This window comes from Vanellus vanellus, assembly GCF_965231255.1.
Source record: "Vanellus vanellus genome assembly, chromosome: 2".
Classification (NCBI taxonomy): domain Eukaryota; kingdom Metazoa; phylum Chordata; class Aves; order Charadriiformes; family Charadriidae; genus Vanellus; species Vanellus vanellus.
In genome coordinates this window covers 64695151-64751577 of record NC_138906.1, presented here as the reverse complement: position 1 = coordinate 64751577, position 56427 = coordinate 64695151, and the positions used below count along the sequence as shown (strand labels likewise).

The 56427-nt window shown below is 44.1% G+C and overlaps 2 protein-coding genes across 3 annotated transcripts; both read right to left on the bottom strand.

Moving 5' to 3' along the window:
- Positions 1 to 14922: 14922 nt before the first annotated feature.
- On the bottom strand, positions 14923 to 24675 carry CLEC3B (C-type lectin domain family 3 member B). Its single transcript, XM_082479901.1, has 3 exons — positions 24375 to 24675; positions 19475 to 19573; positions 14923 to 18132 (listed from the first exon to the last, which is right to left on the bottom strand). The coding sequence occupies exons 1-3, from the start codon at positions 24478 to 24480 to the stop codon at positions 17732 to 17734; spliced, it is 606 nt and encodes a 201-aa protein (XP_082336027.1). The 5' UTR covers positions 24481 to 24675; the 3' UTR covers positions 14923 to 17731.
- A 9967-nt stretch (positions 24676 to 34642) lies between these two features.
- On the bottom strand, positions 34643 to 55938 carry EXOSC7 (exosome component 7). Of its 2 annotated transcripts, XM_082499610.1 has the most exons (9): positions 55837 to 55938; positions 54983 to 55084; positions 54196 to 54290; positions 47788 to 47953; positions 43302 to 43372; positions 38577 to 38700; positions 37883 to 38038; positions 37500 to 37551; positions 34643 to 34772 (listed from the first exon to the last, which is right to left on the bottom strand). In XM_082499610.1, the coding sequence occupies exons 1-8, from the start codon at positions 55891 to 55893 to the stop codon at positions 37522 to 37524; spliced, it is 801 nt and encodes a 266-aa protein (XP_082355736.1). In that variant the 5' UTR covers positions 55894 to 55938; the 3' UTR covers positions 34643 to 34772; positions 37500 to 37521. The 2 variants fall into 2 exon arrangements, with proteins under 2 accessions (XP_082355736.1, XP_082355735.1); XM_082499609.1 differs by lacking the exon at positions 37500 to 37551.
- Positions 55939 to 56427: the final 489 nt, after the last annotated feature.

The window sequence follows — 56427 nt, the reverse complement described above, 5'->3', positions numbered from 1 at the left end:
ATACTGATATCTGTTTTTCTCAGGTAACTGAATTGCCACAATATGTTTTTATCAGAGTAGTCCAGTTGTGCATTCATCTGGTCAATGTTTCTCACTCGTCTTTTATTGAAAAGGAATGAGAAGTCTGTAAGAGGAATTCAAGTTTGCCTCATCCTTCCAGCTCAGTTTCTGCAGTTGCTTAGAAGAATTTTTTTAATTCACTTTCTCTCTAACCAACTGAAGAAAATGTAATGGAGGTAGGGCTTTTGTTCATGACTTCTCAATCTTTGAAGGAAGAATATGATGCTTGTTGACTGTTATTTTTATTTGTTCTATTTTAACCTCAGCTTTTGGTATGGTAATATAAACCTTAGTTTACAGTTGTTTCCAGTCTAAGGTTGGCTTCTGCTGTGCTTGCTTTGGTATGTTTAGAGTAAGAGTTCAGGTGCAAATTCCAGTTTGCTTTTCATTAAGAGAAAGTTGTGACTTAATTTTTTTAAAAAAATAAATAAAACTTAATGATGCTACCAGCTGGAGTAACTAGTGTATGCCTTTCTGGGGGGCGCGTGTGTGTGTGTGCAAACTAAGCCTCAAGTATTTTGATGTCTGACTGTTGATAGCTATGCCATCACCCTAGATGATGGAAATGGGTTTTTATAGAGAACCTGGTTTGCTCGGATAATATGCTGCTGACTGTGCCTGTCCTTTTTCTGACATAGCCAGTGATATGCTCTTAACTGCTGTTTTTAAGGGCATGTGTTTAGATCATTGGGGAGAAGAGTTGTAAAATATTTGAAGCTTTCAATATAAAAATAAATGGTTCCGTGGCTTCTCAGTAGGGTCGTGATGTTTGTAATTTATTCACGCCCAACTGACACATACAATTGAATTCCAAATTAATTTATTTTCAGGGATAATAGCATAAAAGTACTTTTTATGACTAGTCCTTCAGCCCAGAAGAGACCCTTATGAAAATATGTGAAGCATTTTTTGTTCTAAGTTAAAGTGCATGGAATCAGTACATACTGACTGCTTTGTTTGTTTATTTTTTCATTTATTTTGAGGCAAGTTCAATGCACATAGAAAATGATATTTGAAATCCTCACTACTGAGGAACCCAGCAACTGCTGGCTGAATTAGTCAGATCTACTCTTGAAGGCAAAGGAAGCTCAGCAAGGACTGGCTGGTCCATCGGCACTGTCCAAAATTTTCACTTAATATGAATGTAAATGAAAGTACTTATCACTTGGAACTTCACTGAGATTGTGCCATCCTGAAGTAGTTCCCTGCAGTGGTCTTTGTCTAAAAGAAAAAAATTTTAAAAGTCTGATTAACTGTTAATTGAAAGGTAGGGGGTCCATAGTAGGACAGCAGTTTGGAAACTCCTGGTCAGAATGTTATTTGCCTTTGAAGAGCAAAGAGAAGTGGTGGGTTTTGTTGCCCAAAGCAGCAAAGGTGAAGATACTAATTCTTGCTGCTTGGACTTGAATCTGTGAGCTTTGGATGATCTCAGTCTATCAAAACACTCAGCAATTGCTTTATTTTTAAGCACGTATGAGTAGTCTAGTGCAATTTCCAATAAATCAAGAGCTGAGTTACTAATCTTTGGATTAGAGGAAAATTTGTAGAACACCAGTAAGAAAAGAAAAAGTTGGTTTTGTTGTTGTTGACACCAGACTAATATTGAGACTTCAACTCCTTGACCCTAAGGGGAGGAAAAAAAAAGTCATGTTACTCTGAAGAAACTATCCCGGGATAGCTGTGAGTGTCACAGAATAAATTTAAGTATGTGAATGTTGTTGGGGGGCAGGGAGGAAGCAAAATGCTGAATAACTCTCATCATGTGCACATCTTCACCAGCCAGCATTTAATTGCAGACTGCAGCGTACGCAAAGATAGGAGCAAATCTGCCTCCCCAAAACTTTGAAGCTAGAAACTAGAAAAAAAGTAGCATTAATTCCTTTAGTGTGGCTTTTTACATCCAACTTAGTGATTGGTTTATTTTTGATAAAGTATAGCTTCGCAGCCATTAAGTAAGCATTTTCTTTGAAAGTGAGGAATTCTGGTGTGGAAAACTGATGCAGCCTGGAGAAAATGATAGTCCTTTTACAGGTATTTAGAAACTTATGGCATGTTGCTTCATTTATGTTGCTGAAATGTGGCAAACTGTTTCAATTAGCAGCACTCCTAACATATAAAAAAGGTTTTTTGTGGTTTGGGCCTCATCCATCTCTTGTGTTAAAGGACTGCTGCACACAAGTCAGGCTTTACCCTTCTGGGCAAGATGAACCTTCAAAACCTGAAGGAACTGCTTTGTTTCTTGCTATGTTTGTGGGTATGTGTGTATTTTGTATATAGAGATACGTGGGTTTTATTCTGGCACGACTGCTACAGTCACTCATAGCTGTAGAAAGAGTGTCCGTGTGCATCCTGTCCAAGTTGCTCTAACAGAGCCATACTCCATCAGCACACAGAACCTTTCTAGACGTGAAGCTAGAAAAATGGCCTTACTTTCTGAAAGGTGTTTTCTCAGAAGAAAATGAGGGGGAAAGCTTCCGTTATCTCTGCAACAGAACTCTTTTTTTTTTTTTTTTTTTTTTCCTAACTGGAAATGATTTTATTTCAGGAAGTTATTTACAAGTAATTAAATGTTCCATTAAAAAGAGCCTCGGGGAGATCAGGGTCCCTGCAACATCTTCAGCCTACCTGCTCTTTTTCCTAGCAAGGGTTAAATATTAGTTTTTACTGCAGTACTTGCACAGCCACAGTCCCTCCACAAAAAAAAAAAAAAAAAAAAAAAGCAGTGCTTGGATGAATATACAACTAATTGCTTGACATTGAAACTGATTTCTCCCTGAGGTGTGCTGGGCCTGACATGTCTCCACCAGCCAGCTAGGCCATCGTCTCCCCTGTTGCTTGTGACTTTGCTTCAGAAATGCAGAAGTTTTGAGTGGCCTCAGGCCTCTTGGTAGTGGGGGGTGTTGGAGCTCTCCCACAGGCTTTTCCCCCTGAGATTGTCTTTCTCCCCAATATTTATTAAAGGCCTCCAGGGTGATGGGTGCTCATTTCTGAACACGATTTAAAGCCATCGCTGTGGCCTGCTGAGGCCAGAAAGGCTGTGTACTCCAGTGGGGTGGTGTGATGGTGTGCTCCACCACCAACTTGACCTGTATCTCCCATAATCCTACCCAAGCAATAACCACCCATGGTGGTCATAATGGGTGCATCTAGTCATGGTGGCTGCATCTGGCTCAATGTGGTTTCAGGGAGACAGATAACACCACCATAGCCAAGGGCTAACTTGAGTGATGCACTCATCTAACCATGATACTGGTACTGTGGTCAATATGCAAATATGACTATAAGTCAATCGTCTCACCCCCATTAATAGTGAACAGCCCAAGAGCCCTTTGAGCTCTCCTGCACGGCAGTGGGCTGACTGCCAGGGTCTCCACTTGAGTAGGGACACCTCTCAAGGTTATTTCTCAAAATTCAGAGATTCCTTGCTGCAACAGATCCTTGATAAGTGACCAATAGCATGCTAAACTTTGAAAGCTTAGCTAAGTGATATAAAGGATTGATTGTGCATATATAATCCTTTAGACATAAGCTGTTGACTAAGTTTGGGACTAGGACTGGATCCAGCCGCACCTAGACTCCTCTCTGAGAAGGAGTTCAGAAAGAACCCCCTTGTTTTCTAAACCTCAATGCAACGGGAGGGTCTCCCTGACAGTTCTGTCTGACCCTGTCCTCTGTGCTGTAAATAGCCAAGTGTGTGTTGCCATCATCAAATAGTGATAAAACACTGTTGCATTTACTATCAAACTTTGTTAAATCCCTGTTTTTTTATCAATAAATGTATCACTGCTGCTCTCTACGAGTGAAATGCATCACTCCTTCTGCGACAGGTGGTTTGGGTAAATACTGGGAGAGGTGAGGGGATGTTTCCATTTCAGGGGGGACCTCCTCAAATGAAACAGGGACATGTTTGGATCTTCCTCTTTCTAAGGAGCCCTGGATATGGTTTTGCCTGAAGGTGTGGTTAGGATACCCTGAACCTTTACCACTGCAGTAAAAGTATCCCTGCCTTTGATCCTTAAAATAAAGGGGTGAAAAATGACAGAGAGCCCATACAGAGAGCTTCCTCCCCACACGTGGTTAGTCACAGCAAGCCATCTGTTAAATACACGTGCATAAATCTCATTTTCCATGCAGAAGAACCTGGCCTTAAGTGGGACACACCGCTTGGTCTCAGGAGTATGAACTGCAGGCTCCTAAGTCTAATTGCTTTGGCATCTGCTTCAAATTCATCATCCAAATGCTTTTTATTTAAAAGGTTTGTTTTGTTTTTTTTTAATTCAAAGAGAAGCAAATTAATGGTGCGTTTCTCCTCTCAAAGTGCTACTTTTATTTAATTGCCGGATTCTGGAAAACGTAACCTGCCAACAAATATGCATAAATGTGGTTTTGTAACATAGAGTGAACTATGAAGCCAAATAATCATTTGTAACAAGCTAAAAAAGACTGCTCTACAGTTTAAGCTGCTAAGTAGAGTTTTGTTCATACTAAAGTGCATATTTGTGTTTTGGGGCATGTATACACAAGGCTTTCAGCTTCAGAGACATCCACATCCACCAGTCACCTTCTCAGACTGTAGAAACTTTCAGAGTTATGCTACTTAGAAAAGTAATACACCTTCTGATCTTTTTGGAAGTGAGGACTTTAAAGATAAATGCTGGGATGCTTTTGTATAAGAATAATCTTCATGGTAAGATGCAAACCCAAAAGCTTGAATCTTTATAGATTTCACATTTCCACAGGAAATTAAAACTGTTCTACTTTCTGCCAAATCAAACCTGTTTAGATACTTGGTAATTACTTCCACAGCTTAATGCTTTACCCATTCAAAATCTTGAAAAGGTTCAAGTACAAGACCACCTGAGGAACCTGAAGGTGCACGAGTCCATGGGACCTGATGAGATACATCCGTGGGTCCTGAGGGAACTGGCAGATGAAGTCGCTAAGCCACTAGCCGTCATATTTGAGAATTCGTGGCGGTCTGGTGGGGTTCCTATTGACTGGAAAAGGGGAAACATAACCACTATTTTCAAAAAGGGAAACAAGGAAGACCCAGGGAACTACAGGACAGTCAGTCTCACCTCTGTGCCTGGCAAGATCATGGAGCCAGATCCTCCTGGAAACTCTGCTGAGGCATGTAGAAAACAAGGAAGTGATTGGTGACAGCCAGTATGGCTTCACCAAGGGCAAGTCATGCCTGACAAATTTGGTGGCCGTCTACAAAGGGGTTACAGGGGCAGTGGACAAGGGAAGACCAACTGATGTCATCTACTTGGACTTGTGCAAAGCATTTGACACTGTCCCACACGATATCCTGGTCTCTAAATTGAAGAGACGTGGATTTGACAAATGGACCACTCGGTGGATAAAGAACTGGCTGGACGGTCGCACTCAAAGAGTTGCAGTCAACGGCTCAATGTCCAAGTGGAGAGCGGTGACGAATGGCATTCCTCAGGGGTCGGTACTGGGACCTGTACCTGTACTTTGTCGGTGATGTGGACAGTGGGGTCGAGTGCACCCTCAGCAAGTTTGCTGATGATACCAAGCTGTTTGGCGAGGTAGACACGCTGAAGGGGAGGGATGCCATCCAGAGGGACCTGGACAGGCTGGAGAGGTGGGACCAAGCCAACCTCATGCAGTTCAACAAGGCCAAGTGCAAGGTCCTACATCTGGGTTGGGGCAATCCCAAGCACAAATACAGGTTCGGCGGGGAATGGCTGGAGAGCAGCCCTGAGGAGAAGGACCTGGGTGTGCTGATTGACGAGAAGCTCAACATGAGCCAGCAGTGTGCTATTGCAGCCCAGAAGGCCAACCGTATCCTGGGCTGCATCAAAAGAAGTGTGGCCAGCAGGACAAAGGAGGGGATTCTGCCCCTCTGCTGCACTCTTGTGAGGCCCCACCTGGAGTACTGCATCCAGTTCTGGAGTCCCCAACATAAGAAGGACACGGACCTGCTGGAGCGTGTCCAGAGGAGGGTCACGAGGACGATCCGAGGGCTGGAGCACCTCCCTTATGAGGAGAGGCTGAAAGAGTTGGGGCTGTTCAGCCTGGAGAAGAGAAGGCTCCAAGGAGATCTTATTGCAGCCTTCCAATACTTAAAGAGGGCCTACAGGAGAGCTGGGGAAGGATTATTTACTAGGACATGTAGTGATAGGACGAGGGGGAATGGCTTTAAACTGGAAGAGAGCAGGTTTAGATTAAACATTAGGAAGAAGTTTTTCACTTTGAGGGTGGTGAGGCACAGGTTGCCCAGAGAGGTTGTTGAGGCCCCATCCCTAGAGGTGTTGAAGGCCAGGCTGGATGTGGCCTTGGGCAACCTGGTCTAGTGGGAGGTGTCCCTGCCTACAGCAGGGGGCTTGGAACTTGATGATCTTCAAGGTGCCTTCTAACCTAAACCATTCTATGATTCTAGTTAATTACAGTACATTTGGCTTTTTATTTAATTAGTAAACCTAAAAAATAAGCAAAGGCATAATGAAATCTTCTAGTGTGACTACTCTATGGACATTTTATAGCTTAGTCTTTCAAAGCAATTAAAAAAAAAAAAAAAAAGCAGTGACCCCTCACATCTTCCTCTCTAATTTCTTTTCTTTTGCTTAATGGAGAACAAACTTCCAAATATCTTAAACCAGCCTAGCAAAGCATACAGGTCCATACATATGCCTAATATCCTAGAAGACAATTTAATGTTTTTCCTTGCTAGTCAAACATCTGAGGAAAATGGGCAATTTACTATATACTTGTGTATTCTGACATTTGTTTTTTGGCTGATTAGTTCTGCAGGTCAAACTCCTACACGTTCTTGCTAGGTTTTTGCGGCCACCCGTCTGGGTCAAAGGATGAGATACAGCTTCAGCTGAAAGGAAATGCTGGATTTCTGCGACAATGCTTCCCCGATACTACTTGTGGGACATGAGTCTTAAGGAACCTATGCCCAGGTTCTAGCTGGAAAGGTAGCCCTGCTGGAAGTAAGGTAACTCAACCTGGAGAAGTTGAAGCATGTGTCAATTAAGTTGCTCCAAGCACTGACTGAAAGGTGAATTTTTGTCATCACCCCTTTTTCTTTTTCTACTGCTGTGTTTTCATGTCTTTTCTTCCTCTGTCCCTACACTCCCAGTCAGCTAAATTCAAGACAGAAGTCTGCAGAAACCATTTTTTTTTTCTGAATGTCCCCTATGAAATTTACACCAAGCAACTCAAATACTTTTGACCTCTGTCTACAATGTATATCTTACTCTAGCCACATCTGAACCTGCTTGATTTACCTGAGTTAAAAACGCCTCTGCTGTCCCGGCTTCCCTTCCCTCCGGCTGGAGCAGTTACAGCGAGGTCCCCAGGTTTTGCTTTAGATGATGCAATAGTGATGACTCCGTGGCTTTCTGTCACCAAGCAACAACACAGAGGAGCCGTTCCCTTTTTCTGCTACCTCGATGTAGAAAAAGATGATGGGAATAGTGCATCCCTTTGCTTTGGGAATAGTGCATCCCTTTGCTTTAGAAATAGTATGATTTGAGGCTTAGATACTAATTTTAACTTTAAAGTGAAACTTATCCCTTATTCTGAGGGTGGATATTTTCCTGTATCCCACTGAGATTTAAGCCATTTCTTGAGGGTCAGTGCTTTACGCTTGTCCTCACCCTGGTCCCACCAAAGCCAGGGGAAGGAAGACTACCACCCACAGAGGGAGCCCCTCAGCTTCCTTCCCTAGATACCGAGGCAGTGTTTAGTAGTTCGTTTCTTTGTATTTATTTCTAATAAATACAAATAAAATTGGGTGTGAATGCTCATCAGGTGGATGCCACCTTACTAATATGTGAGGAGGGAATGGATTTCAGATTTGAAACTCCCTAGGGGATGGGGCGGGGGGAAATTTAAAAAAAACCCAAACAATTGCTTCCCTGAAAGCCGAACTCATGGAGAGGCTGAATGACTGAACAGGCTGCGCTGTGCCATCAGCAGTTTCTCATCAGGATGCTCGGGTCGCTGGGTTTCAAAGCGGTGCGCAAAAACAAAGGGCACGTGGAGTTGAGTTATTGAACGTGGCAAGCGGTAGCTGCTAGTGAGTTTGGGGCACGCATTTGTTCTCCTGACACTTGGTAATAACGGCTTAGGTCCTAATGCAGACTTTTAGGGTATTTCTTATTGTTGATAATCAATAATCTATGCCAAACTTTGCGTTGTCTCATGTGATCATTGTGAGGACACGGAACCAAGAGGAGGATGCTGTTTGCTGTGGCAGGAGCTGTGCAGGAAGCTTTCTCTCTTCCTGTAATATCACAACCACCTCTCTTTCCTGCCAACGTCCCAGAGATGCAGCATGTAGGCAGGCTGTGCCATGCTTTTGGGGATGACGAGGACCAAGTGTGCCACCCCTGGGCGTTCCCAAGCCAGCAGTTGCTTTTGGTGGCATTAGCTGAAGTTAGAACCCCTCTGAGTACCAAGTCTCCACATTTAGCCATGATTTTTAGTTAAATCACTTTCTGCACTAACCTTTTGCTGGCAGAATATCTTTATATAACGTTATACAACAGTAGGAACATGAGATATTTCCTTTGTCAACACTGATAGTGGACCCTAACTAGGGACCCTAACCTGCCCTTTGGGTTTTGGCTAAGAAACTGGTCACATCCAGGTGGCAGCTAGGGACAGCGAGGGAGGGAAGAGGAGCCTTCATGCACAGCTGGAGCACGCGTTTCTGCCCAGGTGCTTGAATTTCATCCTTTTTCGCAAAGCTACTGCTGTAATAGCTTTTGCTGCAGTTACTGCTGCTCTTACGCTTGCCAACCAACACTGCTGTGAAATTACTGGTACAGCTAATACATGGTGAAATAATGGAAGAAGGGTGTTGAATCAAGGTTTCCAGGTGACCTTAATTTTCACATTTTCCTGATTTTTTAAGGACTGGGGCTTTACAGATGTATTCTCTCTTAATTTGTGTGTGCCTGCATTGTCTTTCACTGTGCAGGATTCAAACTTCAAGTCCCAGAACTGCAATGTCTGTAATACTCAGGTGCCCTCTGCATCACGATCGCAGCCCCACCGCAGACATCTCTGGGTGCATGTGGCACCTGGGTACCCAGCAGCCCTGCCTTGTCCCAGCCTGTGCCTCTAAACTGGCTCCCCCCAGCGATGCTCACGCAGCCCAGGCACCTTTCCTGATTAATAAAGAAGCATTAGCATCTCTGGGACGTGACCATGGCAAAGGGCAGGACCATAGATGTTATGACCTGATAGTCTTTTAAATTTTCCCTCTCCTTTGACAAAGCTTGATTTTTCCCTGCAGCTCTGCTATGAGCAGCTGGGGAGCGAGTCGATGGGAACTTGCATGTGAGATGGGCAGGAGGTGAGAGGAACTGGCTGCTGTGGTCCCTGCCTGTTTTATCTGCCTGGGAAGGCTTGAATTTAACTGAGGACTGTGTTCCTGGACCATGTATAGCTTAAGACTCCAGGCACGTGTAATGCCTTGTTACTCCTGTTAGCTGAAATCCCAGTGCTGCACTTGTGCACTTGAGCACTACACTAAATATCCCAGCTTGCTTTGTGCTGTGGGAATGCAGCTGAGGGATTGCTGCCAAAATACGATGCGTACGGGTAATATCTGGCCGCAGTTCATAGAATCACAGAATGGTCAGGGTTGGAAGGGACCTCTGGAGATCATCTAGTCCAACCTCCCCGCCAGAGCAGGGCCACCTACAGCAGGTTGCACAGGACGGCGTCCAGGTAGGTTTTGAATGTCTCCAGGGTGGGAGACTCCACAACCTCTCTGGGCAGCCTGTTCCAGTGCTCTGCCACCCTCAAAGTAAAGAAGTTCCTCCTCATATTTAGATGGAACTTTCTATGGTCAAGTTTGTGCCTGTTACCTCTTGTCCTATCACTGGGCACCACTGAAAAAAAGACTGTTCCCATCCCCCTGGCACCCTCCCTTTAAGTATTTATGAGCATTAATAAGATCCCCCAACAGTCGTCTTTTCTCTAGACTGAAAAGACCCAAGTCGCTCAGCCACAGTTCCCACGGATGGATAACTGATACACAGCCTCAGAAACTATCAGATTATGTGTGGGGCTTTTTTTAATAGGCAACTTTTATGCAATTTCAAGTCCCTGTCCCTGGAACAATCAACTTTAATCCCCAAGGAGTGTGGATTCGGGGCATTAGGAAATGGGAAGGAGAGCAGGAAAGGAGTGGTGTCCTCAGCCCCACAGCTGGCAGACACTGCTCCTCCAGAGGGGGAGGTGAGAGGATGGGTGATCACAAGGCAATATTTTGGCACCTTGAGCTCTGCCTCAGACCTTGGTATGAGCTAAAGCAAGATAGCTGCCACCTCTGTGTCCTTCTCCCCCAAGCCCAAGGGAAGGACGTGAGTTGGCTTCTCAGTTTTCCTGTGCTTTGGGGCCACCCGTCTGCTCCAGTGATTTTGGCAATGTCCAGCTTGCTCCATCATGTGAGATCCGGTAAAGGAAGAAGTGGTAGATGTCCTAAGAGGGTCTGGCAGTTTATGGACACCCCTCTCATTCACCCCAAAATAGGAGGGGAGCAAGACAACTGTCTTGTCCCTGATACAGCCAGTTCCTGAGACTTGAGACCATGATTTTCTTTGGACCTCCAGGGTCATCCGAGCCCCCTGATTAGCATGCAAATCAAAGGCTGAATCTTTGCTTTTGGGTGCATGCACTGCTCGCTGCAGTTTGGCCTCCAGAGCTGTCTGCTCTCTTTTTAATCACTTGATAAAAGCCATGAAGTGGTTTTATGTCTGGCTGTGGACACTACCTACGTCTGCAGTTCCAGCAGGCTTAAAAATTGGCTATTTGTAAAGGCTGGCATAACAATTCCTGTGAATGTTTAAGAGAAGGACAAATTCTCAGTAATGTTTTCTGTTTCGTTTCAAGCTTTCCACGTTCTACATGTAAGGTGTTGTTTTTTTTCTTCCAGTACCATGCTTTTGGGTTTGCTTATCTTTCTCCAGTGATACACTACAATTACTCGCTGTGTTTGCATCCCTTTTTGGTGCATACTTTTTAATTTAGGACTAAAAAGTGCTGATTGTTGTTCTGCTTCATTTTTCAAAGCAAGATCAGTTTCTAGGCTGTGTAGAAAATTGTCAGTCACCCACTGTAGGTATGTGGCACCCCACCCACGCAGCGACTTCCACATCCTCACTCTTCAACGGAGCCAATTGTCTAACCGTGTTTATAACCAGTGCTATTTCTGGAGCGTTGCCTAAAAGTTGACTGGTTTAAGGTCTACCCACTTTTGCTCTCACATATTATAGAACAAAGCGCAAGAGCCAACCTCCGTGGATGTGTGTTGCAGCACCTCTGTGCTGGTGTATGGGCAGGTGGGACCTGAGGCATCTCCCAGGGTTTGGATCCCCCGTGTCAGCATGGCTCTGCACTTGGGGAAGGTTTGGGTTTGGACCCAAGCCTTCCCAGTGATGGAGCAGTGTCCAGGTTGCTCGTGAATCTGGATTAAATTCAAGCTGCCCATGGCCCATCCTGTTCTAGCAGTAAAGCAAATCTGTCACTGCGGTTGAGCTGATTTACAACTGCATCTACCCATTCGTGAATTGTGTGTTGGGACTGATCATTTAATATGAAATATATCTCATTTGCTTTTTGGTGCTTTGGTGGAGTTTTCTGTTTCCTTTTGCTTGAATTTCTATATGAAGTTTCAGCTCTTGTCTTCTGATCACACTTGGCAGAGCAGCAATACCTACGATCTGGAGCTCTGGCAACATTACAGTGCAAAAATCACGTCCCACGAGATTATTTTGTCAGCTTTCTTGATAACCTTTCTCTGTAGGAAGGCTTTTACATGACAGCTCATCCATCAGGTGTCTGAGGTCATCAGTCTCCCCCTGAAATGCCTGTTTTTCTCCTGTGACTGTAGAAGAGGACCCAGTTACATAGGTAGGATTCCTTGCTCAGTGTCCATGCCCACACAGACTAGCTGAAGTTGGCAGGGACCTCTGGAGATAGCCTGGTCCCACCTCCTGCGCAGAGCAAGGTTTCCTGCAGCAGGTTGTCCAGCGCCATGTCCAGTTGTGTTTTAAGTATCTCCAAGGATGGAGACTCTCTGGCCAACCTATGCCAGGGTCTGATTACTCTTATAGAGAAAAAGGTTTCTCTTCTCTTTAAGCAGGATTTCCTCTTATTTTGTTTTGTGCCCATGGCTCTATCTTCTCTACCCCTCCCCGTCAGACATTTGAACGTGGATAAGAGCCCCTGCGCCTTCTCTTCTCCAGGCTGAGCAGTTCCCACTCTCACACAACAGCTGCCTCAATCCCTTCATCATCTTTGTGGCCCTTCACAGCATTCACTCCAGTAAGTCTATGTCTCCCCCCTGTACTGGGGAGCCCAAAACTGGACCTGGCACTCCAGATGTGATCTCACCGGTCTTGAGGAATGCAGAAATGGGGTACAATACTGAATGCCAGACAGCTTGCTTTTGGGATCCCTGCTGATGGGTGTGATAAAGATAAGAAGCATTCCTGTTACTGTAGTGGGAAACTAAGCTGTCCCTGGGCTATTTCTGCAAAGCAGCAGGTGGTGTGAGTTTTATTTCCTTTCTTGCATTTTCTTTTATGACATATAGTGATTCCCAAACAGTGTTTTCTAGACATAGCTTCTTGAGACCTGTTATTCATTGCTGGCCTGCAACATTGGCAAGCGGCTTGTGTGTTTTGTTCTCTTCAACGAGCTCAGGGTTTGCTTTCTTACAGGGCTGAAGCGAAAGCAAATATTTTCTGCCATTAGCAGTTGGCCTCACCTCTTGGCAATGCGGTCATCTGTGGGGTTTTGCCTCCTTCCTGGGGTAAGGCTGGATGTGGTGGGTACCGCACTGGTTACTGAGCACCCAGGCTGCCGGCGTTGGGTGCCTTATGGTCACCACCAGCACCGATGGCCCGAGCACGTGTGCAGGAGGTTGCAGGGAGGCGATGCAACCACCAGTCTGTTTGCACAGGGCAGGACAGAGCGGCGAGGCTGCTGGCTGTGAGTCATGGCTAAGATGTTTGTAATTTTGTTTTTAGCTGTATTTGCAACGGTCCCCAGCTGTTACCTTTGGACTCCCTACCGGTACATCCATACTGCAGATAAAGGAGATAAAGCACTATTTTTTCGCTCTGTACACCACAGTCTGATATTCTCTCATCCACTGCTTTATCTTCTACCCCCAAGGAGATTATGTCTATGCTCTCCATCAGTGTAGTGACCCCCAACTGTTTTATATTTATGCTCCCAGTGGTAGTTTGGCTTACCCTTTTTTGCTGATCTGCGTTTCTTCCCTACTTATGGCGGCTTCTAAGCTGGAGAAATATAACTTTAATTTAGTTTTTTATTTTATTTGCAAAAGGAGAGATGAGAGGTCAGGCACTGAAGTGGGTTCTAGTGTTTACGTAGGTGCGGGATCAAACAGTAGAGCCTATAGGAATAACAATGCTCAGTGGTGTAGGGGTGGAGGTGCTCCTTCCCTTTTGAGTCACATCCTACCAACGGTCTCATCCCACAGCCAGAGGTGGGAAGTGCCTTCCCCTTGTGGCAGGCAGGAGCAGAGGTGTTTGGGAGCTGTTCCTTGCAAAAGATGATGGAGAGAGACTACATCTGACCGAGTGAGAGACTCAGGTCTGGGTAACCCCCAGGCTGGGCAGACAGGCACGAGGAGCGGAGGCGTGGGGTTGGGTTGCTTGTTCTGACTGTGAATCTTCTCCCTCTCTCTGCTTGGGGCCCTTCTCCCATGTCACCGAACTCTCTGGATCCAAGTTCACCTGGGACTGCTAAGGACCAAGTCCTACAAAAGTGTTCAAGGCTCAAAACAAGCTTTTGGCTTGTAGCTCCCAAATTATTACCCACCTTTGCTGACCTCACTCTTTTACTGGCCGAAGCCAAAAGCAACCTGGATGCTGGCTGGGGTGTTGACACATGTTAACAGTGTGCTGTTCTGGCCCTTGCTCGGAGGGATACTTCAGAAAGGTATTACCTGTTTTACAGTTAACTGTTTTACTTTTAACCATTTTGTCCTTCGTCTCTACTTCAGGACTTTGGTGAACCGGGGTCAGGGCAATTAGTTGGGTGAATTAGCATAGCCCTAATGAAGTCAGTTGTGGATGGCATAGTGCTGAGGCAATGCTTTCTGGGAGCTCACCCAGTAACTTTTCTTCCTTTGTTTATATAAATATATGCCCATTTCACTCTTCATCTTTCCTCTGCTGTATTACAGAGCTGCAGGCAGCTGAGCAGCATGATCACTGGCACAAGATTTTACAAAATGCCTCCTATTTTAATAACACGAGTTTCATTTGAGATTGCAGGTGTCGCAATACGTTGGTTCAGACATAATCACTTCCACTTTTCTTCTTCTTGGGGAAGAGCTGAGGTTTCTTTCTATTAGTCTGCATGCCTTTGGTTGAGACCGCACTTTGTGGGCAGCAGATGTTCCTCTCTGGCTTGAGTGCCAAAAAGATTTAATGGAAGATCAAAAAAGTGATGCTTGTCCCATCCCCCAGCGGATGGACCCCATCTGCTCTGGGCAGTTCCCATCAGGCCATGCTTGAGTGGAGACAGCCAGTGTCCCCCATTCAACCCCTCCACCCTGGTGTTCATTGTGAGCACAAAAAAAGAGTGCTGTGGTAGGCAAGGATGAGGAATCTTCCAGAATTTCTTTTTCTCTGGCTTTTACAATAAAATATGTAGTTCATTATGTACACTAAGAAGAAGTACGTAGAATAATATTAAACTCATAAATGCCATCCTGAAACTGCAAGGTCAGTTTTGGCATCCTGGGTCCAACCAATAGGGCAGGAGCTCTCTTTGATTAAGCCTTTAAAACACAAAGGGCATGCTTTTCTCTTTTTCTTCTTTTTTTAATAATAATTATTTTTTCAAAACAACTTCCCTGTGCTCCTCCCAGCTTCAGAGGAGCAAAATATCTATGAAGAATGGCGCTGGCAGGAGCGTAGGTTTGTGAAAATAGACAGCAAGAGAGACATGAGCAAGAAATCTGCTGAAAGCAACTTGTTATTCTCTATATTTTGACAGATTGACTCTTTAATGTCCTCTCTGGGAATATCCTTTGGCATCCATCGCCACTGCTGTTTTTCAGACTCGTACTCCACGCAGAGATCATCCAGCAATGGCACCTGCACCTTCCCCAAAGCTCAGCATCACCAAGGCCTGTGGCCTTCACATCACCTCCTTTTAGTTCCTGGGCTCCCATAAAAGCCCTCTGTTTATTTCTCTGACCACACATTTGTGGTTTAAGACCAGTCAAGATCAAAGCCAGCAGCGCTTCCAGATTTGCTGCTTTGCATTCATATGTATCTCAAAACATGGCGGGATCATCTGCCAAGGGAACTAGAGGGTTTATGTTGAGACAAACTGGCTTGTAGGGTGTAACCACGACCTACAGCAAAGAGCCTTGGAAACCTTCAGGATCAGGGTCCAGAGTAAAGCTCAGTGAAGGCCTGTCCTCTTGTGCCAAAGAGACTTAATTTCACATGCAGTTCTGCAGCAGTTGGAACCTCCCAGACTGGTGTGGGGCACTGTCTTCTTCATGTATGGTCGTCTTTCCTTTGGGGGATGCTGAGGAGGAGGATTAGGATGAGGAGGGAGAAGTCACTACCTCAGTGGGGGAAGGAGAGGGATACTCGGTGCCACCGCAGCTCTGCTCGTTGTGGAGGAGGTGGGAGGCAGCTTGGGAAGTGCTAGCTCCATGCTGGGACCTGAGGTGCCACCTCCCCCAGTGTCGCTACTGCTGCCAAACAGGGGTGAGGGAAGGACCTTTCTTAGGGGTTGGCTTGTATTTTGGAGTGACATTTCCCAGCAGCAAAAGGAGGGGAGGAAGGAAGTCTTATTTGCCTATAAAAGCATTCCCTGCCTGTATCCCACATGTGGCATCTGACTGGGATGATAAGAGGTGGGGGTGGAAATCCTATAAACCATATCCCAGGGTGGGAGGCTCTCGCTTTCTGCTTTTCCCCTCTGCCTTTGATATCTCTGACCCTCTGACAGGTCCCTGGAACTGCTCTGAAGAGAAATGCAAGGAGAAGAAAGCACTCCGATCACATTGACGCAAATCTATTCCTTCAGCAAGCTATATATATATTTTTATTTTATAGTCATTGGAACAGCGGAGAGTTTGGCAATAGTGACAGCCTTGGAAGTGTGCACTCTGCATGTGTGTGGGGGTGTGTTTTGATCCCTCCAGCTTGGCTCTCCCACTTGATATCTTGGAAGACCCACCATTGTGCTGGTTTTAAACAAAGCAGCAAACGGAAATACCTCTCCCGTGGGCTCCCCAAGAGCATCATATCTTGAGACCCCCAACCTGGCAGCGCAGGGGACGTGACCCAAACTGGAGGGGTTATTACCAAGCTCTGAATCGCAAAGAACCACTGATACCTTTCAGACAACAGCCAGCAAAACTTCATTAAGCTGTTGGGCTGGCCTGCACATTTTTCCCACCATTGCTGTTTATTGAAATCTGTTTTTTTTCTTTAACCCTTTTCTCAGCAAAAAAAAAAAATTACTGAAGCCAGACCTTCAGCTGGGCATGACTTTATTGGCACAAACAGTACTCGGCAGATTTATGTTTGCTGAGGACTGTGCCTGGACCAACAAAGACTGGAGTATCTCAGCTGGGTTTCCATCACTTAAACAGGTTGTATGATTCCTAAAGCTGCTCAAGGGAGTCTTCTTGGGGGTTGTTTTCAAAGGTTTGTCTTTTATCCCTAATAGCATTACATTTCTGTTATTTACCTAATACTTTCAGCTTCTATTTCCAAGAAAACATTTGACTGACTATGCTGTAAGTCATCACTGCTTCCCCTGTGATGCTGGAGCATAAGTAGCGCTTCTGATGGGATTTGTTTTTTGTAAAACATCTGGCAGTGAGTCTAGCTCTTCCGCTGGAATCAGTGAAACTGGCTTCTGATTGATGAGGAAAGGATGAACAAAACAGTGAATGCTTCCGGAAAGGATGCTCTCCTTCTCAGTAAGTCAACCCATGCCTGTTACTTGCTAGTTCGTTCATGCACGTAGTTGGGCAAGGCGGACAACCCATTGAGCAGCTGGTACTCAGCCAATAAGCCCAAATGTATCTCTCAATGCAAACCAGGAGTAACTCCCTCTGCTCGTTGAGAGAGGACCTTGATCTCTAGGAGCCTGAATCGGGGAGCTGTGAGGGATGAGAAGCTCAATCCCATGTACCTCACTGTCAGGGCTTATGGGGAAGCAAAACGGGAGACAAAAGCAGGAACTTGCTCTGCTGGTGTCCCAACAAAGCTCAGCAAGGTGGGAAAGGACATTGCAGAGCAACAGCCCCGGGCAGCCGAAGCGGCTGTTAGCTGGGCTGGACTGCTGCACTGGTTCTTTGCCGAAACAACCGAGCCGTCCTAATAAATTCCCTATGTAAAAAAATATATCTATAAATCGTGCCTTAGTAAGAACGATGCAGCTGCTAATGGGGCTGGATGTGGCCAAACAAAATGCTCTAACGCTCTCTAATCTGATACCGAGCCGTGACGACTTTCTCTGCAAAGAGTGACTCTACTTGAACATGTGCGCGCGTGTGTGCATGCGTACATGTACACGTACACGTACACATACCTACAGCTTTATAATCCTGCTGCCAAAGGGGTACGACCTGGGTTGTGGGCGGGCAGGGGGGACCCCCTTGCTGCTACACGATCATGAACTGGCAGATGTAGGGCAGCTGGTCTTTGCACCTCTTGTCGAACCACTTGCCGATGGCGGCCCCCGACAAGGCTGCGCAGTTTTCCAGCTTGCCGCCGTCGGGCTGGGTGGTGATTTCAGTCTCCCAGTTCTTGTAGCGGACGGGGCCACCCGTCATGTCGACCCACTTGCCCTCCACTGCCATGTCGTTGAGGCCCAGCCATATCTCCGCCTCCGAGCCGATGCTCTTGCGCATGTAGTCGTAGAGGGCATCGTTCTCCTCCCCGCCCTGGGGGGTGCTGAGCGTGCCACCCTGCGAGATGCAGTTTTCGCTGGCCTCATGGTACGTCTTGCTCTCCGAAAATGCAAGGAAGCATTTTAGGTGAATTTTGGTGCCTTTCAGGCAAACTGAGGGGTTGCCACACAAACAGAACAAAAAGACAGAAAGGGAATTGGTTTTAAAAACAGCGCCCAGGAAGAGGCAGTGGCAGCAAATGCGGCAACCAAACTACGGACTTCATTTCTTAGGCTGCGCAGCGACTCGTGGCCATGCACATGAGTCCCAGGGGCCCTCTTCTTCCTACGCAGGGCACAGCTTCAGGGACGTGCCCTCCCTGTCTGCAAATCGTCAGGAAAAATGGACCTCAGGGTGCCCCTGTCACCCTCCTGGGCTCTGCCACTGCTGGAGCAGAGGCACAGCGTGATCCTCCTACTCCTTCCCCAGCCTCGCTCTTCCCCAGCTGCTGCTACGCTTTCTCTGATGAGTTTGTTGGAGGTAAGGTTTGTGATGGGTGCTGCTGGGTGTTGGAGCGCTTTGGAAAAAAAGTCTGTAATTTCAATTCAATCATCTTAATCATGCAAGCATGAGAAAAACGCCTTTTTTTAACAGGCTTTGATCAGAAGTGTTGTGCTTGCATAGCTTGAGGTCTTCAGAGGAAATTTCTACTTGCCTCTGTTTTTGTTGTTAAGAATAGCAGTTTATTTTATTTTTTTTAAGCTCTAAACCCAGAAAGTGCAGGATACTGTGGCCAAACAATAACTAATCAGAGCCATGCATTAATACCCAAACTAATGAATGTGTGTTTGGAACTAAAGCCTTGATTTTGCTTGTGTTCATTTTCTTTTAAGGAGAAAATTCTCCTTAACTTGCATTTTCATCTCATTTCTGTTTTGTGTTCTGCAAATCCCTCCCCTGTCGATGTTGGTGGAGTTTGTACCGAAAAAACGTGGAGCACGGCTGGAAGATGGACATTTTAGGACTGTCCTCTGTATGGGTTCAATGAAGCATGGTGGGACTGACCTCCATGAGGGTTCCCTGGGCAACACCACGGTGTGCATAAGAGACCAGGTCACCATTTCACTGGGGTTCAGACAAAAGAGTAAGCTACATTTGACTGAAGTAGAGAATAATCCATTACCCAGCCCTTTGATTCATAAAGGAAAATGAACATCTGGCTTAGTGTCATAGAAATATTCACAGCTTTACAAATGGGAAGCTCTAGTACATAAAGAAAGGGGCCATACGCTGCACAAGTCTTGTCATTAGCTGCTTGAGGAGCTTCATCTGCCTGGAGGAATTGCAGTTAGCCCACACTTTTCTTTGATTCCCCCAACCTCTCTCCCTGTGATGGATTCCTTGTAGCAACGCTCTTGGGCATCTCTTGTTAAAGCGTGTGGAGCAATTGTAGCCGCTTTATAAGCAACTCCTCTCTCAAAGCAAAAGCTATGCCGCCTTTAGCAAGTCCTTTACCTGTCTGGAGTGCTTGCTTTTCCTTCAGTAGAGCAACCTCCTGAGAGATGTTGTCAATCATGGCCTTCAGGTCTTCAATCATTTTGAGGCTCACACCATCTGTTGGAGAAACCAAGGGAGGAGCATAGAACATTGGCTGCGTCCCCTGGGGAGGCAGTGAAGTTGTTCCTATCATCAAAACTCCCCATTTCTCTGCCCTCAGAAAAAGGCAAACAAAAAGGATCTGTGAAGTCAATGCCTGTCCCCTTGCACATCCATCAGAGTGAGCGTTTGCTTGCTAGCCTGGTTCCACCAGCAAGCCAATTTTCCCAGTTTGGGTTTCAGGGCTTTGCACCCCATGGGGCTTTGTGAGGCAGCAGTGTCCCCTTGGGCTGTGGCTGCAGTGCTGGGCTGGGGGGCGTCGCACACATGAGCGTAGCAAGGTGCAGGCTCATCTCTGGAGCCCCTGTGTAGGGCACTTGCCTGAGGTGGTGCTGCACAGAGGCCAATCTCCCAAAAATGCAAGAGGGCACTTAATGATGCTGCCCTTCCTAAGCAGGAGTCCTGCCGCACACGAGTGTTTTGTGGGGAACTTAAAGCTGCAGCTGAATAGGATTTATTGGGTTTTTTTTAAACTCCTCAAAAACATGCCCTCTGTCTCTCTATTCACAGCGCACCCTCCTGGCTTTCCTTAAACACCCTCAGGCATCATTTTCTCTGTATGCACTCCTTCCTGTGGCCTCATGTTAGTCTACTCTCATGGGTGCATTGGCAGGAAAGTGCTTTGCTCGCCAGGGTGATGCTCTGCAGGAAGGGGCTGGAAGGTCTGCAGTACCTCCACTGTCTGGCCCCTGCACCATCAGCCACCCCATCCCTCAGCCCACCAACCGTGCCATCCCTCAGGCCATCAGAGCTGCCTCTGCCCCTTCTCTGCTTTCAGCATCCCCGGTGGAGGTACCCAAAACCTGGCCAGAACTGCTCTCCTGCTACGAGAAGACACTTCTTGGCCAGGGAGTTGTTTGCAGCCTGCTGCTAAAGCTTACATCTTGCTAGGTGTGTGGCCTCTGCAACAGCTCCAACCAACTATTAATTGGTACCTGGATTTCTCCTGCGTAGGAGCTAAAGGACCGTTGTGCCTTGGAGGCGGTGGGAGATTGGACATTGAGGTGTTTGTATTCATTACGCTATGTCTGCTGCTCCTATTCCTTTACTTTGCCTGGCGTGAGTAGTCCTCATGGGGTGAAAGGAAAGGGGAGAGTTTGCCCATGAATGAAGTAGGACAGGCTTCCTTGAGGGTCAAAAAGATGGGGAGCTGAGGCACCAAGCCAGGTACATGGGGGAGCTGCTTGGATTCGGACCAAAACCACCAGCCCAAAGATTACATGGTGCCATGAATATGAAAAGCCAGACACATCAGGAGGAGGGCATTAAGCTGCTTAACTAATTGCTCAATTAACTTTAATGGGTTCACTTAATACTGAGGCACTAGTTATTATTTTGGTTCCTTTGATGAAAACACTTTGTGGGAAACAGCTAATTAATGCCGCCTTTTTTTTTTTTTTTTTTTTTTTTTTAATGCAAGCTTCTCTTGCAGCAGAACAAACGTCCCTTAGGCTTAAGTAACATCCAAGGGCCGTGGCAGGACACCACCAATGTGTCTTGCTGGGGCAGCGCCTTACCTTGTTCCAGCCAGGTTTGCTGGTGGGTTCCCGTCTAGAGAGTCTCCATCACCCAAGGTGGACACATCTCCTTGATAACTACCTAAGAGCCCTGTCCCTTTTCGCCACCTAGTTTCCAAGCCCTGGAGCACAAGATGTTCCTGCAGCACCGTGTTCACTGGGACGTCACAGGGAGAACCAGGAGTGGTTAATTTGCACTTCAGCTACAAAGCAGGTACCGCAAGTACATCAACAAACATCGAGTTTTCTATTCCATTGCCAGAGGTTTTGTCTCTGCACTGTTATTTCCTCAAGGCTCACCTCCAGAAGCCCATGATCAAGGCTATTACAGCTTGGGTTTGCTGCCACTGATGCCAGCGTGGGGGCTGCCCTGCTGCCCATGGGAGCTGGAGGAGGTCCATGTGTGGCTAACTGTGTGCAGCAAGATTAAGGGGGGGGCAGAGGCGAGATGAAAAGGAGACTCACAGAAGGATGTGGGTCACAATAATCTGTTGGATTGAAAGCCTGGGCAGTAATGTATTTGATGCTGCAAATGGGAGCTCTTGCACGTTTTTCTTTGTTCTAATTATATACTGAATAACAACCAAATCCCTCTGTACTTCATTTTGATTATTTAACTATCCCTATGTGAAATTTGGATCTACAGCTGCGTTGTTTAGCTTTGCCTGGATGGGCATCATCCGGTTTGTTCCTATCCAAACAGGTTTCTGTCCCCCGGCAGGGCAAGCGTTGTTCTGGTTCACAGTGTCTGCCATCCAACCTCCCTGGCCATCAGTATTTCTCCTGACACCGGGCATTTCCCTGAATGTCCCAGCCAGAAAAGTTGGGTCCCATATTGCAGCCTGTCGCTGGATCAGAGGAGGGGACCGAACACACCCGCACTGGGTTTATATCAGTGTAAATGTTCACAGGCATTTTCTGGGAAGAGCACCCAGATTCCACGATTACACGGGAATTTTGGTGCCAAACATCAGCCCCTACCCGCTGATTTAAGCATCCGGACTCTGATGGCTGGCTCCAATTAACTTAAAAATACACAAGAGCTACGCAAAGATGCTCCCTCTGTGCCCCCAGCACCCCACCTTGCTGTGACCAAGGGGAGCCCCCCCTATCTGGATCCCTGAGCCGGGGGGTGCCATTGTCCCCAGGGCAGGGGCACCATCACTCGCCATGGCTCCCACCTCCCCTGGGCACCCTTCTGAGCGAGACCCCCGTGACCGCTGGAGCAAGGCAAATCCCATCCGTGTAATGGGAAATCCCCCCGTGTAATGGGGCAAATCCCCCCAAGACATGGGGATTTAGGGAGAGTTTGCTGAATTGCTACATCTGGGAAAGTCACTGGGGAGCAATTTGGGGGGGGGGGGAAATCCCAACAGCAGGCGAAGTGAATGTGCCATCTCAGCATTTTCTAAATGCTATGGTTTGGCTTTTTCACATTGAAACAGCACCATTTTTGTTCTGAAGCAGATCCAAGTGTAAGCAATAATTACAGAAAAGAAGAAGAAAAAAAAAACAAAAGAGAAAAAAAAAAAAACAAACAAAAGGGGGGAAAAAAAAAAGCTTGGCTCAAATCATAATTTCCTTTTCTAACTTTTGTGGTTTGGCTGTGGAGATTAAAAAAAAAAAATACATCCAGCCAAATACCCCAAACCTCCAGTGGCTTCACCCTGCCCGGCCTTCCCTGGCAAAGGGCAGGGGGTGAGCTGGGCCGGGGGCTGGGGCTGGGGCCGGGGATGGGGATGGGGCCATGGCCATCCTACCCTTGCTGAGGGCAGGAGCAGCCGAGCCCCGGCCCCTGCAGCAGGTGGGCAGGCAGGCATGGATGTGGCGAGGGGCTGGGGGTGAAAAAGAGCCTCGCAGGGGATTTTTAGCGCTTTCCTCCCTTTTTTCCCGCCCCCTGGTATTGATAAAAATCAGAAAAATGCTAATCAAGAAAGGCTGGAAGTTTCCAATAAAGGCAGGGTAGCCGACCTGCTGTGGGGCTGGATGCAGCCAGCCAAAAAAATGCCAAGTTTGGGTGTGTGTTTTTTTTTTCTTTTCCTCACAGAAAACTTGACCTCTCCTTTGAAAAGAAACCCCGAAGCTCTCAGGAAAAATTGCTGCCAGCTGTTTCAGATGGCTTGATTTTCAGGGGAAAAAATGTTGAACACCCCCCCGGGAAAATGTCTTTAAATCAGACCCCAATTTTCCCATCAAAAAAGTGATTTTTCTCCCACCTGTTTGTCACCAATGGGGTACAAACAGCAGTTCCAGTGGCAGGAAAAGAAACATAAAATTTTTCCAAAAAACTCATCTCTCTCTCCTGGTACATCCAGAAAGTACAATGCATTTATGTACCCTATACCAGCCCAAGGGGATATTTTTGCTCTAGAAAACAGCCGCGGACCCAAGATGTGGAATAAGCAGATACGCAGTGATTTCATAGAAAGATCTAATGGGGAAAAAAAAGGAAAAATTTCTCAAGGACGGCATCTGACAAAAATAGCCACCGGGCGAGCGTAAGAGAGCAGGCCGGCCAAGAGAATTCCTGGGATGCTTCTTCCTCGCTCCCCGCTTCGTTCCAAGCAGACAAGCGGCTGCCAGAAGCGGTCCAAGCCCAGGGGACCGCAGTGGGACATGGGTGGCAGGCAGGAGGGCTCACACCCTGCCGGGCTGCTTCCGTACCTGCCTTCTCCTGTAATCGATGTGCATTGGGTCAGAGGAGGAGGGGGGGGGGGGGGGGGGGAGGATGGGATGGTAGCAAAAAAGGAGAAGAAAAGCAAAAAAAAAGAAAAAAACTTAAAAATAGACCTGAGGCACCTTTTTGTGTGTATTGCCCCCTTATAAAGCCTGAGTAGTCGGAGCTTATCATAAACCTGGGGCAAGACCATCTGCCACTTACTTCTGTAAAAAGAACGAGTAGGGGGTACAGGGTCATAGAAAGGGAGATTTTAGTAGAGAAGAGGTTTGGGGCGAACCTTAGAGATAACATAGCAAACGCATCACCCTCTGAAATTCAGACTGAGATGTCCCATCAAATTTATTCAAGGCAGTAACCTGCCAAAAACATTTTGATTTCCTCACTATTTTACAGAAGGGCTACATAACCATACCCGCGGGGGGGAGGACACTTTATTAGCTTTTTAGATGCTTTTAAAAAACTTTCATTAAAGCGCTATTAAATGCCCAAACGACTGGGCTAATTGCATCCCCCTCCAGCCCTGCCAGGTTTCCTCACCGGGAAGGCGCCGCTTGCTCCTTACCTTTCTTGGAAGCCACCGGTTTTTGCCGGACTTTGCCGTTTTGCTGGCCGGAGACCTGGGCAAGGGAGAGGAGGCAGAGGAGCAGGCAGGCTCCCCGGAGCGCCATGCCGCTGCCGTCCGGGCGCTGAGTGGAGGAGGTGGAACGGCTTCGCTCTGCCCTCAGACAGCCGCCTTAACACCGGCTTGAATCAGAAATGGCTGGCCCAGAAAGCCGCCCGCTGAGCCCTGGCCAGAAGCAGCCTCCCGGCCCCGGGGGGAGCTCAGGCAGCTCCGGCCAAGGCTGAAAACATCCCAGCGGGTTTGTGTTTCTTAGCAGGCTGCTTGTTTTTGTTTAGAAAAGAAAAAAAGAAAAGGGGGGGGGGGGGGGGGAAGTCTGCTAAGCTAAGTCTGCTAAAGGCTGCGGAATGATTTTATTATGGATTTTAGCAAAATGCCACGGGTTTGATCTCATGCGTCAGCAATGGTAATGATGATGTGAGGTGTGAAATGGAGTTTGGGTGACTGCGGGAACAGAGGGGGAACCAGCCCAGGAGGGATGATGCCAGCACCAGCAGCGGTGGAGGGAGCGTGCCAGGGGGGTCCCTGAGCACCCCGGCCCCCACCACAGTGTGATGCAAGGCCCTGCATGGAGGTTTCTGGTTCATCCCCACCGCAAGGGGCTGCTGCGATCCCCCAGCCCAAGCGCAGCTGCAAGGTGGGTATTTCCAGAGAAGTCCTTGCTCAAAGTGGAGGACAGCTCTTACACCACAAAAAAACCCAGCCCAAAATCCCACCATCATTGCCTCTCCATGACAGGTGAGACTGGTGTCTCATGCCCACCTCTTCCCAGTTCTGCGTGGAGTCCCCTCTGGAGGGTCACCCTTGCAGTGGGGACACCCGTTTCCCTGTTCTGCTGCGAGCAGAGCTGAGACATGGCCGTCCCACGAGAGCCATATGCTTTATCCCCTCTGCCCCGGTGGCGATTGTCTTGTTTGCTGTTAGACAGCCACGGATTGAGAGCAGCTTCCAATGTCATAGGTTTGGACCTCTACTTTTGAGGTCCCCCTTCCAATAGGTGGGGGTGCTGGTACCCTGGGGTGTATGTGGCTGTGCCTTTGCTCTCGCCCAGCTCCCATGTGTAGGTTGCAGGATAAGGCTTTGGGCCGATTTTCCCTGCACTGGTGGCTGGGGACAGAGGGCAGCTCCCAGCCCTGGGCTCGAATCAGCAGTTCTGGGGCAGTTCCAGAGTAAACCACTCTCCTTGTGGTGAGTCCCATCCTTGGGGGTGAGGACAGCTGTGCTGGCCATACTGTCCCCTACCCCTATGGCAGTTTTGCAAGGACAGGGGTGGCCAGTGCTGGTGCTGTGGGACTGCTTGGCAGCAGCATCGCACCAAGACCTTGGAGGCACCTGGATGGCACCGTCCAGGGGAGTGAGAGTCCTTCGGTGGCAAATATCTAGTCCCCAGCACCAGACCACGTGATGGCTTCACATGCTTTTCGTTTTTCCAAAAACGCTTTTGTTTCTGTAGGACAGGAAACCAAACAATGGCTTCGGAGGTTTTAACCAAACCAGAGGGTCAATTGTGTTGCTCTTCAATAATTTCCACTACCCTGGCTGGGAGCTGGAGGTATTTTGGCTCTGCCTCACCCCACCAGGCAGCGGGAAAGAAATCTCGGCCCCAGCCTCTACAGCTGCATCTTTGTCCCAAAAGTGATCTGAAAGTAGGCTGCATTTTGGCAGGCCTGGGCAAAAGCGGGGACTCTTTAGAGCTGGGAAGATGTTTGACTTGCAACTGCAGATGTCCTACTAAGAGGAAAGCACTCACCTGGCACTAGACCACTTCCCTTCCTCCTCTGGTACCTTTGAGAGGCAAAATCTACAGGTGCTCTTTGCACTTAAGAGGCCTGGCACATGCCAGGGACGATAATCCAAAGTATCTCATGGCCAGGTCTGTCAAAGCACCAGTTGATGCTTCGCACCCACCCGTCAGGCTGAGTACATGGGGGGTCTTCCCTGGGGCCACGTGAGTGGTTAGGTGGCTGAAAAATACTTTGAAATTTGGGTCTTCACAGAGTTTTGGGAACATTCAGGCTTCTAAATACCCCAGAGCCGTAAAAGACAACCAGGATGAGCTGGACTTGAGGGGAGGGGGGAACGCATCCCATAGAAAGCTCTTTTCCCCTGGTCCCCCTTGCAGGGTCCCAGCCTGACTTCAGCACAGCCCAGCTGCTTTAAGAACAGCCCTGCCGCCTAAACCAAGAGCACTGCCTTATTTTTTTTGGGGTGCTGCGGTTGTCCAGCAGCTGCAAGCGCATGCAGGCAAGTCTTTCCTGCAGGAGGAACAAAAACCTTTGAACAAGCAGAGGAAATTCACGTGGAGGAGAGGACGGACAGGCATTTTGGAGAACAAAGTACTCTGGACTTTAACCTTAAATTTTTTCTGAAAAATTAAAGCAAGATGCCACCCAGCACCATGCGAACCACTGGAGTCACAGGAGCATAAAAAGTCTGGGGTGCAGCTGGAAAAAGAGCTGCCCTTGATTTAGTTTGGCTACAACGGTGTTACCCTGCCTCACGCTTTTGCTGAATAAGGAAAACCCTGCCCTCAAATCCTACCTGACCAGAGCTCCCTTGCAGTCCAAGCCTTTGAAACCAAGGAGGTACAAGTTGGATTTTCACTCCCCTCTACCACACACACTCAATCCCACTCAAATTTAAGCCAGAAAAAATATATTTTGGGGATTTACCGTTCTCCTGCATGGACTATCCCAAAATGGGATGGAGCCCAAGAGATGCCAGACACCTACACATTCCCTTCTCTTGACACTTGAGTAGCATTGACCTATCCAAAGTACTTTTGGTAACTCCACACCTCCCAGTTTTCCTTGGCCCCAGATTTTCTCGCCTGCCTTTGCGTTGATTCATGTCCTGCCACGCTGGTGGAAAAAAAACAAAACGCTGTCCTTGCTGCTGCGCATGAAACAGATGGCTCTGATGTGGAGTCTGATGGTGATCCCTCACCACAGGTTTCTGGGTGGGTGGGACTCGCTGGGGTGTTGCACTTCTCCCATTCTTCAGCTGAAACGAGTAGGGCAGGGCAGCCTTCCATCAGTCCCTGAAGGACAGGTCTGCACCAGAGGGGACCTCTCCCTGAGTCAGCCAGCCTGTCCTGTGCCGGATGCCACCATCATTTTTCTTGAAAAAGAGAAAAATGAAAAGAAGTAGACTTAAAAAAACTTGTACCTGCTGTAACAGCTATTCACAGGGGGCTTTGCTCCAATTCTGCCCTATGTAGACTGAAAAAAAAAAAAAAATCCTTGATATTATAAAAGCTCATAAATCCCTGAGAACTCACCCGAGAGGAGCAAGCTGAAGCGTTGCTGCAACGGATTCGGAATGGGGATGCTACACGGAAGGGCCACCAAAAAGCCGGAGGGCCCTTGCCCTGCCCGTACCGAGCCCGCTCCCTGCCCAGGCTCCTGCTGAAGCACGAGTCTGCGGTTCCAGTTAAATAACAGGGCTGCCAATGGTCCTTTGTAAACTGGCTCTTTTGGGCAGATATCATGCTTTTCAGATCCCGATGATTCACGCTTCTTATGTAAGGGTGGCGTGGGAGGTGGGCAGAGGTAATCCTTTTTATTAGCTGAACTAACAGAACTGGAAGACGGCGGCGAGGTTTTGGCCACGCGAACCCTTCCCCTTCGAGGCTGAAAGGGAAGCAGCAAATGTCAGAGCTGAGGAGCAACAGCTGGGAGGCTCGTTAGGCACATACAGCCCATCGGAGAGCAAGGGAGCGGGCACCAGGGGAAAGCGAGTGACAGCTGATTCACTGAAGGGTTAATGAGAAGGAGAAAGGCTATAATCATGCCAAGAAACCCGGGTTTTGCCCACGATTTTTTAAATCTGTGCAATTATGGATTTTACTTCCCAGTAAAAGCACTTTACTCCCTGGTTTCAAGCCCGGTCTCCTGGTCAGACAGACAGTAGCTCCTGGTAGCTCTAAGGAAACTGGTCTGAGATGAAAAAAAGAGGGCAGAAGAACGTATGCTTATGGAAACTGTCCCAGGGCCGCAGGGAAACAGAAAAGTTTACGTGGCTTTGGGAAACCCAGTAAGTAGGCTGCGATGCTGAATTTGGAAGGCTTTCAGTTAGCAAAACAGTGTCTGGAATAAGCCCATGAAAGGAAGCTGGACGCTCCTGGCAACGATGTAGACCTGCGATTTCGTGCCCAGCCAGGCAAGGAAATGGGCAGCGAGATCAGAGGCTATTTTGATTCGGCTCCTAGGAAATGAGCAGGTATTGCCAAGCCAAGAAATGAGGCAGTGCCACCGCACAATGGCTGGAAAGTGGAAGGGTGGACTAGATAACAGTATTCACACGGTTATTATCGAGATAGGCAATTACCAGCCTTGGCTTTTCAAGGCTCAGCTACTGGTTCAAAACGCCAAACGATTCTCGCTCTTTGCCTGCAGCCCCCCTTCCTTCAGGAAAGGCTCCTACCTCCCCTGCCAGCGCTGACAGCAGGAACACAAAGGGGAGACCCAAAAGCATCTTTACGCATGGGGCCGTGCACCTCAGTGGCTCGACCCATGGCTGGGGCAGCAGGCAGGGTTTCGTACCTCCGCTGCCTTCACCGAATCCACTCTGGAGCATCTGTGTCCCAGCGGCACCGCAGTAACCTCGAAGAGGAATAAGAGAAATAGGACTGGACAGTAAAAAACACGTTGTGAGGAAGCAGGGCTAACAGAAGAAAATCTCTGATATTAATTAGCCGCTACCTGAACTTGGGCTGGCATCGCTCCTGACTTCCACCAGCATAAACAACACCAGAATAGGTTAAAATGGAAAGAGCTGAATCTATGGATCATTGTTTTTGAGACCAATCGAGAAGAAATGCGATAATGGCTCAGGAAAGGGCGGTTTTCAGAAGGACAATGATGGGGAAAACCAAGAGGTCAGCACTTTGCCAAAACGTTATCCCCAGCACCAACGTCAGGAAATTGGCTCTGAGCCTAAGGAGGGAGCCTTCCCATCGCATCCCATGGCAAGCACCGCTCACATCCCTGCCCCACTTCCACCAAGGGTCACAGGACAGAAGGATGCAAGCTAAAGGAGATCCCCAGGCCTTAAACCGGACCTAAATGCGGAGAACTTGAGTTCAAGTGCTATCAGCTACTCTAAATCCTCCTGTTTCCAAAAGGAGCTGCACCAAAAACTCACCCTCCCTTATGCTTGGAGCGTGCAGCTCCTGCAGGCTGGGGGTAAATCTGTCTGTCTTCACCGCTTCGCTTTTCTGCCCATCATCCATGTCCCAAAGTCCAACCAGCCAAAGGAAAACTGTAGTCAAGTGTTTAAATGTAACATCAAAACTCTGGAGAAGTTCCTAATTGTGTAGGACTGCTGAGCAGGCTTGCATGAAACCGTCTGTCTCGGCATCAGCTCAAGTGAAGTCACTGTTTGAAATTAAAGTCAGTATTTTAGGCCTGGCAGGCAGACAGCAGTTCTGCCAGCTTATGATCTTGTTGCGCGTCGTTCTCACCTTTGAGCAACTGGTTTGCTTCCATATGGCTGTGGATGCTGAGTTAGGGACCGTAAGAGAATTTTAGCATCAGTGTTATGAATTTCTTAATTTTTTCCATTTAAAGTTGCGTGATCAGACAGCAGGAAGAAAGCAATCCAGGCCCTTGAAAAGCCCCATCAGATTAAAGTTGGCCTCTCTGGGGCGAAAGGAGAGAAGTAGGATTTAAATCATGACTTTTCAACCTATAGGTTTCCAACCCCAGAAATACCAAAGTTTAGCATTTCCCAAAAACATAGCGAGACTGTGTGGTGAGAGCTCCTCTGAGAGGGAGGGCCTGCAGGCTGGTGGCTCCGACTACCTCCAACACCCAAGCACAACTGGCTGGGCTGCTGTCCCCGCCATGCCAGCTGGGTGGAAGAAGGCCTCTGTACACCAGGAAGCAGCTGAGATTTAATTTTCTTTTCCTTCGCCCAAGGTATTAGCTAAGGGGCTGCAGTAACTACAATCTCCTCAGTCTAAATCAGGGAGATCTGATCTACAAACGTAGAGGTGAAAACCCAGGGGTGCCTGTGCTGCTGATCTTACCCTGATCTTGAGAACAGGATAGCAACAGAGATGTTCACAGAGCTTGTAAGGTAACCACAGCCTTATTAAAAAGTGTTCCAGTCAATGAAATTGAGGTTGAAACCATCACCAGGGAGTCATTAACAGCAGCACATCTGAGATCATAACGTTGTTTCGCAGGAACAGCAAAAAGGTCTTTGTTACCAGATAGCTAGAAATGCAGCTGATCCGAGGAAAGAACAAAGCATCACAGCCTCTCTGTGGGGCGATGGGTACCAAAGTGCCCTGCTGTGGTTGAGCACTATGACTGAGAGTCCAGGGCTTCACCAAAGGAAAAGGAGCAAGAAGAGTTAAAGGAAAGGAGGGTGGTGAGACACTGGAACAGGTTGCCCCATCCTTTCAAGTGTTGCAGGCCAGACTGGATGGGGCTTTGAGCAACCTGGTCTAGTGGGAGGTGTCCCTGCCCATGGCAGGGGGGTTGGAACTAGATCTTTAAGGTCCTTTCCAACCTAAACAATTCTATGATTCTATGAAGGAACAAGGCTCTGGGGTGAGGACTGGAGTGCTCTCCTCTCAGGTCTTACCAAGTCACACTGACTTCTTCTCTTGGCTCTGGGGCTCCAGGCCGCTTATTATAGGCAAAGTAAACCAGTGCCATAGCAGGGCTGGAGAACATCCCTCTGCTGTGACGGGCAGATGAATTTTAAAAGAAAAGTTGGAAGCAGTCCCAGCAGAAGGCGCTAAATCCCAGTCAATTCCTTTTTACAGGGAAAATGCAGAAACTCCATGAGATATTATCTATGTCAAATCAAGGTGCTGAGTCTCTCAAAAGAAAAAGTGAGTGCTGGCTCCCACTAACTTGTCTTTAGAACGGGCTGTGCAAGTTTTTATACAGCCCAACTGTGGGTGGCATAGCCCCTCTCCTCCCCATTGCCTCAACCTCCGCCTCGAGGGCAGAACAAGCTCCCCTCTCCTTCCCAAACTACACAATTGCAATGTTGAACCCTTACTGTAGTTGTGAAACTACAGCTGGCCGATGGGATTCCTGGGCTTGGTAAATCTGCTGTGCATCACCCTGAGCGTAAACAAAGATCTGGAGGAACACGAGAAGCAAACAGCCAGGTCTACTGACCTACAGCCTTTCCCTCTCCTGCTTCATGGGGACCGTCCCTGTCAAACAGGCCTTTAGGCTGGGATACCAGCCGGTGGTGGTGGTGGGAGGTAAATCGTGGCTGGGTGCATTTTAGGCAACACAAGTAGAAGCCTAGCAGGAGTTGCTAGACTCCTCATCTCTAGCACACAGCTTTCAGCTTCTTGACACTCCCAGCAGAAGCAATTAATTTCTGGGACAAACAGAGAGCTATCCTGCTCCGCAGATGTTTCCTCTTAGTTCTACTGGACTCGAGTCAATGAAAACGTGGCAATATCTGCACAGCAACACATGGAACTTTCCACCAGCCCAGATGGGAACAGGAGCACTCTCAGTTGAAGCCTCTGTTAAAAATCTAACTGCTATTTTTGTTTGGGATGGAAGGGAGGGGTTAAAGAGAGCCAAGAAAATAGAAACGGGCAGCACAGCCCTTAGCACGCCTGAGAACCACAGTCTCAAAGATTTCTTGGCAGATGTTGTATCAACCGGGAAAGCTGTAGGCCCTTTTACCCCTGTCGGAGCTTTGTTTATCCATTTGAGATACGAGTTGGTAGCAGCAAACCTCCAGGGGCAGCTGAGACCAATCAGCAGCTGTGTAATACTTTTGGCCAGGCTCTTTATTTACATCTCTGGGGTAGAAGCAGCCCCAGTCTGAACTGGGGCCGCGCTCCACCCCACTGCTTTTCAATGCCAACTGATGGGAGGTAGCGAGCGTGGAAGGAATAGGATCCCTTGAAGACCCTCAGTTCATTCTGTGCCTGTTTACACAGCTACAGAAGCCCTGGGGGGAGGAGATGCATGGTTAGAGGAGGCACTGCAGATACTCACACCATGTTAATTTACACTTACACTCTCAGCAACTGCTTGGTACCAAGCATTTTGTGACTGGGTTAGCCATTTTTGTATACACAGCTGCTCCACAAGTTTCCCTGAGCTAGCAGCAGACACAGATGCTCAGGTAGCAAGAGTCTGCTTTTTAGGTACCTTGAGCACATAGCCTAGATCTCAGATGGGCTAAATATTTGCCATCTTTAGTAAGAAGTGGAGAGGGAATGCAAATGTATATTCACATCCACAGAGGCGTCGTTTAACACACTTGAAAGACAGTGAGGTTTCTCCCCTCATCCCAGCTCTCATAACAATCAATTTAAAATTAAAAGGATCTGGAGAGGGGACAAGAAGCATCTTATATGATGCAACTTGCAAAATGCTTGGAAATCCTTCAGCTGGAAGGCTATGTAGAAATACACTATTATTACCATGTTACAAAATTCACCCTGGAAGTAACTCTGGGCAGCCTTTTGGTATCCAACTACAAATCTATAATAAAACAGGCAACAGCTATTCAGAGAATGTCTATGGTTTAAGACTTGCAATCCTCATTTAGATTAACCATTTTCTGAAACGTTAAACAATACATGACCAAACAAAAGCTGCCTGTGGTAACTCTAAGGTACTGTAAATGGGTTTTCACCCTTCAGTTTTCTTTCTTTCTTTCTACATTCTTACAAGTACCTTTGCGTGGCAGGGAACGGATCGCAGCTACTGTAAAGCTGATGTCAGGTTAGTCTTTGCTTCACATAGAATAACTCTACTGGAGTGAGTAAAGATGATATACATAATTAATGTCACTTCTTGCCTGTATTACTATGTAGTACTATCATAACATACCTAAGCCATTACTTAAGGTACTGAAAAAAATCCCGCTTCTTCAAAATAGGCATCTTGGGCAAATTTTGTAGGACAATTTTTTTTTTTTTTTTTTTAACCTGCCTGCTCATTATAATAGTGGCTACACATGTCTGAAATACACAGTAGTACTGCAGTCACCTTGAATAATTATGTGAGTGAGCTCTAGGAAAAGGGCTAAGAGATTTGGGGACCTTAAGTATACCATGTATTTTAATGTGATCATGATTATTAATTTGAGCTGTAATATGTTTTGTCTTATATCTACAGCTCTCCTTCAGCAAAACCCTTCCCCTTCCCCCAACTAAACATGTTCCAGACAAGAGAATGTTCTTAATCTGATATTAGAAAATTAAAACAGGAAATTCAGAAAACACTGCTTGAGTAAGAGCTAATTGATTCTTGGATTATTGTAGTAACTTTTGCCATAATGTTTGTTCAAAAGGATCCTTCTAACACTTGTAGCTGAAATACCAACTTTTTGAAAATCAACTTTTTCCTTTGACTTCTTCCCTCTGTTGTCTCTTCCTATCATACCAAATAAACAGCTCTTACTCTTTGCTGGGCCAGCCAATAGTAGGGAGAGAATCCACTGCTTTGAAGACCTTGGTGATCCAACTTGATTGGATACCTTACCTGCCATCTTCTGTCTTTCCCTGTAAAGGATCATTACTGACAGTCACTATGCTTTTCCAGCTGATTTATCAAACTCCTAAAAAATTGACTCATTTCCCCTTCTACCTTAGCCAAGCTCCTTCTCCTTAGCCACCATGAGAGGCTTTGGCTAGGCTACTATTGTACCTGTTGGCAAAAGGGGTAGGCAGAGCTCAAGTAAGCAAAGAAATCTTGGTTTAAAATATGAATTAGAAGCTTCAGACCATGTTGCATTTATAGTAAAATCTAACCACATTTTATTCAAAGAAAAGTAAGATAACTTGAAGGAAGAATTCCACAAAGTGCTGTTCTCATCTGGCCGGTGAACAAAAAAAAAAATTTCAAGAGGCCCAAAAGCTGGCTTGTGCTGTACCAAGGCCACTCTCACATACCTTCTAGAACACAGCAGCTGGTCTGCAGAAGAGGAACACATGCAAACAGAATTCAGTGGAACCTACATCAGTCACCCTTGAAAACAGACTCAAGCACTTCCCAGGCAACTGCATCAATTGCTGCTGGTGCGCTTCCTAGATGCGGACAGTTACCCATATGGAAAGCATCTCAAATTTGCTTATTTGCATTTAAGTGTAGCTTTCTTGATGCTTCGTAACATCTTAAAAGCCTCTTAGCCAGAAGGATAAAGGTACTGTAGCAAAAATATATCCTCTTTCTATATACAAACGGACAAGATTGCACAATCAATTAAAACCAGTTTTGAACATTTAATAAAAACTCATCCTAGAAATCCAACTTTCTGCCGTGAGGTCCCCAAACTCTCTTCTTCATCCAAAATCTTCTGAAGGGCTACGTGCAATGACTTGCCTACTCTTTTTCCCGTCTGCAATACAAAGAAAGCAAAACAAATCTGAGACATATGCTTATTAAGAGGAAGACAACTCTCACGGAACACTTCCTTTTGACAAATATTTTCCCTTTAATGATTAACATACACCAGCTGGTATAATAAAAACATGCTTTTAAGTAAGAAAAATGGCCATGCAAATTTGATTAAGTTTTCAAAAAATGTACACACAAAGGCAGTGCTCCCATTCATCAGAGAAGCATTCCATGATCATTAACACCAGATCTGCGCACCACTGGGTCACCCAGGAATACAAATTAAATTCACATCACGCATAAGCACATATTCAAATCAGCCAGCGCACACAATACGAAGCAATATGCTAGCTGCCAGGGGACAAGAGATATCTGACCAGCAAAGCAGCCTACTAATGCAAAGTTCAGTAAACTCTTCTGAATGTGCCCAGAATCAGCAGACTAAATTTAAACCAGCTCAACACCCTGTCATGTGGCCAGAGAAGCCCAAAATGCACACTGGCTGCATCATCAAATCAGTCTGTGGGCAGACTCTTTGTTATGATGTGCAGTTCTATACTGTTCAAGGACCTAAAAGGAATTAACAGAAGGTTTTCTTTACAGAAATAAACTCCAGAAGTGGATAAACCATCAGGATTAGCTCTGATACCAGCCTCTGCTCTTCCCACATGCACAATTGTACTGTGGAAGCTGCAGGACAGGGAAACATTGGGCGATGCTGAAATAAAGACCTTAAGGTAGTGGTGACTATTAGAGCTTTCCCAGGGTTTCTCTAAATGACCTGAAATACTGACTCCACACAGAGATGAAGAGACCCCACCTATCCCTAAAGAGCCAAAGACATTATATTAAACTGAGTTTATTAGCTCCTGATCTATGCAACGAAGCTGATTCCTGCCATACAGCTGGACCACAAAGCTCTCTTTCACCTGTTGATGACAATTGCCAACGTCATAGGTGCACAAAGCTTAAGATAAGGTACATTTCTAATCAAAGAACCAGGTGACAGAATGTGGCCCATAGTGGACCAAAGGAAATTTGGGAAGAGCTTTGATGCAGCAGGGTAACTGCCAATCCTAGACAGTATGAGCTAAGTGCTGAATGAAGGGGGACACCCACAAGAATTGTTACAGCTCTGCACTGGGACAAAGATCACAGCTGCAGCCTGGAGTCCTGAGGGGTGATACACTTTGTGCATTCTTCTCCTCAAACATAGGACAACATCACTCACACTAGGTTAAAGTGAATGGGAACTGTGCAAAGCTTTGCTATTGACACAACACACAACACTGTTGCCATCTTATTTCTGCTTGCCTTTCTTATGGATCGGATCATAAACTCAGTAAAAATACCCTAATGCTGGCAGCTTCCCAAAACTTTCCCATGAAGCTGCCTTCCTAAAAGATATGTCCTAGGAACATCTGTTCTCTACCAGGCAGGGTAAACTGAACACTCTCTGACCTGCAGCCAAATCATAAGGGAACGGAGGTACCAAGCAAGTGTTATGCAGCTCCACTGGACATTCCCAGGCCTTTTTGTTTTTCTTGGTATCCTAATCGGGCTGCTAAGTTTGAGGCAGGTCCAAACAGATAATCTCTGACCTCCCAGAAAACATCATGGTTTCTTCTCATCAGCTTTAGCTCTCACTCCTTCAAACTACTCACCACCCACGAGGGAAGACTTCTTCCAAAGCAAGTGAGAGACAGCACAAATCACTGGGCGATCAGCTTAAGGTCTTAACTCCTTGCACCAACAAGTAGGGACAAGTTCACTAAAGCTCTTAAGCAGAGTAGGACGGTTTGAAGATTTCCCATGGTTACCTTCCATATGCATCTCTAATGAGTGTTTAGATAAGCATGATATAATCCCAAGCACAGCCTTTGGGGGTAGGCTATACAATGGAGCTTCAGAAGTTCATTTCCTATTTAGGGCTCAATGTAGAGCAAAATCTGTGATCAAAATAGAGGCTCCGATCAAATCTTTCTGCAGAAAATTTGCATGTGTGCAAGCTTCTACCATGAACCTGTATCTAACTTAAGCACCCACCTCTTTGTAGCAGCCCTAAACCCAAAATCTCAAATCTTCTGATGGTTAGTTAGAATTGGACTCAAAATCGATCAAGGAAGACACATCAAATGTCCATAGGAAGTTTAGTTTCCTCAGCATGCCAAGTTAGAGATAACATCCCTCTGCACATCTACGCAGATGATAAGGGGGATAAAGTGACCTCTCTGGAGGCAAATTAAAAGCCCACCAGTACCACCAAGATTAGCACTCTGGTCGACATCAGGAAACAGTGAAGTGCCATATATACTCAGCGCGTATTTCCACTTGAGACCAAGTGTTTTCAAACTTGGCTCCAAGTTCTGCATTCTTCACTACAGCCAGGCTGAAATTAGTTCTGGATCTCTAGGAAACAGGGCCAGTTTGAAGTTCTTTTCATTCTGACTCCAAGTTCAAAACCCAGTTCTGTCTCATGCTCAGGGTGAAACCCAGGCATGAGAATTTATACTCGAAGACAGTTTTAAGAAGACCCTGAAGAAAGGTTTAAAATGGAATTCTTATGTGGATGTGAACAACATCCAGACACTGGTATTTTCATGGAGTAGGGCCAGATCAGAAACCCGATAAAGGAGCAAAGAAAAACAACAGTAAAATGAGAACAGTAAGCTTATCACAAAAACAAATGAGTTGTGCTAGAACACCATGCACGAGCAATTCAAAGTACCATCTCTACTTCTATAGGGACTTCACCATGTTAGAAGTTTTGCTCTTTCAGTCTTTAAGGGAAACAATCAGAGAGGGAACATAATTCTCTAAAAATACTCTCTTTATCAACTTAAGCTTTATAGTCTTACAGCTGTGAGGTACTTGACTGAAACAACTATGAGCACCATACATTTCAGGCATCTAAAAGTTTTAGATAACTTCCACTCATATTAAGATTCTGTTTCAAAGGAATTGCCTGTGACCTTCAGCAAGTCCCTCGTGCACCTAATAAAAGCACCAGGATCTCTGCTCTTAAAGTCCTTACTGCAGCTTTTCATATACTCAAGTTCCGGTTCAACCAGTATCATTCAGTATCATCAGTAACTGCTCCAAACTCCTTACCTCCATCATTTCAAAAATACTTTCAGGATCAAGGCTACCTTTCCCCACTTTCTTCATAGAAGTGAGGGTGCCTTTACTGGTCACAGAAATAAGCAGGCTGGCCAAAGAACAGGCTTCTTCCTGAAGTGTAGCATCCACCACATGCCTATACCCAATCTGTAGGTTAGTGACAAAACGACATATTAGTTTGCAGCTCTTTATTAAGAAGTTAAACTGTGAGTAGTAGCTCTGTTGGCTATCTACAACCTCCCATCCTAATATCATGTGACTGACTTGACAGCACAGTACTTAAACAGCCTCTGACCCCAAATTATGTCTACATACATAACATATACATGTCTACATACATAAGGTGAGATAAGAATGTCACTATTTCACACTGTTTTCCTCTCTGACCATCCTTTTAACTATGTGAAAATCCATAGTAGATGAAAAATAATAAACAACTCTTCTGCATGCAAGAAGATGCATTTTAAGAAGGCATTAAGTGGAAATCTGCAAGTCAGAGGTGGAAAAAAACCCTTTATTCAGTAAAAGTTTGTAACTGGCAGGCCAGGCATGAACAAATATATACGTAGTGGACACTGATGATTTCCGCAACGCAAGTTTGTTCTCTAGGGAAAAAATAAACATCAGGTGAAGTTAATAAAAACTGAAGTGTCTAGGTAGAAGGTCAGAAATTTATCAGGCTTACTTTGCTTAGTGTGACAATGCAGGGCACATCATCCACATTAAGTCTAATACAATCATAGGGGTCATCAGACAGCTCTATCTCTTTAGAGCCTTCTTCATCCTCCAGAACACGCACTTTGGGTATTCTGTGGAAACAAAATGTGCAAAATCATTGCCAGAAGAGATAACGAATACAGGTGTCATACAGTCTCAACTCCAAGAAGTGCCCGTTCCTCTAAATGAGGCTAAATGTTTAGAAAAAAAAAATCCAGAAAGTTATCAAAGTATTAACAATTCACTCACTGAGACTAGGAAGAAACCACTGTAAGTGGGAAGATATTTAGGATAAGATCATCATATTTGCATCATTCAAACCATTATAATCTGAACTGGTTTTTTACACTAATATATGGGGAGAGATTCTTTTGGAACTTGCACAATGCAATTCTGAACAATTCTTTGTACATCTGTCTGGATGTATAGGAGAGAAATTACCAAGACTGAATCTTTTTGTACTGTGGTTCCCAATCTTGCAGACAACAGTACAGTTGTCAGAATTACAACAATTGCATTGCTTGGCCAAGCTGGGGCATCAGTAGCAAATACGACTAGTAAAGCTGTTCAGGAAAGAATGACACTAAGGAGATTTGGGGTAAAGGAAGAAGATGACATTAGTAAAATCCTTTCTCTTTAGCAAGATGGGAAGATTGGGAAGATATTCTCATTCTTTAAAAAGCCAGAAGACTCTCTTGTTCTAAGGACAGATACACAGAAGCAACCACCAGGGAGAAAAACCCAGGCAGAAATCCAAGAAATGCTTTCTTCTCAATTGTGAGTGACAAGCTCACAAATGAGCTAGACAGGCTCCTTATCAGTGATACATATATTATACTTGTTATAGCCACTTAATGGGAGTTTTACAGGATGATTTAATGCAGCTTTCTTTGCACAATTAATAAAATAATTTAAAACAATTTAGTAGAAGATGGTATCTCAAGAAGCCAAGAACCTCAGTGTCTTATATACCCTCGTTTATCCAGGTGCCCACCAGGATGGAGTCCTGAGAGACTTTGCTTTACTGGCCAGTAAAACCCCCACACAGCTCAACCATACTGCTCTCACTTTTACACATTTGCACTTGAAAACATAAAATATTTCAAGATGTCCCTAGAAAGCTAACTTCAGTAACCACGTGGAATGTAACCACAATCTGTTTTTTTATTAGTACTTTTACAGTAGCTGTGTGTTTTATAACTAGACTCCAGAGGTTACATTCTTTTACGCATTCTGTACCAAATCTCTTTTAAGAGGAGGAGATAGGGACTGATTTATTGAACATTTCTCCCACCAATTCAAAGTGATTTTTTTTGTTCCTCAGAAGAGTATTTTAATTATTTGTGGCTAAGAGTCTTAGAGGCGAGTACTTCACAACAGCTAACCCTGCTTCAGTGAGAAAAAATTCGCTACAGCAACATTGGCCTGTGCCAAGCTAAAACTAAAACTACGATGTATACTTTTTCCTGAAGTGAAACTCAAAATGCTTTGCGGAGTTACATAACAACTAATTGGAAATGCATCAAAGCCTGTTTTCAAGTTAAAAATATTCCATTAAAATTTGATGGAATAAAGTCACAAGGTGACTAACCCTCTAGCTACACAAGACAATGGAGAACATTGGACAACAGCCTAGACATAAAGCGTAGCTGCCAGAGCAGTGCTTAAAAAAGAATGAAGATTTCAAGAAAATCTGTGAGATTAAGCAATTTTTAACTTTGTCCTAGAATAGCTATGAAACCAGAGCAACATTTAGTCTGCAAGAAAAAGTTGCCAGAATTAATACCTGAAAAATCCCTTCAAAGAGCTGTTTTGGCCAAGAACAGAGGAGAGAGGTACACATTAGAACTACTGCAGAGGCAAGAAGATAGTTGATCAGACACAAGCATCATAGTTGCATAAAAAGGGGGTATACACACAGAAAAAATACACAAAGAGAGTGTAGCACAAAAAGCATTTCCAGAAAACTGGTGATTTCCTCTCCCAGCTTATGAAGATTTATCTTAAGAACTAGCTGTACATGTTTACTTTGCAACTTTTATTTTTGTGGTTTGATTCCCATAACTAATCGGGGCAGAAATCTGTACAGCAGGACTTAGTCACGTAACGAACAATGCTTTTTCTGTGAGCTGCAGACTCAGATTTCCCAACTGCAAAACCAGTTCTACCCTTGCAAGCAGGCATCAGTTCTGTCTCTACCATGCTGCCCAGCAAAAATCAGGACATCTGCAAGGCTATTGTGTTATAAACTCCGTAGCTTTTGTAACTTGCCTAGTTTCTGTAGCCTCGGTTGCAAGTGGGCACATTCCACAGGATCAACCTTAATACTAAGTCGACACAGTAGCTACGCACACATTTTGCGGTATCTACTTCCATCATGGATAGATCCAGCCTTAAACACCTTGGAAACACAGTTAAGAAGAAAGTTTGATACCTGCTCTCTTTTGCACATGATCTTGACATAGTTTTTAGAATACAATGAACAGTACAAAACTCCAAGGAGTGAATGTTCCCCCTAAAACAGTCATATTGTCATTGTTCCATGCCTGAAGGGGATACAATGAGTCAGGTCAGACATACAAAGGATTTAAATCCCATAATTCTTGTGCAAAATTCCTTAAGTTACAGTTTTGCATTTACCTAGCCGTAAAGAAAAATGTGTCCATAGCATTATAAAAATGGTTAGAGCAAGATTTTAAGGACGAACTGAGGTTTTCAAATACCTATTTGAACATCTAAAAATCTGTAGCTTCAAAGAAAAAACAGCAGCTTGAGCTGCTCCCTGTTCTCAGCTCCAAGGCTGCAGTCAAAGCTGACAAAGATCTGAAAACACTTATAACAACCTGGTTGTAAACAGATCACAAAAGGGAACTAAGATTCAAAGAGGGACACCCATGTCAAGCGAAGTTCAGAACACTTAATCTGAAGTGACCTTCAAACTGACATCTTGTCTTGCTGGGACAATAATATTTTACGGAGAGTGAGCAGCTACTCTAAGCACCCTTGTGTCAATCCAAAGAAAACTTAGTACATACCAAAAGAAAGGGAGAGGAATAGTGAATGTGGACAACAGGTTTTCACTTTGAATTTCACCTTTTGACTTTCTGAGCTCGTATAAGATTAGATGTACTAGCATTCCCTGCTCAAATCAATAGATAGGGTTTTCACAGGTCAAAAATCAACAGGCTCTGCGTTATGTCATACTGTACCACATTTTGATTTGGATGCTTCCCCACAGATTAAACATTACACGAAAGATACAGTTTTCAGAAGAATAAATAAAGTAGAATCATTAAAACAACTATACTCTCCATGTTGTCCATGTTCCCAAAGCAACAGATTTTACTTCTTTATTTAAATTACTTTTTATATGATCTCTCTTTATCCAGAACTTGGATTCTGGATGAAAGAAGAAAACAAGAAGTAGTTATTTTGTAAATAAAGTACGTGCCTCGGATCTGCAAAACAATTCACATGGGAGCAACTTTTTTAACTATACAGCTTTTGCATCCTGGCATCTCACACACAGAGACAAAGGCATTTCTTCCCTTTAGTGTACTTTCAACTCTTTTGTGAGCCAATACATTTGTGACAGTATTTCTTAATGCTACAAAACCAATCTACTGTTAAAAGTTACTATTGAGATCTTGATTAACATGGGAAATTTCTCAGCAATATATACAAGTTGTAGTCTCAGATGGATTCTCCCCTTATCCCCTTTTAAAATGTTTATATCCTGATATACTGCCTGTTTTCAAAAGCATATTTTCCTCTTCTTCTTACACAGACTTTTCCAGCTCTAGTACTGTGTGCTGATTCCCTGATGAATAAGCCAGAACCACATCAGTGACTTTAGCAACTCCAATTTACAGCTGAAAAACAATTTGAGATCCACTTTCAAAACATTTATGCCTGTAAGAGTCTAACTTTTGCACTGCTTCCAGCTACTTTTGCTACATAATTTTTTTAGCAAAGCCATTCACTAGTTTGTTTCTCAAGGGTGCTACAAAACTCTGTATTCCCTCTCATCTATAGATAAAGAAGATAAAAACACTAGAAAAAATATTATTGAATGCTATCATTAAAACACACACAGAGCCTCGCATCATCCATTCTACTAGATTTTGTTCTTCCATTCTTTGAATTAAAATGCATGGGGCAAAGTTCTTTTAAGGACACATCATCTCTCCCTCTCCACAATCTCTCACCACCAGTTATTCCATTTAGTTTTAAAAAGAATTCCAGACTAACAGTTAATGAGAAAGAACATCAGAAGCGGGAAAACAGGGCTAGTTACAAATCGGTAGTCATATTGACAGAGGGCCTCTTATTCAGGAGCATCACATATCAGTAAATATTATTTTAAACCCACAAGGCATCAACACAAAGGCCTACAACTACTCGCAACAAAACCACATGGTCAAGACAATTTTTTCTGGATCTGGCTACAGAACAAAAGTTATACCGTGAGCCTGATTGTGCATATAATGCAATATGACACTTGATATTAGAAATTGAATAAAGTCATTAGTTCACGTTACTTGCATGCAAATGGACTGCCTTATATCTGAATGCACACTGCCTTGGATATTTCTTATTTAAATAATTAAGCATTAAAAATGCTTAGCTCAGAGTACTTCTCTATCACTTCCCATGCCACTTCCACTCACATGAAATGAGATCTGTGCTTTACCTTGTGTTAAAGAGAGCTGCCTTCACTGCGATAGAGATTGCATCAAGGAGGTTTCCACCACATTCCAGTAACTGGGGAGGAAAATAAGAATCTCTTTAGAAGAAAATCAGGCTACTGCCTTTAAACAAAATCTTCATTTTACTTAAACCTACTTGAAACAGCAGAAAATTAAGAAACAGAACAGGTTTTTAAAAAACAAAGCTGTTTTTAAAGCCTATCTATGAAAATAAACAGATAGGAAATTAAGATTTCAGCTAACTGTATATACATGCAAAAGAGAAGAGTTAACGCACTTCATAATAAAATTAACAATAAATTTAATAATAGCAGCTGAAATGAAATGACTGCTGTTCTTACTCTTCTTGTGTTAAGGCTCTGAACTAGGCTATGACCAGAACACTTTTTATCAACTCACCATATTCATTCATTAATGTTAAACCAAGCCAATCCATTTTCTATACTTCATTTCAAAGAGGAGTCTTTTTTTAAATATCAGCTCGACAAACCCAATTGGTAGAATTGTTTTCAAAGAAACAGTGCAAATTGTCACCCAGAACATGGTATGAAAAGGTATAGTTACAAAGGCACATCATAATTTATTGTCTATTCTTTATGGAAACGGAGTCATCAGCAAGTTTGTCTTGTAGCTGAAAAGGATCTAAGGAAATCCTGATGTCAAAGCCTACTTGTTGATAACACTATCATTTGAATTAAAGTGTGCGGAGAGATTCTAGCTTAGCTTCTTCCCATGAAGACCATGAGAACAGCACTGCATCCTATATAAAAAGGCTGGACTCCCATAACCACTAATACCTTCTATAGGCTGACAGACAACTCAAAGATGTATTTGGCCATAGTCTAGAGTTAGCTCTTGAGAAGCTCCACTCTGAGCTGCCAGTACTATTCTATGAACACACACACATTGCCAGCAAGCATTTGAAACTACTTCAGTGAGAACATATGGATGCTTCTCTATTACATCAATCTATGCTGCATGATGAGAGCAAAATAAGTTTTGCAATACTGATTGCATTGATTTTTCTTCAAAATCTATTTAAGAATGAGATAAACCCCTGCGCTGGGAGCATATCATAAATCAGATCTTCTGGAAAGAGTTTATTTTTATGAAGAAAGACTTAACTGTGTAAAAACAATGACAAAACGTTGGGATAGAAAGCTAAATACAAAGCTGATCAAATTATTCCTTTGCAAACAGCTGCTGGATACAGAGAGGTTAACTTGCCACGTTCAGTCATTATTGGATTTTACTGAATAACACAATAAGCTCCACAATATCTTTGTTATTAAAACACAATAATGGGATGTGCCTGTACTGTTGCTAGGCTTATGTTCAGGCTGCTGTTTTAAAGCCTTATCTGTATTACAGTGGCACCTACAGGAACACAGCCTGTATCGAGCATGGTACAATCCCCCCATGAAGAAATGAACGCTCTCTTCTCAGCTGAAACACCTTGTACTGAGACCCTCCCATTTTTATTTATTTTTTTTAAGGCCTAAGAAAGTCTGCACAACTGTGTTGTGAGAAGCAAAGGAGTCTTTAGAAAGGACTGCTTTTAATTTACTGATGTGTGAATGAAAAAGTTATTGGGGGTGGAAAAAAGAAAACATTGTAGACCTTGCCTTACTCAGTTTTTCCTCCAGAAGGACAGAATTGTAAGGTGGTTTTTTTCCCCAAACTGGGGGGGGAGGGGGGGGAAGAGAGAAAAGACAAGGAAATCCTCTGAGGGATGCTCAGTAGTGAACTGCTAAAATTTCAACAGAAACTAATGCACCCCCTCAACACACAGTGATTGGGTATGGAATGAAGAGATTGCACACCTTGATTCTCCTTGCTCAGCACTGCAGGCTGCTGAATTACATGGAGAAGGCTATACATGTATCAAAAACACCCTAAAAATGCCTAAAAGTTTATTTCTGACATCAGCGACTTAGAAGGGGAAAGAAATTGAGGGAGAGACAGAGGTGGTGAGAACAGGCTTATAGTTTTGTAGCACAGTGTATCTCCACATTCATGAGCTACTCTTGGAAGTTGAATACCTTCTATTATTAAGAAAGAATACATGTATTTTGAAAGGTCAAGGTATATATCCTTGACCTTTAACACATATGTATGTGTGTCCATGTCTGCATCTTTGTAGTGTGTACAGTTGAAGTTATTTTCTTTCTAGTCTGACTGTACACAATTACAGCACCTCCCAAGTACACCGACCACTGGAAAAATGCTTGAGAGATATTTTGAAGCAATAAGCTGCATGACTATGCAAAATATACTATTTTCTCTTTTGAGTTTACATATCTCAAACTTTGTTTACACATAGGAGCTGAATATAGATGCCTTGATCAAAGTGTGCATGGCAAATTACATAGCAATGGTGTACCTCCTGGTTCATAACATTCTTTCTGTGTTTTTGTCTGAGAGACTGAAAACAAGTACCTTCCCACCTGCCTACAATGTACCAGTAGTTTCAGGCTTACAGCAGATTTAAGGCTTATTTTCCCTCCAACTTAACTATGCAACATGAACACTAATGTGAACAATTTCCAGGAATTCTGAAGGAAAACATCATACAAAGGACTCTCAGTAAGCATTGTAATTATATTTAGAATCTGCTTTCCTCAAATGATGAATAATATGACTCGTAGTGCCTTATACTAGTGCAAGTGTCATACTTCCATCATGTACTATCAAAATAGAGCTCTATAGGAATGATTGAGCAAGAGCAGCTTCAGGAAAACCTGTTAGGTATCAAGTGTAAACTATAACATGTGCTATACATGTCTTCTATTTAGAAGAGGAAATAGTACAAATACCTCAAAAATGTGAAAATACAGAGGCCTGGGGTGGGAAAAAAAAAAAAAAAAAAAAAAAAGAGGGGCGGAACAGAATAAGAGACAAAAGCATCTTGTTCTAACTATACCAGCAGCTTGTCAATGGCTCACACACAAAATTCCTGGAGAATATGAGATTAAAAAGACTCATCCAGTTTACAGAGTTCTAATTATGAACCTACAAGGGATTCTTTATTGACACTGGAAACAAAGCTAAATCTAACACAAAACATCGGTCTTGACATTCATAATTCTGATACAAGTAGCATAAAAAAAAAAAAAAAAACAAAAAACAAAAAACCAAAGCCATTTTTCTCTGTAGCTGTGGACAATCAACAAATTTGTCCAGGAAGAATCAAGTAACGACCAGTTATACCTCATAAAAAAGCTACAAAGCTACATAGAACTACTTCTGCACCAGTCAGCTTTATGAAAGTCTTGGTTTATGCAGTGTTTATGTAATGTTAAGCAGTACGTTGCTTAAATAAGCACAACATTTAATATTCTGTACCTCTGCTTGTAATTACCCAGTAACTAAAGGCCCCGGTGTGATTTCTCAGAACTAACACTTCATTCTCTATTAAACTATGCCAAGCTCCAACAAGCTGGTGACTAGGACTGTTAAAGCACTCAGCAGTGGTACATATTTGATCATTCTGTATGCGGACTAAGTCACTGTATGTGACTGTTATCTACTATAATTAGGCTAATGCTACTGCTTTTTAAACACCTAATGGACTAATTGTAACATTTATTTATGTGTTTGACTGTTTCTGTTTTGTTTAACAAAACCCTGTTTGGGATTTTTTTTTTTGGCAGTACAGCTTAACGTTTTGCAAATAATTTCATAGACATTAATGGATTCCTGTGGGTAAGATCCCTCAACGTATTTTCAGTTACAAATTTGACAAACAGAAACTCAACTTTGGACCAATAAGAATTGAAAACAACGCTCAGAGAGTCTGACTTGCAGAATTCTATTAAATTCCCATGACAGAGTGCTTTAAATACAGCACAGTTTAGAAATTGAGCTACTGCATGCACAAGATTTATATACATAAAATTCAGTTTCCATTTTTTAATGGGAATAAATATTTAGTTTGTCTTCTACACTCAATACATGTATACAACTTTCATCAAAAAGTGCCTAGGCCAAATATAACTTTTGCCAGAAAAGTTTCTACTTTACTTTACTGAATTAGGACTGTTAGTAGTGCAGAGAGGTAGACGGGATGGACAGGTACGTTAGGGCAAATATACACCCATGCTAACTCATACTCATTAAAATGATACATTTGCCATTATATCTAGCTAGGAAAAAAGTTCAGCCCTCTTTAGTGGCAATTTCCTTGTCAGTATAAAGTCACTGATTTTTATCTGAGACAGATTTGGAGTATTCACCATTTTATTGGCTCTGCAATGAAGCAGCAACATCGAGAAGAGTAGAAAAAGAGCAAGCTGGAAGTAGTGATTAACTATTACAGGTAGATTCAAAGGAAAATGGCCATCCATGCTGTGAAGCATTATATCACATTATGAGAAGCTTTTTTCTTGTATGAAAATACACATGGTTATGCTAAGTCAGTCAGTGCCTTGAAAAACCTCCTTGAATCTTGGTTTTCATTTCCTTACTTACCAATACATCAACATAGAGAACCCAGCAGTGCTCTCTGGGATTAATACAAAGTGATTTCAAGTCTACACTGCTCTCACTGCTAAATACTCTGTAGAGTGTATTTGCTATCTCTGTGCCAAGTTCTTCTCCTCCCCGGCCTTCAAATTCAGGAGTAGCATTTGCAGAACTAGATAAAGAAAGAAAAAATACTTTCACTTCTGAAGCAGCCAATACCCAAGGAACATTTCTTAAATATAAAGCATTAGAAACACCTAAGGATTTATTTGTACAAGAATAAGCATCCTATCTCTAAAGAAATTAGTCCCATTTTGCATAAGAAAATGTCTTGATGCAGATAATATACCTACATTTTGCTACAAACTCTGATACTAATTAAATTCCACTACTATCTTCAGTTCCCAAGTTACAATATTAAAGTTGATGAATTCTCTCAGGGATTATTTCTTAAGCACTCTCATCTTCTGTCTTCTCAACCCTTTCAAAAATAAAGTGAGAGAAATCTTACTAAGTTCAGAACAGCTAACAAGACAGCCTGTTAAGAGTCGAATGTTAAATTAATAAGATAAGAGAGTGGCTAAGAAGAGAAAGATGTGACTATATGACAAGTAGAATACGCATTTTTTTTTAAAGTGACATGACTGCCTGACCTTAATTGGTAATTTCTTTACTGAGTGTACTCTTTGCAATCAAGCCACTTACAGACAGCAGCTCATTATTTTCAGCAACTGCAGCTTATGGAGAGCAGCAACTAAAGACCATTTTTTCCAGAAGGGATCGGACAAAAGTGTGTGGTCTTCACTTCCCTCATTCCAACATAACAAACTTCGTTTATGAGCAGTCATGCAAGAAAGTGCTTAGGTGCTGAGGCCTTGTACACAGCTAAGAACAAAATTCTAACAATAAAAGAAAACAGGCCTACAAAAAAAAAAAAAACAACCCACAAAAAACCCCCCACCCACCTACAAGTCACAATGAAACAGAGCAAAAATGTTCAGAGATGCAAACACAGCAAAATAATAAACAAATATTCTGAACCCAACCTCTGGTTTATAGAGGGGGCAAGGATATTCTCAAGCAGTGGAGACCCACAGCACACATTGCAGAGCTTGTTTTTAAATGAACTAGTCAGACCTTCCCCAAATGAATTATTCACTACAGAACATAGGAAAGGAGGTGGTTCCACAGAAGTAGTTTGATATGTTCAAAATCTATAATAGCCAAGCCTTGTATTCTCCTGCCTCAGGACCTCACAGTGCCAATTTCTCATGCACCTTTTGTGTTTATATGATGATACGATGATGATATGATCATCTGAGGGCAACTAAGATGATTAAGGGAGTGGAGCATCTCCCTTATGAGGAAAGACTGAGGGAGCTGGGTCTCTTTAGTTTGGAGAAGAGGAGACTGAGGGGTGATCTTATTAGCGTTTATAAATATATAAAGGGGGAATGTCATGAGGATGGAGCCAGGCTCTTCTCAGTAGCAACCAATGATAGGACAAGGGGTAATGGATTCAAGCTGGAACACAAGAGGTTCCACTTAAATCTGAGAAGAAACTTCTTCTCAGTGAGGGTGACAGAGCACTGGAACAGGCTGCCCAGGGAAGTTGTGGAGTCTCCTTCTCTGGAGACATTCAAAACTCGCCTGGACGCCTTTCTGTGCAACCTCATCTAGGTGTTCCTGCTCCGACAGGGGGATTGGACTAGATGATCTTTTGAGGTCCCTTCCAATCCCTAGCATACTGTGATACTGTGATACAAACTCCTAGCTCTTCCAACAGGAAGAGCACAGGAATACAAACAGAGCAGAAGACAAAGTCCTGGAATATAACCCTTTCACCTTAAAAAACCAACAACTAAAGATCTACATTATCTAGGTATGACTTAAATCATCCACTGAGCTGTATCAACAAAACTGCAGCACCTATAAGGGAAATCCTTACCTCACACTAATTCTCCCAACTACTTCTTCTGCAGAACCGATGAAAACTCAGAATATGAGGAAGAGCTACTGAATTTTATAGAAGTTACATGCTGCTTCTATAACCAGACAGCACTATACGTGCTTTAAAAAAATAAATAAATTACTGCAAATCAAGCACTGACCTATGCTTCCAAACTACAATTGCCACATAAGAGCTGCAAGTGTGACATAGTATTATTCACAGTTGTGTTAATATTAGACATCAATTCTATAAGATAGGACCATATCTAAGTATAACTTAATTCTCGAAATATGCTGAGTCAGGCCTTTAGGTTGTATTAAACAAGCACTTATCCATGGAAGCAGCTTTCACACGAGTTAACTAGATCATTCTGTTTAAACCATTCTGTTTAAAGAATGGTTATACAAGTATTATGATTCCTATGATAAGTTGAAAAGAAGTATACAAACCTCAGTCTATACCTCGTTATTATTTCTAAACACTAAGTTTTATCAAATGTTGTAGTTTTTAAATATAAACGGCCACTTTCTTTGACAGAGAATAAGAAGAACTTAAGACTCAACTGGAATATCATTGCAAGTTTCATTGCATCTTAATTCCATTATTATTTTAACACTTCAATTCCTTGCAATCAAAGTGAAATAAAATATAATGTTAGCAGGGTACTATTATAACTACATGGTAAATACTGCCACCCAATGCTCAGACTATTGCAGTGATTTACACTGCATAAAATTTGAGAAAGGGTTGTCCAGCACACTCGTAAAAGACAATGCCCAAAAGCTTGTTTTATGGAGCACAGAAAGAACTCAGCAGTGGCCAAGTGGAGCACAGAATTTCTACTCCTGAACAGAATGTAATTTTAAAGACTTTCAAAACCATTTCAGCGTCACATTGCATAACAATCAAGACTCCTACAGCACAATGAGGCTTCTACCACAGATACCTTACTTTCAAAACCCTTGCTGTTACAGGTCAAAACCTTTCCCTCACAGCAGCTAAGTACTTCCCATCCGTTGCTCAGTCCTTTAATATACTATAATATAGATAAAGATAAAACAGTTAATTAAATAAAAGCTTACAGCTATTTTCCTGATATAGAAGAGGATCATTACACAAAGGATATTCTTCACTTAAAGCCATATTTACTTCAAGGAACCAACACCAGATTTCTATTCTTGCACCAAAAGAAACATACAATAATTTAAAACAAGAAGGCAGACTCATTGTTTTAGAATCAGCAGGAAGTTAACCACCTCACTAATATTCCATTCTTCCAGAAAACATCCAGAAAGTATCATGTTTATGTCACATCTGGGCTGCCAAGGCAGTCCAAGAAATAGGTAGACCTGAATTCAGGTCCAGATGCCATCTAACTGTGTTAATATGATTATGATGATATTCAAGCTCACGGTCCTACAAAGAATTGGGCTAACAAGGGTTTGGATTTAGTCTAGTCAAACTGGTAACTCTAGAAATATGGATTTACTGATTCAGGTCTTTGCCTGGTCAGGCGCTGTCACTGCACTTCACATCTGAAGGGAACATCTGCTTATAGAGTTTGAAGCAGTTTTTACTCAAGCACCAGATGGTGTTTCTCTCTGAAAACCAAGCTAAATCCACTACAGACCATCTTTAATGGAAGAAGTATGGTAAAAAAAAAAATTGAGAAAAAATTTCATTTTTTCAAAACTCATTAGTTTGCCTCTAGCCTCTGAAAAGAGTAGTTGCCATAACAGGTTTAGCCATAACAGGTTTATGGTAGGGAAGAGGGGTCAGAAAAGGTTCTTTTTCTGCAGCCACCATTCAAGCAATATCTTTAATGACTGCACTGAAATTTGTTTTAAGCTGAAATTTTTCCCACAAAACCCAACAGAACAGTATTCGAGGATCATGTAAAAACATGCTGAGATGGCTGTTCTGCAACACTGTCATCTCTTATGATTTGGAGACCTGCTTTCCATCTGTAATATTTAAGATCATATCTGATCCAGCCTTCCATGCAGGCACCAATGCAACAGGCCCACTCTTCCAGATGGAACAAAAGCATGTATGGACTTCAAAGTGGAGGAACAGATGGCCAGACTTGGACAAATATATTCCTTGCTTCCCTAATTCCACAAATAAAATCTAATGCATTCAAGGAATTCTGATTTGTCTGCTTTTTTGGTTATTTTTTTTATTTCTTACACTTTGAAAAATATAAATCTTTGCTTCAGTCAAAAAACAAAAACCCAAACAAAACAACAAAAAAAAACCAACAACCCTAACAAGTCAGTACTAGAACAACCCCAAAACTCAAACATGAGAAAAGCAGACACGGCAGTCTTTCAACATCAATGACCAGGATGAATGTCTTCTCCAGTGCTGATGGGCAGTAAGGACATCACATAGGACATGTACTTGTTCCATGGTAATTAATTTCTAGTATCACAAATCAGTGCCCCCAAAATTCTCTCTTCCAGAGACTAGCATTAAAATCTGTCTCAAAATGAGAATAAATATGCTTCTCAGATCTCAGGATAAGGACTCAGAGCAGAATGAAATGGAATTTGGGGGCAGAAAACTATATACATGATCCAGCAACTGATTATTTTCAGCAGTGAAAGAAACCATGAAAGTTTCAGGAAATAAGCATTTTAAGATAGCAAACACCGCAGTCTGAGTTTTTATTATTAGTTTCAACAATATAAAAGCCAGGTAGAACATACAGGACCTTCACCACCAGATGCAGCGTATCAAGCTACGCTCAGTTACTACCACCCAGTGGCAGCCTGGAAAAGCGTCAGAGTCCCGGCAGCATCTCATTTCCCTTTACAGAGAACGAGCTGCTTCCACTTCACATTTTCTCTTTTGGGTCTTTCTGGAAGTTAGAGGTCACCTTTCCCTGGTGGCGCACGCACGCGAGAAACAACTACCCTTCTCTAAAATTTAGGCTTTTTGTCTTTGTTATCACAGAAAGTAAGGATTACCTATTTCTAGAACTGACAAGATCAATTTTGTGCAATATTGCTGTACATCTCCCTCCCATCTTCTTACAAAGCAGAGATTAACAGTTAGAAAATACAACCTAACATTAATCTAATGCATTAAAGTTTTTCTAACATTTATTTACATATGAAAAAAGTGTGACAGAATTGCAACACCACCACAGACCACTTGTTTTAATAAGGAAACATCCCTGCTGTCATTGGATTTTCTTCATATAGAAACCACCAGAACACAGTGGATACTACTTAGGATATTTCATACACAAGTTTTATAAAGTAGTCAAGCTCAGATACCCTCTAACAAAAGGACCACATTTGAGAAGACCATCTTCCTGTCTGACATTTTTTGACCAGTAATCCTAGACAAATCATTAATTCATAGGTGAGTCCTTCCCTCTACAAACAGTACATTTCCACAGTTAACTAGTACATTGTGATGTACAGAGGCAGTCTACATAATGTGAGAGAGATATAAATGTTATAGCCAGTTAGGTCAGAAAGATTATCAGATATACACTTAGTAGCTCTCATATCTTAGCTTTACTAACGGTATATTGGTTTAATGTCAGAGTAGCAACATTATTTTTTTTTTTAATAAAAATTAAAATAAGGTCACAGGCAAAACAGCTAACTTGACAGTGCCCAGGCTTTTATGAGAGGTTCCCAAAGCACATTATTTCATAAAGAATAGTTTTAGGATGTCTGTAAGATACAGGTATTGTAGTTTCAGACAGCAGACAGTCTGCAATAACACTGAGATTCCACTATGCTATCTCACAGCAACCTGAAAACAAGAGCTCTCAGTTTTCTGCTAGCTTCCTTCATAACTCAAGCACTACAAAGACTGTAAGGATAAACAATAGTCCATCTGCAGCACAAAGAAAGGAATATGACTAAAACCAAATACCATTTTAGTTAATGAAATACTGATTCACCGATAAATACAACTAAAATTTTAATTAACTTTTGCATCTGAAGTTTACAGTGAGGATTTTTATTTTTTTAAACAAATGGTTTTGTTCAAAACACACTTCAAACTTTTTCCACTGCTTTCAAAGACAAGGTAAGCAAAATCCTCTAAGTAAAGTTACAGTACAATCTGTATCAATCAATTATTTTCTTCTGGAACACTTAATTTTTGAAAGACATTTTTTCTATTCTACCATCGTAAGACAGACAACTGACATTGTAGTCATGAAGTCAAGTTAAACGCATGTGCAATTGAATCATTACTCTTTTCCAGCTGCAATTTGGGATTTTTTTTTTAACCTGATTTCATTCTTTATCTTCCATTGTTTTGCTTATTTTGGGTCTGCGGAACCTGCAGAAAGTTTCTGAATATTCAAACATTAAAACAGTAGAATAACACGTTTCTATTACTCAGACCCTTATGGGAGGTGACTGGAAGGTAAGCTCTGATTAGTCATTTATTCTAAGTATTAGATCTATTTCTTTCTCTTCTAGTATACTAACCAGTCAACAAAGAATTCCAGGTAACCTTCATCTGGTTTCTCCAACTTTGGTGTCCCCATCTCAGCTTTTACACCTACCAAGATATCAGTGTGCCCCTGTTAAAACAAAAACATATCACACAAATAGAATTACATTCACAAAACTACTTGTTTAATTTAAATGTCTATGGTAAGCTGACATTTCTACCTTTCAGTTATCTGCACCCATCATTCTAGCACAGTGAACTTAAAATCACGTTATTTTTTCTTAAAAAAAGGAAAGGCTTTTAAAGCCTTATGCTTTGTTAAGCATAAGAAGTTTCTTCAAATAATTACCATACATATTAGCTTTCTCTAGGTTAAAAAGAGACTCTTCATATCCATGACTTTTTCTAACCTTTGGGTTTGAAAACAGCTACCTCTGCAGAACCTTTATAATATTGCACAGTATATTTTTCTTCCTCACAGTCAACACATGCCAGCAGTAGTCTCGCTTCACTCTAAAGGAATAGAATTACTTTTTCCAGTGATTAGGCACAACAGCAATTTATTTCTTTCAAGATTAAATGGTAAAATAGTTCAAATTTAAGACTTTTCTGGTACTTCACAGTAAATCTAGCTCGAGTAGGTTAAGCCAGTCTCAATGAATTATGTATCTTGTGATTATTTCCTTAGCCCATACTTTCAGTTAGTGCTGTACATACACGTTTTATTACACAGACACAAACCCACCCAAATAGCCTTAACTTATCTTAAAACTAGTCACATAACCCAGAAGTTTCATCAGCAAGAAAAATAAATTTACCTACCAGCTTTACTCTTGCGGATCCACTTGTGTTTGATACAACATCTGTTTCTACTTCTGCACATCGGTAGTCTTCACAGCCACGACCATCTACACGAAGGTCCTCCTAAGAACAACAATCACTACGGCTGGAGCATCTCTCCTATAAGGACAGGCTGAGAGAGTTGGGATTGTTCAGCCTGGAGAAGAGAAGGCTCCAGGGAGGCCTTATAGTGGCCTTCCAGTATCTGAAGGGCACCTACAAGAAAGCTGGAGAGGGACTTTTTACAAGGGCATGTAGTGATAGGATGAGGGGGAATGGCTTAAAACTGGAAGAAGGTAGATTTAGATGAGATAGTAGGAGAGTGGTAGTGTGAGTGGAGGTGGATAGTTCCAGTGGTGAGACACTGGAACAGGTTGCCCAGAGAAGTTGTGGATGCCCCATCCCCGGAAGTGTTGCAGGCCAGGCTGGATGGGGTTTTAAGCAACGTGGTCTAGTGGGACGTGTCCCTGCCCACGCCAGGGGAGTTGGAACTAGATGATCTTTAAGGTCCCTTCCAACCTAAACCACTTTATGATTGTATGCTTATTACTCCAGAGACACCAGAAAGCTCCTTCCCTCCTCCCCACCCTACACTGTAACTCGTTCCCGCCCCACACCTGCCCACAGGGAGCAAGCCCGGAGGGGCGGGGAAGGGACCTGCCCCACGCCTCACAGGGCAACGCTAGCACCGGCCACAGGCACGGCCGGGCCAGACCGAGCCGAGCCGAGCCGGCCCGAATGACTTCCCGCTCCCTGGAGCGGAGGCTCCGGGCTCCGGCCTCCACGCCGCCCCAGCCTACCGGGACCTCCCGCAAGGCACCCACCGCCGCCGCTACCTGGACGCCATGGACGATGTAAAGCTTCTCCGCCTCGCTCAGCACCACGGACGCCATGCCTGCAACCACCGGAAGACCCGGCTCTTCCGCTTCCGGCGCCCGCGCGCCGCCGCCGCCGCCGCCACTAGCAACAGCCACTGACCACACCAGGCTGAGAGGGCGGGAGCGTAGAGGCGCGCCTCGCACCGGCCCCGCGTGACGCCCAGAGGCGGGCGGGGCGGGGCGGGGCCTGCGCCTGCGCACTGCTCCCCTGCCGCGCACCTCTAGGCGGGAAAGCGCCCGGGGGTCGCCATAACTGCGGTTCTGCCCGCCGAGCAGGGCACTCCGATTCGGGGGGGGGGGAGAGTTAGGGGGATGTCTCACACAGGCGAAGCGGGGTGTCCTCAGCCGTTATCACTCCCCGCAGGGAGTGGTGCCCGCTGGGCACCCCGCCTCCCGCAAACCACCCCCCTCCGCTAAGCCGACACTGGTGTTTAAGCCAAAGTGGGCAGCGCCTGCCCTCAGGTAAACGCTCCTGAGGGAGGCTGTGAAAACACCCAAGGGCTGGCGTAGCGATTAAAACCCCGCAAAAAAAATGAGGAAATACAGAGG

What these genes read in the sequence shown, in the direction of transcription:
- CLEC3B (XM_082479901.1), bottom strand. Translation starts at nt 24,480, where the DNA reads ATGGCGCTCCGGGGAGCCTGCCTGCTCCTCTGCCTCCTCTCCCTTGCC. An exon ending in ACCGGTGGCTTCCAAGAAAG is followed by an intron (nt 19,574 to 24,374) that starts GTAAGGAGCAAG and finishes TTTCTCCAACAG; the next exon opens with ATGGTGTGAGCCTCAAAATG. An exon ending in AAAGCAAGCACTCCAGACAG is followed by an intron (nt 18,133 to 19,474) that starts GTAAAGGACTTG and finishes GCAACCCCTCAG; the next exon opens with TTTGCCTGAAAGGCACCAAA.
- EXOSC7 (XM_082499609.1), bottom strand. Translation starts at nt 55,893, where the DNA reads ATGGCGTCCGTGGTGCTGAGCGAGGCGGAGAAGCTTTACATCGTCCAT. An exon ending in ACATCGTCCATGGCGTCCAG is followed by an intron (nt 55,085 to 55,836) that starts GTAGCGGCGGCG and finishes TGTTGTTCTTAG; the next exon opens with GAGGACCTTCGTGTAGATGG. An exon ending in GATCCGCAAGAGTAAAGCTG is followed by an intron (nt 54,291 to 54,982) that starts GTAGGTAAATTT and finishes TTGTTTTAACAG; the next exon opens with GGGCACACTGATATCTTGGT.